The following is a 72,089-nucleotide window of genomic DNA, read 5'->3' on the forward strand; positions in this document are numbered from 1 at the left end:
ATAATTTAATTGGCGTGCGCGAGCTCTAGTAATTGGCCCCGTATATGTAGCAGTAGGGGCTGTGGGTGTAACAATGGTATTGATGTCCTCATCACCTGTGCGCACGGGCTATACAGAGCCGCGACATCAACCCCAAGACTACGGCTTCTTCAACACCTTTGGCATCTTCGCTAAGTGACTTCACGGCATCTTCGCCTTCGGACGTACGACATCTTCGCCTACTCCACGAGCTCAAGTCCACTACTCCCTCGAGCTACTACGACCTCGACACCAACCACGAGATTCCTTTTCTATGGGACTCTAGAACCCGAGGAGTATCTCGAGTGGGAGCGTTTAATGGACGACTACCTCAAGATACATCAAGTCCCTCCCGAAGATCAAGTGAAGTGCGCCTCAAGAAACTTCCATGACTACGCGTCCACATGGTGGCTTCACGCACCTTCGGACGCCTACGACATGAGTTGGCCCAAGACGAAGAGAGCTTTGTGGCGAGAGTTCGTGCCTCCAACCTACACGGAACAACTTCTATGCCAATTGGAGAACACCATCCAAGGATCCAAGTCCATCGACGATTACATCAAGGAGATGAAACAAGGCTTGCGACGTGCCGGCGTGGACGACCCCATGTCAATGAAGTTCCACTTCATGATGGATTTGAACAACGACATCTCCAAGCCTATCTTCCTCGAGAACTACAAGTCCCTCGACTACGACTACATTGGTGCTCTCAAGGCGGAACAAGAACTCATGAAGGCCAAGGCTTCTCCACCCCAAGCACACTTCTCGAAGACCAAGCTCCAACACGACGAGCATGAGGCTACTACCACCATGATGTCCAAGCCCGACGAGCTCCAAGACGATGCTCCCAAGTTCGACTTCACCGCCATCCCACTTTGTGGCATTGATGATGCCGAGTCTCCTTTGACTCTTTTTCAAGATGGTGCGGCGACAAGTAAGACTACAGAGACCTTCAAGGAACATGCTTTCGAGGCGAGCGACAAGATGGCGAGCAAGGATGATGCTTCCATCTTAGGAGGCGAGAGTGATGATGTGCCATCTTCAAACTTCATCCACGGCGAGAGTGATGTTGTGCCATCTTCGGCCTTCATCCAGGACGACGACTACGAGACGGTTGAGCATGGGATTTTCCCTTCGACCACAGCGACAAATGATGACTTGAGTGACTTTTGCCACCATATTGAGAGTGAGAGTGATTTCACCACTAGCCCCATATATGATGTGTTTCCAGTATTCCCATATGAGGAGAGCCACAACTCCCACCTCTTGAGTGAGATGAGTGACTCCACCATATGTGAGTTTGAGTGCACCTATTTTGAGGGAGTGAGTGAACCACCACATAGAGAGAGTGAGATAGTTGATTGGTAATGTGAGGCCACTTTCAACACTAACAACTTGACCTCTACCTCTATTGTGTCTTCTCATTTGGTGCTAGGTCCCATATATGATGACGCGCTGATTCACGACGACTACGTCCTACCTTTGGACAAGACGATGGCCATAGTGGAATATGATGCACCCCCCACATGGTTCCATCAAGTTGATGATGATGACCACCATTTGGTCTTTACCATCTCACCTACACCACTTGAGTGGAATGACAAAGGTAACATAGGTGAAGGTGATGCTCTTGTCCCACTAGTGGACTATCATGACATTGATTGCTTGCATGATGTTGATCAACCTATTTCCATGCTTCATGCTAGTGTGACTTCCCCATGCAATGATTTACCCATTTATGATGAGTAGGATGATTTCCATGTGGAGTCTATTAGCTATGATGCCATGTTACATAGGATTTCTTGTGCTAATTCTCTCGGTCACATCATGTTTGCCAATCCGCCTGACTTGTCATATGCGATGCATGAGATCGACCACATGTCATATTTGCAATCCCTTCATAGTGACTATACATATGCCATTAAGATTAACCCAATTTGCACTTATGGCATAGATGACAAGCCCATGGTTATTGGCATTTGTTTTTCTTGTGATGATATTGATATGCTACCTTTGCATTATTTATCTCATATGCCATGCCACAACCATCTAGCTACGGATATGCATTGTTTTGGATGTTGTCCATTTTCTCCACATGACGTTTCCAACATTGCTCATGAGGACACCCCCATAGTTTCCTCATACATTTTAGGAGATTTTGATTCATCCCATCCATTGCATGATCCCAATACATATGTGCACAATATGCTTCCCATGAATAAACATGCTATTGATGTGCCATATACTTGTATGCTCAATTTGCATCCCCATCAGGTTATACACAATAACTATTCTTTCATGATGGATGACATGTTTCTATATCATGCAACTCATTTATTTGAGCATTGGATATTTTGTGCTAACTCACACGTGCACACACACACCATGATGGATGATGTGTACATTTACCACGCGCACAATTTCTTTGGTTTGTGTCTCTTTTGTGTAGGTACCCATGAATACTTGTCAACCTCGCAATCCCACGAGTTGACAAAACGAGCTCTAGAGAGCAATGATGACTTGGGATCCCATGGATTTCCTTTACCACCGCTCTCTTCGCGCAAAGCCTTCGTGCATTTCTTCTACTTGGCCCTCACTTTTCTATGGGTTATTGTCCATTACATATTATATGCCCATCTTGCCATGTTCACTTTGCATGATATGCTCATTCCTATGCCTTTGCCATGCATTTGTGACCCATGCTTTGCATTACACATGATGATTGATTCTAATACTTGTATGTGTATTTGCAAGCTTGGTGGAGATATCACTTGTTATTGGCATATTTGCTTTGTGCCCCATGCCTATGATTATACTATGATCTTGCTTTGTGTTCGTGCTTGCGATATGTCATGTGCATTGCCTATGCCTATTATTTTCTCACATGACATGATTGCCATGATCTCCTCTAGTATGTTGCATCTTCGCACTACTAGCTTGCACGACTTGTTTCCTATGATCGCTTGCCTTGTTGCATCACCAATGATTCATACTTGCTCACTTCATGCGGTTGTTATTGCTTCTTTTCATATATCTCCATGTGTTGCCTCTCTCATGCTAAATGATTTGCCATGTATTGAGTGCAATTATGCCTTTAGTCTTGATAATGAGTTTGCCCCCATAGCATTCTCACATATATTTGGAGGTTTTGACATATTCCTTATGAAGCATGCTTGTCTTACCTCTTTGCACCATATACCTAGTGCCATGAATATTGCCATTGTTGCATCATATTCTTCACGCACTTGTGCTTCTAATGGTTATGTGCAAAATAAGAGAACCATCATGATGGATGATGTGTTTATCTACCATGCGCATATGTTCTTTCTTTTGTTGTGTGCATGTGTAGGATACTTGGACTTCGTGTCAACTTCCACGTCACGTCAGTTGGCAATCTGAGCTCTTGGGAGCGAACCACCTTCTACCACGATGATTCTACATCGCACTTGCTTATACTTCAACATTGTGAAGGACGCACAAGAACATGCTTTCAAGGTGATATCCTTCTCTTTTGAGAACCCCCAAACCATGAGCATGCATATTGTGGATCATACTACTTGTGTTGCTTGCACCATGTGACTTATTTGTCATCTTGGACCCCTTGCTTGCGCACATATTAGAGATCTTCCTTCCACTTGTCATTTTCACAATTCCATGCATCATGATATATATGCCTTGTGTGTTGCATCCAATTCTTGGATTACTTGCTTGATGAGGACATCAATAAACTATTCAGTAACCTCAAGAGTTGGTTTAGCGATTGCTAAGGCGCAACGTCGTGCACGTTTGTAGTCGGATCGTCAAAGTCATCTTCACCAAATCGATAGTTATCATCTCATCGAAAGATCGGGACACTCCGCCTCTATCAAGTGGTATCAGTTTTCAGGTTGCTCGGTGAGATTTTACAGTTTTCCTAGATTAGATTTATTTTCTTACCTATTGTCCAAGAAAAAGCCACACAAAAAAAGTTAGATCTGTTCATCCTTTATCCAAGCCAGTCTGAGCCTTTGCAATTTTTTATTCATTGCTTGCATTGTTGAATTATCGGTTGCATCGTCGTGTCAGTTGCTGGTCTTAGCGTCTAGTTCCTTTAGAGTTTCGAGTTCTGTTCACATTAGTCACGCCGCCGCTGCATCATTATCCCTTCCGCTGTCCACCATCCCATCTATTAATTTCCACCACGTGCTACGCACTGTTCATTGTCATAATCATAGTTGAGGTCATTCACATCTTCGACTGATCCAATCTGCATCTTATCTAGTTTGTCTTGGAAAGAAAAAAAGATAGAGAAAAAAAAGAGAAAAAAGGAAAGAAAAAAAGAAAAAGAGAGAGAAGAAAAAGAAAAAAAAGCGTGAGAAAAAAAGAGAGAAGAAAAAAAAAATTGGATCTATCTAGAATCAATTTCGTACCTGAATTCGGATTGGAATCTATTTTGCGCACTGTTCAATAAAACAGGTGTATCTTCCTCATACGAAGTCCGTTTTGGCTCCGTGAGTACTCAAATTGAAGCTAGCAACGAGCTGCATCTAAATAGTTGCAGAAGCTAGTTCAATATTTGACACCTCAAAATCGGCTTCTAAATAGGTCTTTTTGCCCTCCGAAGTTCGTGAACACAGCTTGTTCCAATTTTTCAGGCCAGTTTTAGAATTCTTTGACTCCTCATATCAACTCGGAATTGAGTGATTCTTTTTGCATTCGAAAGCTTGAGTTAGTAGCATTCTTTGAAAGAATTTATCAAAAAATTGTCTCAAACTTTTCAAGAGGAAAGTTGGAGAGAGAGTTGCTGTATATCCTGCTTGGCAGTTGTTTTTCATTATTATTTTCACTGCCGTTGTGATCTTCACTTATATCTTGCTGTCAAGAGCTACTTAGTATCCTTCATTGATGCTAGTTGTGCTACGCCGTGACCTCATTAGTGTTCTAGGCTCGCGTCTCTAGTCCGGTCTAGCCTAAGACCAGCACAGTACCGTCGTTGAGCGTTTATTCAACATTGCATCTTTGAATTGATTATTGCTAATCTTTTGCTACCATATATAGCCAACCCAGCTCCACATATTTCTACACCGTGTATATGTACGCTCCCCTGGCAATCGCTTTACTCAATATTCGGAGTTACTTGACACCGCTGGTTGCCGATCACCGCCTGCTGCATGGTAAGAACTTGTAAGACATTGATATTTGCTTTACTGTGAGCGTTTTACCACCACATCCTAGTAGTTATAGGAACATTATTTTTGGGTTTTGTTTCTTGTTCTACTAATCATGACAGGATCCAGAGTCAATTCATGGGCTTTGTCGATCGCGGGAGACGTGCCACCACCTTTGCAAATACCACAACCGTCACGAGAGGTGCACAAACATCCAAATGCACATGATCAGGTTAATGTATCTATACCACCATTTAATGGCCGTTTTAAACCTGCTTTTTATATTGAATGGGAGTTCGACATAAAAAATATATTTGCTTCCCATAATTTCGATGAACATAAAAAGGTTAAGGTTGCGGTTGGTTCTTTCACTGGTTATGCTTTGGTTTGGTGGAGTGAATATTGTCGGTTACACCCTGATTATATACCTACTACTTGGGATGATTTGAAACTTGCCATGCGACATACTTTCGTCCCTGCTTATTATACTCGTGACATGATTAAGAAGTTGCAACACTTAAAACAAGGTAGTGAAACTGTAACAAAATATTATGATGATTTACAAACTACCTTGTTGCATTCCTCTTTATAAGAAAGTGAAGATGATTTTATGGATAGATTTTGGGGAGGATTAAACCGTGATATTCAAGAGATACTAATTCATGAAGAGTGTTATCCTATGGACCATTTGTTTCATCTTGCTTGCAAAGCTGAACAGGAAATAAAACGACGTGTTGGCCACGAGGAGAACAAGCACACGGTGCACATTCCAAGAGTTGATATGATTGTTCCTTCAACTACTAGGCATACTATGACAACCACATCCGTTGTTGTCAGGACTACATCACCTCCACCATGTGACACATCGCCCCCGAGAGTGGCTACATCATCTGAGTTGATCATAAGAGGTAATGACAAAGGTACTGATCTTCCATCTCTACATGAGAATGATGAATGCCTTGTCAATTTGAATGCACCATCTGATGAGCTACCCACTACTTTGATCACACCACCTATTTTAGAGGACTACGTTGATAATTTGACTTTGCCATGTGATCAAACAACTGAAATACCAACATTTTTGAGTGCACCCATTGAATTAACTATTGATGCAAAAGAACCAATGTTTAATCATTTTGATATGACCTGTAATCTTGGTGATGATTCTGTGTTGAATGACTTATTGCATGTTTGCTTATTTAAGCATGTTGTAGCATGTAAATTTGATACAAGTAAGGTTTATTCACCAATGTTGGGATGGTTTAATGATGAACATTGTCAATCTTTTGAAATGAATAAGAGCTTCACTTATATGTGCAAACTGAGTTGCAATATTTTCATGCCTTCTACTTCTTGTGCTAATTTTTTGGCTTTAGATTTGATGAACTATGCAAGTTACTCATCTATTCATGTGTCATATATGCAAAAATCAAGGGAAGTAAAAATGGATGACATATACATATACAACATGTACACCTTGTCTCTTTTGTTAGCCACATTTCAGATTAAGCAACGCCGAGGACGGCTTTATTTTCAAGAAGGGGAGGATGATGAGGACATGACTACCTTGGATATGACCAAAAATATTGCATATATGCATATTTGTCAGGTGATTTCTAGTGCAAACTATTCAATAATCTATTTATGTTATCCAGAACAAAAATACTTCACACACTTTTGTGTTTTGTCTAATTGCATGTGTATGGGACATTTGTACAATCCACATATGAAGATAAGGAAGAAAGAGATGTTTATTTGCTGTCCAAAAAGTTCTCTCACGTCACTTTTGGCCCAAGAGAAGATAGAGTCCAAGTCTCTCACGTTCTGGATTCAGATTCGGACTGCACAGACACACCTGACTCAAAACGCACACAAGTTTTTCATACGGACTCCGAATTGGGTGATTCTTTTTTTGTTGGAAACTAGATTTCGTGCACTTTCCAACCCAATTGGATTCACCTTCAAATTCGTCCGGAGCGTTGAGTTGTGGACGAAACAATCTGATGCTGCAGCAGAATCCGAGTCAAACTACAAGTCCAAAGGTGTTACATCACCTCCACTTGGGCCCATTGGCCTTGTACGACCTAGATTTAGTTTTAGGCTGCCTTGGGACGTCCTCCCACCTCCTTGGCCGCCACCCATTGCTCCTATATAAATAGATCCATCTAGTAGCTTTTCCTGGGGATTTGTTTAGTTAAAAGTTAGCCAGTGCAACTTCGTGTACTTCGTTTGTGTCCAACGACCAGACCAAGACCGCTTACGGATCCCCACCATTATCAATACTTCATATATATTCGCAATATTCAGATTGCTTTATCATATTCTTGCTCGTTCTTCGATTGCTTGCAGGAATAGACCTTCGTGGTCAGGTTGATCATGCTCCAGCGTGGTCAATAACCTCTCGGAGTTGGTTTAGCGATTGCTAAGGCGCAACGTCGTGCACGTTTGTAGTCGGATCGTCAAAGTCGTCTCCACCAAATTGATAGTTATCATCTCATCGAAAGATCGGGACACCCTCGCATCTATCAAGTGGTATCAGTTTTCAGGTTGCTCGGTGAGAATTTCCAGTTTTCCTAGATTAGATTTAGTTTCTTACCTATTGTTCAAGAAAAAGCCACAAAAAAAAGAGTTAGATCTATTCATCCTTGGTCCAAGCCAGTCTGAGCCTTTGCAATTTTCTTTTCATTGCTTGCATAGTTGAATTATCGGTTGCATCGTCGTGTCGAGTTGCTGGTCTTAGTGTCTAGTTCCTTTAGAGTTTCGAGTTCTGTTCACATTAGTCACGCAGCCGCTGCATCATTATCCCATCCGCTGTCCACCATCCCATCCACCAATTTCCACCACGTGCTACGCACTGTTTCTTGTCATAATCATAGTTGAGGTCACTCACATCTTCGCCAGATTGAATCTGCATCTTATCTAGTTTGTCTTGGAAAGAGGGAGAAAAAGAAGATAAAGAAAAAAAAAGAGAGAAAAAAGGAAAGAAAAAAAAAGAAAAAGAGGGAGAAGAAAAAGAAAAAAAAAGCGTGAGAAAAAAAAAGAGAGAAGAAAAAAAATTGGATCTATCTAGAATCAATCTCGTACCTGAATTCGGATTGGAATCTGTTTTGCGCACTGTTAAGTAAAACAGGTGTATCTTCCTCATACGAAGTCCGTTTTGGCTCCGTGAGTACTCAAATTGAAGATAGCGACGAGCCGCATCTAAATAGTTGCAGAAGCTAGTTCAATATTTGACACCTCAAAATCGGCTTCTAAATAGGTCTTTTTGCCCTCCGAAGTTCGTGAACATAGCTTGTTCCAATTTTTCAGGCAAGTTTTAGAATTCTTTGACTCCTCATATCAACTCGGAATTGAGTGATTCTTTTTGCATTGGAAAGCTTGAGTTAGTAGCATTCTTTGAAAGAATTTATCAGAAAATTGTCTCAAACTTTGCAAGAGGAAAGTTGGAGAGAGAGTTGTTTTATATCCTGCTTGGCAGTTGTTTTTCATCATTATCTTCACTGCCGTTGTGATCTTCACTTATATCTTGCTGTCAAGAGCTACTTAGTATCCTTCATTGATGCTAGTTGTGCTACGCCGTGACCTCATTAGTGTTCTAGGCTCGCGTCTCTAGTCCGGTCTAGCCTAGGACCAGCACAGTACCGTCGTTGAGCGTTTATTCAACATTGCATCTTTGAATTGATTATTGCTAATCTTTTGCTACCATATATAGCCAACCCAGCTCCACATATTTCTACACCGTGTATATGTACGCTCCCCTGGCAATCGCTTTACTCAATATTCGGAGTTACTTGACACCGCTGGTTGCCGATCACCGCCTGCTGCATGGTAAGAACTTGTAAGACATTGATATTTGCTTTACTGTGAGCGTTTTACCACCACATCCTAGTAGTTATAGGAACATTATTTTTGGGTTTTGTTTCTTGTTCTACTAATCATGACAGGATCCAGAGTCAGTTCATGGGCTTTGTCGATCGCGGGAGACGTGCCACCACCTTTGCAAATACCACAACCGTCACGAGAGGTGCACAAACATCCAAATGCACATGATCAGGTTAATGTATCTATACCACCATTTAATGGCCGTTTTAAACCTGCTTTATATATTGAATGGGAGTTCGACATAAAAAATATATTTGCTTCCCATAATTTCGATGAACATAAAAAGGTTAAGGTTGCGGTTGGTTCTTTCACTGGTTATGCTTTGGTTTGGTGGAGTGAATATTGTCGGTTACACCCTGATTATATACCTATTACTTGGGATGATTTGAAACTTGCCATGCGACATACTTTCGTCCCTGCTTATTATACTCGTGACATGATTAAGAAGTTGCAACACTTAAAACAAGGTAGTGAAACTGTAACAAAATATTATGATGATTTACAAACTACCTTGTTGCATTCCTCTTTAGAAGAAAGTGAAGATGATTTTATGGATATATTTTGGGGAGGATTAAACCGTGATATTCAAGAGATACTAATTCATGAAGAGTGTTATCCTATGGACCATTTGTTTCATCTTGCTTGCAAAGCTGAACAGGAAATAAAACGACGTGTTGGCCACGAGGAGAACAAGCGCACGGTGCACATTCCAAGAGTTGATATGATTGTTTCTTCAACTACTAGGTATACTATGACAACCACATCCGTTGTTGTCAGGACTACATCACCTCCACCAAGTGACACATCGCCCCCGGGAGTGGCTACATCATCTGAGTTGATCATAAGAGGTAATGACAAAGGTACTGATCTTCCATCTCAACATGAGAATGATGAATGCCTTGTCAATTTGAGTGCACCATCTGATGAGCTACCCACTACTTTGATCACACCACCTATTTTAGAGGACTACGTTGATAATTTGACTTTGCCATGTGATCAAACAACTGAAATACCAACAATTTTGAGTGCACCCATTGAATTAACTATTGATGCAGAAGAACCAATGTTTAATCATTTTGATATGACCTCTAATCTTGGTGATGATTCTGTGTTGAATGACTTATTGCATGTTTGCTTATTTAAGCATGTTGTAGCATGTAAATTTGATGCAAGTAAGGTTTATTCACCAATGTTGGGATGGTTTAATGATGAACATTGTCAATCTTTTGAAATGAATAAGAGCTTCACTTATATGTGCAAACTGAGTTGCAATATTTTCATGCCTTCTACTTCTTGTGCTAATTTTTTGGCTTTAGATTTTATGAACTATGCAAGTTACTCATCTATTCATGTGTCATATATGCAAAAATCAAGGGAAGTAAAAATGGATGACATATACATATACAACATGTACACCTTGTCTCTTTTGTTAGCCACATTTCAGATTAAGCAACGCCGAGGACGGCTTTGTTTTCAAGAAGGGGAGGATGATGAGGACATGACTACCTTGGATATGATCAAAAATATTGCATATATGCATATTTGTTAGGTGATTTCTAGGGCAAACTATTCAATAATCTATTTGTGTTATCCAGAACAAAAATACTTCACACACTTTTGTGTTTTGTCTAATTGCAGGTGTATGGGACATTTGTACAATCCACATATGAAGATAAGGAAGAAAGAGATGTTTATTTGCTGTCCAAAAAGTTCTCTCACGTCACTTTTGGCCCAAGAGAAGATAGAGTCCAAGTCTCTCACGTTCTGGATTCAGATTTGGACTGCACAGACATACCTGACTCAAAACGCACACAAGTTTTTCATACGGACTCCGAATTGGGTGATTCCTTTTTTGTTGGAAACTAGATTTCGTGCACTTTCCAACCCAGTTGGAATCACCTTCAAATTCGTCCGGAGCGTTGAGTTGTGGACGAAACAATCTGATGCTGCAGCAGAATCCGAGTCAAACTACAAGTCCAAAGGTGTTACATCACCTCCACTTGGGCCCATTGGCCTTGTACGACCTAGATTTAGTTTTAGGCTGCCTTGGGACGTCGTCCCACCTCCTTGGCCGCCACCCCTTGCTCCTATATAAGTAGATCCATCTAGTAGCTTTTCCTTGGGATTTGTTTAGTTAAAAGTTAGCCATTGCAACTTCGTGTACTTCGTTTGTGTCCAACGACCAGACCAAGACCGCTTACGGATCCCCACCTTTATCAATACTTCATATATACTCGCAATATTCAGATTGCTTTTATCATATTCTTGCTTGTTCTTCGATTGCTTGCAGGAATAGACCTTCGTGGTCAGGTTGATTGTGCTCCAGCGTGGTCAATAACCTCTCGGAGTTGGTTTAGCGATTGCTAAGGCGCAACGTCGTGCACGTTTGTAGTCGGATCGTCAAAGTCATCTTCACCAAATCGATAGTTATCATCTCATCGAAAGATCGGGACACCCCGCCTCTATCAGCCCCTGCTGCTATACATACTGGACCAATTACTAGAGCTCGTGCACGCCAACTAAATTACCAGGTACTTTCGTTTCTTGGTAATGATTCTAATGTTCATGAGAATATTATGCTGCCTAAATTGGATACATTTGTTTTGCTTACAAATGAAGGGCCTAGCTTGGAGAAGGATGAACATTGGAGCAAGAACACGCATGGAGATGATGGCATGCGCAAGGGGAATAAGAACGGAGTTACAAGTGATGATTTCAGGACTTTGTAGCCACCATAATGGGTGCATGAAGCCTTGGAGGAAATATACAAGATGCCACTTCATAAATTTCGTCCCGAGGCTATTTTAGGTGCTGCGGCACCTTATTATTGGGCCAGGCCCATGTAATTTCGAAATACATAAGTATAGGCTATTTTTAGAGTACGTATGTGTGGGGAGACAAGAGATAGGGTTGATTTCGGACCCCTCCACCAAGGGCCACGAAATTCCCCCCCTCTTCCTCCATATATACAGCCCTTAGGGCATCGTTTAGACTTCGGGTTTTGTTTAGATTAAAAGTTCGCCATAGCTGCAACTTCGCGTACTTCGTTTGTGTTCAACGACCATACAAAGGCGTCACAGAACCCCACCTTGATCAATAAAGCTTTCATCTTATATTCGCAATATCCAGATTGCAATCTCAGTTTCTTGCTTGTTCTTCGTTTGCTCACAGGAAACAGACCCTCATGGTCAGGTTGATCGTGCTCCGGCGTGGTCAATAACCTCTCGGAGTTGGTTTAGCGATTGCTAAGGCGCGACGTCCTCGCACGTTCGTAGTCGGATCGTCAAAGTCGACTGCCACCAAAGCGATATCCATCATCTCATCGAAAGACGGGACACCTTTGCCTCTATCAAGTGGTATTAGATTTCCAGGTTGCTCGGTGAGATTTTACAGTTTTTCGTAGTTTAGATCGAGTCTGTTCTTCATACCTACAGTCCACGAAAAAGCCAAAAAAATTAGGGTTAGTTCATCATATCCGAACCAATCTGAGCCTTTGCATAATCTTTTTAGGGTTTTGCTTTGTTGAATTTGCGGTTGCATCGTCGTGTCTAGTTGCTGGTCTTAGCGTTAGTCTTTTAGAGTTTCGAGTTCTGGTCATAAGTTGTCACGCCGCCACCGCACCATCATCATCGCCCCTGTCACCTACCACCACCACTCTGAATCCGTATCCATATACCACCACCAATCTGTATCCATATACCACCACCGATTCATATCCATATATTACCACCGCTGCCATATACCACCACCGCTGCCATATACCACCACCATATATCCACCACCAATCCGAGTTCCTTGCATATTAGGTGTGTTTTTGAGATCCATCTAGATTCCGATTCGTGTTTCCTTGCCGGAGTAGGTTTCGAAAAAAAAAAGAGTCCGGAAACCACCCTCCGTTTAGGCCCAAAATTTTTCGAAAACGCATTTTTCGAAAAAATTTCTGGCTATCCTATTTTTAGGTGTTTCTGAGTGTTTTGAGACAGGTGCCATTATAGGAAGTTCTTTTTGACCCGTTTCCAGTTTTTGGGTCTGGGCAGTCGAAAAAACGAAAAAAAAAATTTGGTCGAAAAAATGTCGTGCCCATCCTGTCAGTTTGACCTAGGAAGAGTTTTGAGACACTCGCCATTATAGTGATTTTTCGCAAAAAAAAAGCAGCGCAAAAAAAAGAGCGCAAAAAAAAGAGCGAAAAAAAATTCCAGAGTGTGCTTTTTCCTTGTTTACGTGCAGCGCCGTGATTTTGTTAGTGTTCTAGGCTCGCGTCTCTAGCACGGTCTAGCCTAGGACCAGCACAGTACCGTCGTTGAGCGTTTATTCAACTTTGCATCTCTGAATTGATTATTGCTGACCCTTTTTGCTACCATATTATAAGCCTTCCCAGCTCCACATACATCTACGTCGTGCGTGCGTTTGACTCTCCCTGGTAATCGCTCTATCCAAGCTTTGAGAGTTTTGACTACAACGGTTGCCGATCACCGCCTGCTGCTGGGTAAGAACTGGTAAGAATTTGAGTTTTGCTTGATGGGTTTGTGATACACCACCACCACTTCTTAGTAGTCTGTAGGATCATATTCTTGTGTGTTTCTATTTGCTGCTAACCATGGTAGGATCACAAGCCGATGAGACTGATTGGGAGAACCTGACGAACAAACAGCTACATGATAAGTTTCAGCAAATGATGAGTGGACAGGTGCAAGATGTGCTAAACAGATTTGACGAGGCCATGGAGAAGATAGATGGCATGGAGAAGACATTCGAAACAAAGCTTGATAGCAAGTTTAATGAATTGCTTGCGCGTTTACCACCACCACCGCCGACTGCACCTATCGCACCTCTGCAACACCAACAACAACGCTGCAACACCAACAACAACGCATCCTTCCGAATCAGTATGGACGAGCGAAGCGTGTTCCTATTGAGGATGGCCAAACTTCTGGTGCTGCTGTTCCTGTTATTGATGCTTCTTTGGCTCCTGCTACTGCTGCTGCTGGTACCCAGGAGGATGATGAGTATGCGGGCGATTATGAGGATGAGGTTGATCAAAATCAGAACTACGTGCACCCACCAGCAGGTCGACCTCAGGTATATATTCGTAATGGTAGGCCTGCACCACCACCTCAGGTACGAGATGATGTGCATATTCCTAAACTGAAATTGAATATTCCACCATCTGAGGGTAGATATGTTCCTGATATATATCTTACTTGGGAGTTAGAAACTGAACAACGTTTTACATGTTTACAATATCCCGAGGAGAGACGGGTTGCTGCTGCTATTTGTGCTTTCACTAGTTTTGCATGTGTATGGTGGTCCGAACATTGTAGATTATATCCTATTCCAACTACTTGGGCTGCTTTGAAAACTGCTATGTGTACGCTTTGGGTTCCACCATATTATCAACGTGAATTGCTTCAAAAATTGCAGCGTTTAAGACAAGGGAAAAATTCTGTAGAAGAATATTATCAGGAATTACAAACTGGCATGATTAGATGTGGTATTGTTGAGGAGAATGAAGCTATGCTTGCACGTTTTCTGGGTGGATTAAATAGAGAGATTCAGACCATTCTAGACTATAAGGAGTATACTAATATCACTCGTTTATTCCATCTTGCTTGTAAAGCTGAACGTGAAGTGTAGGATCGACAAGCATTGGCGCGATCTAACTTTTCTGCAGGCCGACCTTCATCATGGACACCGCGTGCATCTTCTACTTCAGCTGCACCAGCACCTCAATCAGGTGCCTCCTCCAGTCGTGATACAAGAAAACAGGCACAACCACCATTATCTGCCAAGAGCGCACCTGCTGGGCCTGCAAAGAGTTCTTCTTATTCCATGGCATCAACAGGGCACACAAGTGATATTATTTGTCGTCGTTGTAAGGGAGGAGGTCATTATGCGAGAGAATGCAAATCTCCGTGTGTGATGATTGCTACCGCAGATGGTGGATATGAGTCCGCTAGTGACTATGATGAGGAGACTTTGGCTCTTATTACACGTGAAGAACATGGTGGAGATGATTCTGATCATGAGACGCAATACATGGCTCCTGAAGACGCTGACAGGTATGAATGTTTAGTTGCTCAACGTGTTTTGAGTGTGCAGGTCACACAAGCTGAGCAAAATCAGAGGCACAATTTGTTCCATACCAAGGGAGTTGTGAAGGAACGTTCTGTGCGCGTCATAATAGACGGAGGGAGCTGCAACAACTTGGCTAGCATGGAGATGGTGGAGAAGCTTTCTCTCACCACAAGACCACATCCACATCCTTACTACATCCAATGGTTCAACAACAGCGGCAAGGTTAAGGTAACACGTACTGTTCGTGTGCATTTTAGTATCTCTACATATGTTGATTATGTTGATTGTGATGTGGTGCCTATGCAAGCATGTTCCTTATTACTTGGAAGACCATGGCAATTTGATAAAAACTCTGTACACCATGGTAGAAACAATCACTATACTCTTGTTCATAAGGATAAAAATATTACTTTGCTTCCTATGACTCCTGATTCCATTTTGAAAGATGATATTAATAGAGCTAATAAAGCAAAACAGGAGAAGAATAAGAGTGAAAATCAGATTGTGGCAAAAGAATTTGAGCAACAAATGAAGCCTAATAATAAACCATCTAGTGTTGCTTCTGAAATTAAATTGAAAAGTGCATGTTTATTTGCCACCAAATCTGGTATTGATGAGCTAGATTTCAGCAAATCTGTTTGCTATGCTTTTGTGTGCAAAGAGGCATTATTTTCATTCGAGGACGTGCCTTCCTCTTTTCCTCCTGCTGTCACTAACATTTTGCAGGAGTTCGCTGACGTTTTTCCACAAGACGTGCCACCGGGATTACCGCCTATTCGAGGGATTGAGCATCAGATTGACTTAATTCCCGGTGCTTCACTGCCAAACCGTGCACCATACCGTACCAATCCAGAGGAGACGAAGGAGATTATGCGTCAAGTACAAGAGCTTCTCGACAAAGGTTATATACGCGAATCCCTTAGTCCTTGTGCTGTTCCTATTATTCTAGTGCCGAAAAAGGATGGTACATCACGTATGTGTGTTGATTGTAGAGGCATTAATAATATTATTCGTTATCGTCATCCTATTCCTAGGCTCGATGATATGCTTGATGAATTGAGTGGCTCTACAATATTCTCCAAAGTTGATTTGCGTAGTGGATACCATCAAATTCGTATGAAATTGGGAGATGAATGGAAAACATCATTTAAAACTAAGTTTGGATTATATGAGTGGTTAGTCATGCCTTTTGGTTAACTAATGCACCTAGTACTTTCATGAGATTAATGAACGAAGTTTTATGTGCTTTCATTGGACGATTTGTGGTAGTTTACTTTGATGACATATTGATTTATAGCAGATCTTTGGAAGAACATTTGGAACATTTACGTGCTGTTTTTATTGCTCTACGTGATGCACGTTTGTCTGGTAACCTTGGGAAGTGCACCTTTTGCACCGACCGAGTATCTTTTCTTGGCTATGTTGTTACTCCACAGGGAATTGAAGTTGATAAAGCAAAGATTGAAGCTATTGAGAGTTGGCCGCAGCCCAAAACGGTCACACACGTGAGGAGTTTTCTTGGCCTCGCTGGATTCTATAGGCGTTTTGTGAGAGATTTCAGCACCATTGCTGCACCTCTCAATGAGCTTACAAAGAAAGATGTGCCTTTTCTTTGGGGTACCGCACAGGAAGAAGCCTTCTCGGTATTGAAAGATAAGTTGACACATGCTCCTTTACTCCAACTTCCTGATTTTAATAAGACTTTTGAGCTTGAATGTGATGCTAGTGGAATTGGATTAGGCGGTGTGTTATTACAAGATGGCAAACCTGTTGCATACTTTTCTGAAAAATTGAGTGGGCCTAGTCTGAATTATTCTACTTATGATAAAGAATTATATGCTCTTGTTCGGACTTTAGAAACATGGCAACATTATTTATGGCCCAAAGAATTTGTTATACATTCTGATCATGAATCTTTGAAACATATTAAAAGTCAAGCTAAACTGAATCGTAGACATGCTAAATGGGTTGAATTCATTGAGACTTTTCCTTATGTCATTAAACACAAGAAGGGAAAAGAAAATGTTATTGCCGATGCATTGTCTCGCCGCTATACTATGCTTTCACAACTTGACTTTAAAATATTTGGTTTGGAGACCATCAAAGATCAATATGTGCATGATGCTGATTTTAAAGATGTAATGCAGAATTGCAAAGAAGGAAGAATGTGGAACAAGTTCGTCGTTAACGATGGATTTGTGTTTCGTGCTAACAAGCTATGCATTCCAGCTAGCTCCGATCGTCTTTTGTTGTTGCAGGAGGCGCATGGAGGAGGATTAATGGGACACTTTGGCGTGAAGAAGACGGAGGACGTACTTGCTACACATTTCTTTTGGCCAAAGATGAGACGGGATGTTGAGCGTTTTATTGCTCACTGCACTACATGTCAAAAAGCTAAGTCACGACTCAATCCTCATGGTTTATATATATGCCTTTGCCTGTACCTAGTGTTCCTTGGGAGGATATATCTATGGACTTTGTTTTAGGTTTACCTCGAACAAAGAAGGGGAGGGATAGCATATTTGTTGTCGTGGATAGATTCTCGAAAATGGCACACTTTATACCATGTCATAAAAGCGATGATGCTGTTATTGTTGCTGATTGTTCTTTCGTGAAATTATTCGCTTGCATGGTGTGCCAAATACTATTGTTTCAGATCGTGATACTAAATTCCTTAGCCACTTTTGGAGATGTTTATGGGCTAAGTTGGGGACTAAACTGCTTTTTAGTACTACTTGTCACCCCCAAACTGATGGCCAAACTGAAGTAGTCAATAGAACATTGTCTACTATGCTTAGGGCTGTTTTGAAGAGTAATAAGAAAATGTGGGAGGAATGCTTGCCTCATATTGAATTTTCTTATAATCGTTCATTGCATTCTACTACTAAGATGTGCCCTTTTGAAGTTTTGTATGGTTTCCTACCTCATGCACCTATTGATTTGTTGCCTCTTCCATCTTCGGAGAAGGTTAATTTTGATGCTAAACAACGAGCTGAATTGATTTTAAAAATGCATGAGTTAACTAAGGAAAACATTGAGCGTATGAATGCCAAATATAAACTTGCTGGAGATAAGGGTAGAAAACATGTTGTGTTTGCACCTGGAGATCTTGTTTGGTTACATTTGCGTAAGGATAGATTTCCTGATTTGCGCAAATCAAAGCTCATGCCACGGGCTGATGGTCCCTTTAAGGAGTTAGAGAAAATAAATGATAATGCATATAAACTTGAGCTGCCTGCAGATTTTGGGGTTAGTCCGACTTTTAACATTGCAGATTTGAAGCCTTATTTGGGTGAGGAAGATGAACTTCCGTCGAGGACGACTTCATTTCAAGAAGGGGAGGATGATGAGGACATCAATACAATTGTTACACCCACAGGCCCTGCTGCTATACATATTGGACCAATTACTAGAGCTCGCGCACGCCAACTAAATTACCAGGTACTTTCGTTTCTTGGTAATGATTCTAATGTTCATGAGAATATGATGCTGCCTAAATTGGATACATTTATTTTGCTTACAAATAAAGGGCCTAGCTTGGAGAAGGATGAACATTGGAGCAAGAACAAGCATGGAGATGATGGCATGCGCAAGGGGAACAAGAACGGAGTTACAAGTGATGATTTCAGGACTTTGAAGCCACCATAATGGGCGCATGAAGCCTTGGACGAAATATACAAGATGCCACTTCATAAATTTCGTCCCGAGGTTATTATAGGTGCTGCGTCACCTTATTATTGGGCCAGGCCCATGTAATTTCGAAATACATAAGTATAGGCTATTTTTAGAGTCCGTGTGTGTGGGGAAACAAGAGATAGGGTTGATTTCGGACCCCTCCACCAAGGGCCACGAAATTCCCCCCTCTTCCTCCATATATACAGCCCTTAGGGCATCGTTTAGACTTTGGGGTTTGTTTAGATTAAAAGTTCGCCATAGCTGCAACTTCGCGTACTTCGTTTATGTTCAACGACCAGACAAAGGCATCACAGAACCCCACCTTGATCAATAAAGCTTTCATCTTATATTCGCAATATCCAGATTGCAATCTCAGTTTCTTGCTTGTTCTTCGTTTGCTCGTAGGAAACAGACCCTCGTGGTCAGGTTGATCGTGCTCCGGCGTGGTCAATAACCTCTCGGAGTTGGTTTAGCGATTGCTAAGGCGCGACGTCCTCGCACGTTCGTAGTCCGATCGTTAAAGTCGACTGCCACCAAAGCGATATCCATCATCTCATCGAAAGACGGGACACCTTTGCCTCTATCAAGGCGCTTGAGGAAGTCGTGGATGGTATCGGTCCTATGGCAGAGGCAGAAGCTCGCATATTGTCTTCAGCTGCATTGACTCGTGTCTTCAGCCATCTGCACCTTCACGACCCCAGCGCTTGTCTTGACGAGCTGCTGGAGCCTATGGCTGATGATCACTGCGCAGCCGCCGCCGCAGCCATGCAAGGTCTGGTGGAAGCCCTGCTGAAAAAGTTCCGCGGCTCTGCCTCCGCACCCTTGTCCGGCGATGCCGCCGATCCTACGGCTGGTGGTGCAGGTGCAGGCGACGTTACCCAAGTAGGAGCGCCTTCTGCAGGCGATGGCGGTGTCCGGGGGTGACCTGCGGCTACTCTCCTGTTTCGTTCCTGTAATATGCATCAGGCCTCGTGGAGGCGCTAAACTTTTATTTGGTATTGTGAGGACAATATGTTTTGTAATATTTGCTTCGAGATTTTGCAATTTTCTTCCTATCCGCTTTGTGTTCTGCGTCGGCAGAGCCCGGCCCCGCGCATACCTCAACCGCCGTTGGGCAGAGCGGAGACCAGGATGGACCAAGGAGTGAGGGGCTATGTGACCAGTTAGGCTCCTGAGTCACGATGATCAAGAGTCCCCCTTGACGCGCAAACAGCTTACAGGAAGAGTACGCGAGGATAGATTAATGTTCTACGTCGGTAGAGCCAGGCCCCGCGCATACATCAACCGCCATTGGGCCGACCGGAGACCAGGACGGACCAAGGAGTGAGGGGCTACGTGACTAGTTAGGCTCTTGAGTCGCGATGCTCAGGAGGCCCCCTTGACGCGCAAACAATTTCCATACCTGCCCTTGCCGAGGCCTCGGGAGGGGCGTGCGACGACCAGGTCCAGGAGACCTGTTTGAGCGGCTTGCGCTTGGGCGTGACCCGAGCACAGCCCCCAAGCCCGGGAGACCTGGTTGGGTGGCGTACGCTTGGGCGTGACCCAAGCGCAGCCCCGAGGCTCGAGAGACCTGGTTGGGTGGCGTATGCTTGGGCGTGACCCGAGCGCAGCCCCCGTGTCCAGCCCCCTCGTGCGGCTCTACCAAGGGGAGGCGTTGCGGTGAGGCCGGACACTGAGATCTGGGGCTCCCTGAGGTTGGTACGACCATGGAGCCGCCCTTAGTTGTTTATCACCAGCGCGGAGCATAGTGCTTCCGCTTGTGCACGGGCATAGCCTCTCCTCGGCAGTGTTGACGGCCAGCACGAAGCATGGTGCTTCCACTTGTGTGTGGGAGGGGGAGCCCCCGGCGCGTGTACAGCCTCGCCCTAACACATGGCTTGCACGGCAGGGTTGCGAGGTGTATCTGGGCACTCATGAGCCAGTGCGAGACTCACGAGGCCCTACCTCAAGGCGGGTTGCGCCTGGTCTTGAATCCGTGATAGATGTGCATTCCCGCGAGACGGTTAGGTGCAAGCGCTCTACGTCCTCAGGTCCCGGCCCTCGAGCGAGCTCAGCCACCGCTGATATGCAAGGTCGCGATGCCGTGGTCAAGGCCAGGGGGTGAGGGCTGGAGAGCCAGTAAGAGCTCCTGAGTCGCGATGCTCAGGAGCCCCGCTTTTAACGTGCGAGCGAATTGCATGGTAGAGGGGCAGACCCGTGGCAGGAGGTAACCGGGTAGATCAAGCATGGGAGGCAATTCAACTTGGGTAAATGCAGAAAGATACATGCCTTCGGGTCAGGCCCGAGCGGCTTGGGGATGATGTAGCCTCAGGGGCGCCCCCAACAGGGAAAACTAAAGCATAAGCAAAAGAGATACATGCCACATGGACAGACCCACACGGCCTGGGAATAATACAGCCCGAGGGGCGCTCCCAGCTAAACGAACTTGGAAAATGTCACCTGGTTCGGTCGATGAAGGAGAGTTGGTGCAGCTGAAGGCACGTGGCGAAGGGGTCGTTCCTCACGAGCCACCGAGGCCCTGAGCCTCGGGAGGCTCTGGGGGCTCACGTGGTTCCCTGAGTGATGTAGGTGATGAGGACATCAATACAATTGTTACACCCACAGGCCCTGCTGCTATACATACTGGACCAATTACTAGAGCTCGCGCACGCCAACTAAATTACCAGGTACTTTCGTTTCTTGGTAATGATTCTAATGTTCATGAGAATATGATGCTGCCTAAATTGGATACATTTGTTTTGCTTACAAATAAAGGGCCTAGCTTGGAGAAGGATGAACATTGGAGCAAGAACAAGCATGGAGATGATGGCATGCGCTAGGGGAACAAGAACGGAGTTACAAGTGATGATTTCAGGACTTTGAAGCCACCATAATGGGCGCATGAAGCCTTGGACGAAATATACAAGATGCCACTTCATAAATTTCGTCTCGAGGTTATTATAGGTGCTGCGTCACCTTATTATTGGGCCAGGCCCATGTAATTTCGAAATACATAAGTATAGGCTATTTTTAGAGTCCGTATGTGTGGGGAAACAAGAGATAGGGTTGATTTCGGACCCCTCCACCAAGGGCCACGAAATTCCCCCCTCTTCCTCCATATATACAGCCCTTAGGGCATTGTTTAGACTTTGGGTTTTGTTTAGATTAAAAGTTCGCCATAGCTGCAACTTCGCGTACTTCGTTTGTGTTCAACGACCAGACAAAGGCGTCACAGAACCCCACCTTGATCAATAAAGCTTTCATCTTATATTCACAATATCCAGATTGCAATCTCAGTTTCTTGCTTGTTCTTCGTTTGCTCGCAGGAAACAGACCCTCGTGGTCAGGTTGATCGTGCTCCGGCATGGTCAATAACCTCTCGGAGTTGGTTTAGCGATTGCTAAGGCGCAACGTCCTCGCACGTTCGTAGTCGGATCGTCAAAGTCGACTGCCACCAAAGCAATATCCATCATCTCATCGAAAGACGGGACACCTTTGCCTCTATCAAGTGGTATAAGATTTCCAGGTTGCTCGGTGAGATTTTACAGTTTTTCGTAGTTTAGATCGAGTCTGTTCTTCATACCTACAGTCCACGAAAAAGCCACAAAAACAAAATTAGGGTTAGTTCATCATATCCGAACCAATCTGAGCCTTTGCATAATCTTTTTAGGGTTTTGCTTTGTTGAATTTGCGGTTGCATCGTCGTGTCTAGTTGCTGGTCTTAGAGTCTAGTCTTTTAGAGTTTCGAGTTCTGGTCATATGTTGTCACGCCGCCGCCGCACCATCATCATCGCCCCTGCCATCTACCACCACCGCTTATCCGCCACCGCTTCGAATCCGTATCCATATACCACCACCGCTGTCATATACCACCACCGCTGCCATCTACCGCCATATATCCACCACCAATCCGAGTTCTTGTCATATTAGGTTTGTTTTCGAGATCCATCTAGTTTTAGATTCGTGTTTCCTTGCCGGAGTAGGTTTCGGAAAAAAAAGTCCGGAAACCACCCTCCGCTTAGGCCCAAAATTTTCGGAAAACGCACTTGACAAAAAAATTTCTAGCTATCCTAATTTTAGGTGTTTCTAAGCGTATTGAGACAGTCGCCGTTATAGAAAGTTTTTTTTGAATCGTTTCCAGTGTTTGGGTCCAGGCAGTCGAAAAAAAAAATTGGTCGAAAAAATTTCGTGCCCATCCTATCAGTTTGACCTGGGAAGAGTTTTGAGACACTCGCCATTATAGTGATTTTTCGCAAAAAAAAGAGCAGCGCAAAAAAAAGAGCGAAAAAAAAATTCCAGAGTGTGCTTTTCCCTTGTTTACGTGCAGCGCCGTGATTTTGTTAGTGTTCTAGGCTCGCGTCTCTAGCACGGTCCAGCCTAGGACCAGCACACTACCGTCGTTGAGCGTTTATTCAACTTTGCATCTCTGAATTGATTATTGCTGACCCTTTTTGCTACCATATTATAAGCCTTCCCAGCTCCACATACATCTACGTCGTGCGTTTGACTCTCCCTGGTAATCGCTCTATCCAAGCTCTGAGAGTTTTGACTACAACGGTTGCCGATCACCGCCTGCTGCTAGGTAAGAACTGGTAAGAATTTGAGGTTTGCTTGACGGGTTTGTTATACACCACCACCACTTCTTACTAGTCTATAGGATCATATTCTTGTGTGTTTCTATTTGCTGCTAACCATGGTAGGATCACAAGCCGATGAGACTGATTGGGAGAACCTGACGAACAAACAGCTACATGATAAATTTTAGCAAATGATGAGTGGACAGGTGCAAGATGTGTTAAACAGATTTGATGAGGCCATGGAGAAGATAGATGGCATGGAGAAGACGTTCGAAACAAAGCTCGATAACAAGTTTAATGAATTGCTCGCGCGTCTTCCACCACCACCACCCGCTGCACCTAACGCACCTCTCCAACAACAACAACAACGACTACCTCCACGTCGCGAAACAGACCTCCGCCGAGCGAGCCGTGTCCCTCTTGCGTTCGGCCAAACTGTTGGTGCTACTGTTGATACTTCTGTGGCTCCTGCTGTTGATGCGGAGGATGATGAGTATGCGGGCGATTATGAGGATGAGGTTGATCAAAATCCGAACTACGTGCAGCCACCAGCACCACAACCAGCAGGTCGACCTCAGGTATATATTCGTAATGGTAGGCCTGCACCACCACCTCAGGTACGAGATGATGTCCATATTCCTAAACTGAAATTGAACATTCCACCATATGAGGGTAGATATGTTCCTGATATATATCTTACTTGGGAGTTAGAAACTGAACAACGATTTACATGTTTACAATATCCTGAGGAGAGACGGGTTGCTGTTGTTGTTTGTGCTTTCACTAGTTTTGCATGTGTATGGTGGTCTGAACATTGTAGATTATATCCTATTCCAACTACTTGGGCTGCTTTGAAAACTGCTATGCGTACGCGTTGGGTTCCACCATATTATCAACGTGAGTTGCTTCAAAAATTGCAGCGTTTAATACAAGGGAAAAATTCTGTAGAAGAATATTATCAGGAATTACAAACTGGCATGATTAGATGTGGTATTGTTGAGGAGAATGAAGCTATGCTTGCATGTTTTCTGGGTGGACTAAATAGAGAGATTCAGACCATTCTAGACTATAAGGAGTATACTAATATCACTCGTTCATTCCATCTTGCTTGTAAAGCTGAATGTGAAGTGCAGGATCGACAAGCATTGGCGCGAACTAACTTTTCTGCAGGCCGACCTTCATCATGGACACCGCGTGCATCTTCTACTTCAACTGCACCAGCACCTCAATCAGGTGCCTCCTCCAGTCGTGATACAAGAAAACAGGCACAACCACCATTATCTGCCAAGAGCGCACCTGTCGGGCCTGCACAGAGTTCTTCTTCCATGGCATCAACAGGGCACACAAGTGATATTATTTGTCGTCGTTGTAAGGGAGGAGGTCATTATGCGAGAGAATGCAAATCTCCGCGTGTGATGATTGCTACTGCGGATGGTGGATATGAGTCCGCTAGTGACTATGATGAGGAGACTTTGGCTCTTATTACACGTGAAGAACATGGTGGAGATGATTCTGACCATGAGACGCAATACATGGCTCCTGAAGACGCTGACAGGTATGAATGTTTAGTTGCTCAACGTGTTTTGAGTGTGCAGGTCACACAAGCTGAGCAAAATCAGAGGCACAATTTGTTCCATACCAAGGGAGTTGTGAAGGAACGTTCTGTGCGCGTCATCATAGACGGAGGTAGTTGCAACAACTTGGCTAGCATGGAGATGGTGGAGAAGCTTTCTCTCACCACAAGACCACATCCACATCCTTACTACATCCAATGCTTCAACAACAGCGGCAAGGTTAAGGTAACACGTACTGTTCGTGTGCATTTTAGTATCTCTACATATGCTGATTATGTTGATTGTGATGTGGTACCTATGCAAGCATGTTCCTTATTACTTGGTAGACAATGGCAATTTGATAAAAATTCTGTACACCATGGTAGAAACAATCACTATACTCTTGTTCATAAGGATAAAAATATTACTTTGCTTCCTATGACTCCTGATTCCATTTTGAAAGATGATATTAATAGAGCTAATAAAGCAAAACAGGAGAAGAATAAGAGTGAAAATCAGATTGTGGCAAAAGAATTTGAGCAACAAATGAAGCCTAATAATAAACCATCTAGTGTTGCTTCTGAAATTAAATTGAAAAGTGCATGTTTATTTGCCACCAAATCTGATATTGATGAGCTAGATTTCAGCAAATCTGTTTGCTATGCTTTTGTGAGCAAAGAGGCATTATTTTCATTCGAGGACGTGCCTTCCTCTTTGCCTCCTGCTATCACTAACATTTTGCAGGAGTTCGCTGACGTCTTTCCACAAGACGTGCCATCGGGATTACCGCCTATTCGAGGGATTGAGCATCAGATTGACTTAATTCCCGGTGCTTCACTGCCAAACCGTGCACCATACCGTACCAATCCAGAGGAGACGAAGGAGATTATGCGTCAAGTACAAGAGCTTCTCGACAAAGGTTATATACGCGAATCCCTTAGTCCTTGTGCTGTTCCTATTATTCTAGTGCCGAAAAAGGATGGTACATCACGTATGTGTGTTGATTGTAGAGGCATTAATAATATTACTATTCGTTATCGTCATCCTATTCCTAGGCTAGATGATATGCTCGATGAATTGAGTGGCTCTACAATATTCTCCAAAGTTGATTTGCATAGTGGATACCATCAAATTCGTATGAAATTGGGAGATGAATGGAAAACAACATTTAAAACTAAGTTTGGATTATATGAGTGGTTAGTCATGCCTTTTGGGTTAACTAATGCACCTAGTACTTTCATGAGATTAATGAACGAAGTTTTACGTGCTTTCATTGGACGATTTGTGGTAGTTTACTTTGATGACATATTGATTTATAGCAGATCTTTGGAAGAACATTTGGAACATTTACGTGCTGTTTTTATTGCTTTACGTGATGCACGTTTGTTTGGTAACCTTGGGAAGTGCACCTTTTGCACCGACCGAGTATCTTTTCTTGGCTATGTTGTTACTCCACAGGGAATTGAAGTTGATAAAGCCAAGATTGAAGCGATTGAGAGTTGGCCGCAGCCCAAAACGGTCACACACGTGAGGAGTTTTCTTGGCCTCGCTGGATTCTATAGGCGTTTTGTGAGAGATTTCAGCACCATTGCTGCACCTCTCAATGAGCTTACAAAGAAAGATGTGCCTTTTCTTTGGGGTACCGCACAGGAAGAAGCCTTCTCGGTATTGAAAGATAAGTTGACACATGCTCCTTTACTCCAACTTCCTGATTTTAATAAGACTTTTGAGCTTGAATGTGATGCTAGTGGAATTGGATTAGGAGGTGTGTTATTACAAGATGGCAAACCTGTTGCATACTTTTCTGAAAAATTGAGTGGGCCTAGTCTGAATTATTCTACTTATGATAAAGAATTATATGCTCTTGTTCGGACTTTAGAAACATGGCAACATTATTTATGGTCCAAAGAATTTGTTATACATTCTGATCATGAATCTTTGAAACATATTAAAAGTCAAGCTAAACTGAATCGTAGACATGCTAAATGGGTTGAATTCATTGAGACTTTTCCTTATGTCATTAAACACAAGAAGGGAAAAGAAAATGTTATTGCTGATGCATTGTCTCGCCGCTATACTATGCTTTCACAACTTGACTTTAAAATATTTGGTTTGGAGACCATCAAAGATCAATATGTGCATGATGCTGATTTTAAAGATGTAATGCATAATTGCAAAGAAGGAAGAATGTGGAACAAGTTCGTCGTTAACGATGGATTTGTGTTTCGTGCTAACAAGCTATGCATTCCAGCTAGCTCCGTTCGTCTTTTGTTGTTGCATGAGGCGCATGGAGGAGGATTAATGGGACACTTTGGCGTGAAGAAGACGGAGGACGTACTTGCTACACATTTCTTTTGGCCAAAGATGAGACGGGATGTTGAGCGTTTTATTGCTCGCTGCACTACATGTCAAAAAGCTAAGTCACGACTCAATCCTCATGGTTTATATATGCCTTTGCCTGTACCTAGTGTTCCTTGGGAGGATATATCTATGGACTTTGTTTTAGGTTTACCTCGAACAAAGAAGGGGAGGGATAGCATATTTGTTGTCATGGATAGATTCTCGAAAATGGCACACTTTATACCATGTCATAAAAGCGATGATGCTGTTAATGTTGCTGATTTGTTCTTTCATGAAATTATTCGCTTGCATGGTGTGCCAAATACTATTGTTTCAGATCGTGATACTAAATTTCTTAGCCACTTTTGGAGATGTTTATGGGCTAAGTTGGGGACTAAACTGCTTTTTAGTACTACTTGTCACCCCCAAACTGATGGACAAACTGAAGTAGTCAATAGAACGTTGTCTACTATGCTTAGGGCTGTTTTGAAGAATAATAAGAAAATGTGGGAGGAATGCTTGCCTCATATTGAATTTGCTTATAATCGTTCATTGCATTCTACTACTAAGATGTGCCCTTTTGAAGTTGTGTATGGTTTCCTACCTCGTTCACCTATTGATTTGTTGCCTCTTCCATCTTCGGAGAAGGTTAATTTTGATGCTAAACAACGTGCTGAATTGATTTTAAAAATGCATGAGTTAACTAAGGAAAACATTGAGCGCATGAATGCTAAATATAAACTTGCTGGAGATAAGGGTAGAAAACATGTTGTGTTTGCACCTGGAGATCTTGTTTGGTTACATTTGCGTAAGGATAGATTTCCTGATTTGCGCAAATCAAAGTTAATGCCACGTGCTGATGGTCCCTTTAAGGTGTTAGAAAAAATAAATGATAATGCATATAAACTTGAGCTGCCTGCAGATTTTGGGGTTAGTCCCACTTTTAACATTGCAGATTTGAAGCCTTATTTGGGTGAGGAAGATGAACTTCCGTCGAGGACGACTTCATTTCAAGAAGGGGAGGATGATGAGGACATCAATACAATTGTTACACCCACAGCCCCTGCTGCTATACATACTGGACCAATTACTAGAGCTCGTGCACGCCAACTAAATTACCAGGTACTTTCGTTTCTTTGTAATGATTCTAATGTTCATGAGAATATGATGCTGCCTAAATTGGATACATTTGTTTTGCTTACAAATGAAGGGCCTAGCTTGGAGAAGGATGAACATTGGAGAAAGAACAAGCATGGAGATGATGGCATGCGCAAGGGAAACAAGAACGGAGTTACAAGTGATGATTTCAGGACTTTGAAGCCACCATAATGGGTGCATGAAGCCTTGGACGAAATATACAAGATGCCACTTCATAAATTTCGTCCCGAGGCTATTTTAGGTGCTGCGTCACCTTATTATTGGGCCAGACCCATGTAATTTCGAAATACATAAGTATAGGCTATTTTTAGAGTCCGTATGTGTGGGGAAACAAGAGATAGGGTTGATTTCGGACCCCTCCACCAAGGGCCACGAAATTCCCCCCCTCTTCCTCCATATATACAGCCCTTAGGGCATCGTTTAGACTTTGGGTTTTGTTTAGATTAAAAGTTCGCCATAGTTGCAACTTCGCGTACTTCGTTTGTGTTCAACGACCAGACAATGGCGTCACAGAACCCCACCTTGATCAATAAAGCTTTCATCTTATATTCGCAATATCCAGATTGCAATCTTAGTTTCTTGCTTGTTCTTCGTTTGCTCGCAGGAAACAGACCCTCGTGGTCAGGTTGATCGTGCTCCGGCGTGGTCAATAACCTCTCGGAGTTGGTTTAGCGATTGCTAAGGCGCGACGTCCTCGCACGTTCGTAGTCGGATCGTCAAAGTCGACTTCCACCAAAGCGATATCCATCATCTCATCGAAAGACGGGACACCTTTGCCTCTATCACTTTGTTTTAGGTTTACCTCGAACAAAGAAGGGGAGGGATAGCATATTTGTTGTCGTGGATAGATTCTCGAAAATGGCACACTTTATACCATGTCATAAAAGCGATGATGCTGTTAATGTTGCTGATTTGTTCTTTCGTGAAATTATTCGCTTGCATGGTGTGCCAAATACTATTGTTTCAGATCGTGATACTAAATTTCTTAGCCACTTTTGGAGATGTTTATGGGCTAAGTTGGGGACTAAACTACTTTTTAGTACTACTTGTCACCCCCAAACTGATGGCCAAACTGAAGTAGTCAATAGAACATTGTCTACTATGCTTAGGGCTGTTTTGAAGAGTAATAAGAAAATGTGGGAGGAATGCTTGCCTCATATTGAATTTGCTTATAATCGTTCATTGCATTCTACTACTAAGATGTGCCCTTTTGAAGTTGTGTATGGTTTCCTACCTCGTGCACCTATTGATTTGTTGCCTCTTCCATCTTCGGAGAAGGTTAATTTTGATGCTAAACAACGTGCTAAATTGATTTTAAAAATGCATGAGTTAACTAAGGAAAACATTGAGCGTATGAATGCCAAATATAAACTTGCTGGAGATAAGGGTAGAAAACATGTTGTGTTTGCACCTGGAGATCTTGTTTGGTTACATTTGTGTAAGGATAGATTTCCTGATTTGCGCAAATCAAAGCTCATGCCACGGGCTGTTGGTCCCTTTAAGGTGTTAGAGAAAATAAATGATAATGCATATAAACTTGAGCTGCCTGCAGATTTTGGGGTTAGTCCCACTTTTAACATTGCAGATTTGAAGCCTTATTTGGGTGAGGAAGATGACCTTCCGTCGAGGACGACTTCATTTCAAGAAGGGGAGGATGATGAGGACATCAATTGTTACACCCACAGGCCCTGCTGCTGTACATACTGGACCAATTACTAGAGCTCGCGCACGCCAACTAAATTACCAGGTACTTTCATTTCTTGGTAATGATTCTAATGTTCATGAGAATATGATGCTGCCTAAATTGGATACATTTGTTTTGCTTACAAATAAAGGGCCTAGCTTGGAGAAGGATGAACATTGGAGCAAGAACAAGCATGGAGATGATGGCATGCGCAAGGGGAACAAGAACGGAGTTACAAGTGATGATTTCAGGACTTTGAAGCCACCATAATGGGCGCATGAAGCCTTGGACGAAATATACAAGACGCCACTTCATAAATTTCGTCCCGAGGTTATTGTAGGTGCTGCGTCACCTTATTATTGGGCCAGGCCCATGTAATTTCTAAATACATAAGTATAGGCTATTTTTAGAGTCCGTATGTGTGGGGAAACAAGAGATAGGGTTGATTTCGGACCCCTCCAACAAGGGCCACGAAATTCCCCCCTCTTCCTCCATATATACAGCCCTTAGGGCATCGTTTAGACTTTGGGTTTTGTTTAGATTAAAAGTTCGCCATAGCTGCAACTTCGCCTACTTCGTTTGTGTTCAACGACCAGACAAAGGCGTCACAGAACCCCACCTTGATCAATAAAGCTTTCATCTTATATTCGCAATATCCAGATTGCAATCTCAGTTTCTTGCTTGTTCTTCGTTTGCTCGCAGGAAACAGACCCTCGTCAGGTTGATCGTGCTCCGGCGTGGTCAATAACCTCTCGGAGTTGGTTTAGCGATTGCTAAGGCGCGACGTCCTCGCACGTTCGTAGTCGGATCGTCAAAGTCGACTGCCACCAAAGCGATATCCATCATCTCATCGAAAGACGGGACACCTTTGCCTCTATCAGTAGGGTAGAACCCTAATCGCCCGATCTTTCACGAAAGGAGCGGATCCCGCGAAGAACACGAGGAACACGAGGGGGAAAACGAGGGAAATCACGAGGGGAAACACGAGAGAATCACTCAACCAACAAGAAATAGTCACACATGTGCTAGATCCTCGAGTACATAAGAGAAGATACACGATCCACAACAATGGACGATACAAAAGGTAACGGTCTCCTCCATGAGGAGGTCTTGATGGGGCCGCCCAAGAGGGGGTCTTGATGATCTTCTCCGCAAGGAGGTCTTGAATCCAAAGGGATCTTCTCCGTAGAGGTCGCGGCCTCTCTCGTGGTGTAGATCCGATATGGATGAGCGAAGCTCTATCTCTCAAATGAGCTATCACAACGCTAAACCTAACTAGGAGGAGGGGAAGGAGTATATATAGTCTAAGCCACGAAGGGGTAAGTGGGAAAGGGATACATGGGCCTCTGGTGATGAGGACATCAATACCATTGTTACACCCGCAGCCCCTGCTGCTATACATACTGGACCAATTACTAGAGCTCGCGCACGCCAACTAAATTACCAGGTACTTTCGTTTCTTGGTAATGATTCTAATGTTCATGAGAATATGATGCTGCCTAAATTGGATACATTTGTTTTGCTTACAAATGAAGGGCCTAGCTTGGAGAAGGATAAACATTGGAGCAAGAGAAAGCATGGAGATGATGGCATGCGCAAGGGGAACAAGAACAGAGTTACGAGTGATGATTTCGGGTCTTTGAAGCCACCATAATGAGTGCATGAAGCCTTGGACGAAATATACAAGATGCCACTTCATAAATTTTGTCCAGAGGCTATTATAGGTGTTGCGTCACCTTTTTATTGGGCCAGGCCCATGTAATTTTGAAATACATTAGTATAGGCTATTTTTAGAGTCCGTATGTGTGGGGAAACAAGAGATAGGGTTGATTTCGGACCCCTCCACCAAGGGCCACGAAATTCCCCCTCTCTTCCTCCATATATACAGCCCTTAGGGCACCGTTTAGACTTTGGGTTTTGTTTAGATTAAAAGTTCACCATAGCTGCAACTTCGCATACTTCGTTTGTGTTCAACGACCAGACAAAGGCGTCACAGAACCCCACCTTGATCAATAAAGCTTTCATCTTATATTTGCAATATCCAGATTGCAATCTCAGTTTCTTGCTTGTTCTTCGTTTGCTCGCAGGAAACAGACCCTCATGGTCAGGTTGATCGTGCTCCGGCGTGGTCAATAACCTCTCGGAGTTGGTTTAGCGATTGCTAAGGCGCGACGTCCTCGCACGTTCGTAGTCGGATCGTCAAAGTCGACTGCCACCAAAGCGATATCCATCATCTCATCGAAAGACGGGACACCTTTGCCTCTATCAAGTGGTATCAGATTTCCAGGTTGCTCGGTGAGATTTTACAGTTTTTCGTAGTTTAGATCGAGTCTGTTCTTCATACCTACAGTCCACGAAAAAGCCGAAAAAAAATTAGGGTTAGTTCATCATATCCGAACCAATCTGAGCCTTTGCATAATCTTTTTAGGGTTTTGCTTTGTTGAATTTGCGGTTGCATAGTCGTGTCTAGTTGCTGGTCTTAGCGTTAGTCTTTTAGAGTTTCGAGTTCTGGTCATAAGTTGTCACGCTGCCACTGCACCATCATCATCGCCCCTGTCACCTACCACCACTGCTCCGAATCCGTATCCATATACCACCACCAATCCATATCCATATACCACCACCGATCCATATCCATATATTACCACCGCTGCCATATACCACCACCGCTGCCATATACCACCACCATATATCCACCACCAATCCGAGTTCCTTGCATATTAGGTGTGTTTTTGAGATCCATCTAGATTCTGATTCGTGTTTCCTTGCCGGAGTAGGTTTCGGAAAAAAAGAGTCCGGAAACCACCCTCCGTTTAGGCCCAAATTTTTTTGAAAACGCATTTTTCGAAAAAAATTCTGGCTATCCTATTTTTAGGTGTTTCTGAGTGTTTTGAGACAGGTGCCATTATAGGAAGTTTTTTTTGACCCGTTTCCAGTTTTTGGGTCCGGGCAGTCGAAAAAACGAAAAAAAAAATTTGGTCGAAAAAATTTCGTGCCCATCCTGTCAGTTTGACCTAGGAAGAGTTTTGAAACACTCGCCATTATAGTGATTTTTCGCAAAAAAAAGCAGCGCAAAAAAAAAGCGCAAAAAAGAGCGAAAAAAATTCCAGAGTGTGCTTTTTCCTTGTTTACGTGCAGCGCCGTGATTTTGTTAGTGTTCTAGGCTCGCGTCTCTAGCACGGTCTAGCCTAGGACCAGCACAGTACCGTCGTTGAGCGTTTATTCAACTTTGCATCTCTGAATTGATTATTGCTGACCCTTTTTGCTACCATATTATAAGCCTTCCCAGCTCCACATACATCTACGTCATTCGTTTGACTCTCCCTGGTAATCGCTCTATCCAAGCTTTGAGAGTTTTGACTACAACGGTTGCCGATCACCGCCTGCTGCTGGGTAAGAACTGGTAAGAATTTGAGTTTTGCTTGACGGGTTTGTGATACACCACCACCACTTCTTAGTAGTCTGTAGGATCATATTCTTGTGTGTTTCTATTTGCTGCTAACCATGGTAGGATCACAAGCCGATGAGACTGATTGGGAGAACCTGACGAACAAACAGCTACATGATAAGTTTCAGCAAATGATGAGTGGACAGGTGCAAGATGTGCTAAACAGATTTGATGAGGCCATGGAGAAGATAGATGGCATGGAGAAGACATTCGAAACAAAGCTTGATAGCAAGTTTAATGAATTGCTCGCGCGTTTACCACCACCTCTGCCGGCTGCACCTATCGCACCTCTGCAACACCAACAACAACGCATCCTTCCGAATCAGTATGGACAAGCGAAGCGTGTTCCTATTGAGGATGGCCAAACTTCTGGTGCTGCTGTTACTGTTATTGATGCTTCTTTGGCTCCTGCTACTGCTGCTGCTGGTACCCAGGAGGATGATGAGTATGCGGGCGATTATGAGGATGAGGTTGATCAAAATCAGAACTACGTGCACCCACCAGCACCACCACCAGCAGGTCGACCTCAGGTATATATTCGTAATGGTAGGCCTGCACCACCACCTCAGGTACGAGATGATGTGCATATTCCTAAACTGAAATTGAATATTCCACCATTTGAGGGTAGATATGTTCCTGATATATATCTTACTTGGGAGTTAGAAACTGAACAACGTTTTACATGTTTACAATATCCCGAGGAGAGACGGGTTGCTGCTGCTGTTTGTGCTTTCACTAGTTTTGCATGTGTATGGTGGTCTGAACATTGTAGATTATATCCTATTCCAACTACTTGGGCTGCTTTGAAAACTGCTATGCGTACGCGTTGGGTTCCACCATATTATCAACGTGAATTGCTTCAAAAATTGCAGCATTTAAGACAAGGGGAAAATTCTGTAGAAGAATATTATCAGGAATTACAAACTGGCATGATTAGATGTGGTATTGTTGAGGAGAATGAAGCTATGCTTGCACGTTTTCTGGGTGGATTAAATAGAGAGATTCAGACCATTCTAGACTGTAAGGAGTATACTAATATCACTCGTTTATTCCATCTTGCTTGTAAAGCTGAACGTGAAGTGTAGGATCGACAAGCATTAGCGCGATCTAACTTTTCTGCAGGCCGACCTTCATCATGGACACCGCGTGCATCTTCTACTTCAACTGCACCAGCACCTCAATCAGGTGCCTCCTCCAGTCGTGATACAAGAAGACAGGCACAACCACCATTATCTGCCAAGAGCGCACCTGCTGGGCCTGCACAGAGTTCTTCTTCTTCCATGGCATCAACAGGGCACACAAGTGATATTATTTGTCGTCGTTGTAAGGGAGGAGGTCATTATGCGAGAGAATGAAAATCTCCGCGTGTGATGATTGCTACCGCAGATGGTGGATATGAGTCCGCTAGTGACTATGATGAGGAGACTTTGGCTCTTATTACACGTGAAGAACATGATGGAGATGATTCTGATCATGAGACGCAATACATGGCTCCTGAAGACGCTGACAGGTATGAATGTTTAGTTGCTCAACGTGTTTTGAGTGTGCAGGTCACACAAGCTGAGCAAAATCAGAGGCACAATTTGTTCCATACCAAGGGAGTTGTGAAGGAACGTTCTGTGCGCGTCATAATAGACGGAGGGAGTTGCAACAACTTGGCTAGCATGGAGATGGTGGAGAAGCTTTCTCTCACCACAAGACCACATCCACATCCTTACTACATCCAATGGTTCAACAACAGCGGCAAGGTTAAGGCAACACGTACTGTTCGTGTGCATTTTAGTATCTCTACATATGCTGATTATGTTGATTGTGATGTGGTACCTATGCAAGCATGTTCCTTATTACTTGGTAGACCATGGCAATTTGATAAAAACTCTGTACACCATGGTAGAAACAATCAATATACTCTTATTCATAAGGATAAAAATATTACTTTGCTTCCTATGAATCCTGATTCCATTTTGAAAGATGATATTAATAGAGCTAATAAAGCAAAACAGGAGAAGAATAAGAGTGAAAATCAGATTGTGGCAAAAGAATTTGAGCAACAAATGAAGCCTAATAATAAACCATCTAGTGTTGCTTCTGAAATTAAATTGAAAAGTGCATGTTTATTTGCCACCAAATCTGATATTGATGAGCTAGATTTCAGCAAATCTGTTTGCTATGCTTTTGTGTGCAAAGAGGCATTATTTTCATTCGAGGACGTGCCTTCCTCTTTTCCTCCTGCTGTCACTAACATTTTGCAGGAGTTCGCTGACGTCTTTCCACAAGACGTGCCACCGGGATTACCGCCTATTCGAGGGATTGAGCATCAGATTGACTTAATTCCCTGTGCTTCACTGCCAAACCGTGCACCATACCATACCAATCCAGAGGAGACGAAGGAGATTATGCGTCAAGTACAAGAGCTTCTCGACAAAGGTTATATACGTGAATCCCTTAGTCCTTGTGTTGTTCCTATTATTCTAGTACCGAAAAAGGATGGTACATCACGTATGTGTGTTGATTGTAGAGGCATTAATAATATTACTATTTGTTATCGTCATCCTATTCCTAGGCTTGATGATATGCTTAATGAATTGAGTGGCTCTACAATATTCTCCAAAGTTGATTTGCATAGTGGATACTATCAAATTCGTATGAAATTGGGAGATGAATGGAAAACAGCAGTTAAAACTAAGTTTGGATTATATGAGTGGTTAGTCATGCCTTTTGGGTTAACTAATGCACCTAGTACTTTCATGAGATTAATGAACGAAGTTTTACGTGCTTTCATTGGATGATTTGTGGTAGTTTACTTTGATGACATATGATAGAGGCAAAGGTGTCCCGTCTTTCGATGAGATGGTGGATTTCGCTTTGGTGGAAGTCGACTTTGACGATCCGACTACGAACGTGCGAGGACGTCGCGCCTTAGCAATCGCTAAACCAACTCCGAGAGGTTATTGACCACGCCGGAGCACGATCAACCTGACCACGAAGGTCTGTTTCCTGCGAGCAAACGAAGAACAAGCAAGAAACTAAGATTGCAATCTGGATATTGCGAATATAAGATGAAAGCTTTATTGATCAAGGTGGGGTTCTGTGACGCCTTTGTCTGGTCATTGAACACAAACGAAGTACGCGAAGTTGCAGCTATGGCGAACTTTTAATCTAAACAAAACCCAAAGTCTAAACGATGCCCTAAGGGCTGTATATATGGAGGAAGAGGGGGGGAATTTCGTGGCCCTTGGTGGAGGGGTCCGAAATCAACCCTATCTCTTGTTTCCCCACACATACGGACTCTAAAAATAGCCTATACTTATGTATTTCGAAATTACATGGGCCTGGCCCAATAATAAGGTGACGCAGCACCTAAAATAGCCTCGGAACGAAATTTATGAAGTGGCATCTTGTATATTTCGTCCAAGGCTTCATGCACCCATTATGGTGGCTTCAAAGTCCTGAAATCATCACTTGTAACTCCGTTCTTGTTCCCCTTGCGCATGCCATCATCTCCATGCTTGTTCTTGCTGCAATGTTCATCCTTCTCCAAGCTAGGCCCTTCATTTGTAAGCAAAACAAATGTATCCAATTTAGGCAACATCATATTCTCATGAACATTAGAATCATTACCAAGAAACGAAAGTACCTGGTAATTTAGTTGGCGTGCACGAGCTCTAGTAATTGGTCCAGTATGTATAGCAGCATGGGCTGTGGGTGTAACAATTGTATTGATGTCCTCATCAAGATCACTGGCCTTGAGAAGACGTTCGAAACAAAGCTCGATGACAAGTTTAATGAATTGCTCGCGCGTCTTCCACCACCACCACCCGCTGCACCTAACGCACCTCTCCAACAACAACAACAACGACTACCTCCACATCGCGAAATAGACCTTCGCCGAGCGAGTCGTGTTCCTCTTGCGTTTGGCCAAACTGTTGGTGCTGCTGTTGATACTTCTGTGGCTCCTGCTGCTGATGCGGAGGAGGATGATTATGTGGGAGATTATGAGGATGAGGTTGATCAAAATCAGCACTACGTGCAGCCACCTGCACCACCACCAGCAGGTCGACCTCAGGTATATATTCGTAATGGTAGGCCTGCACCACCACCTCAGGTACGAGATGATGTCCATATTCCTAAACTGAAATTGAATATTCCACCATTTGAGGGTAGATATGTTCCTGATATATATCTTACTTGGGAGTTAGAAACTGAACAACGATTTACATGTTTACAATATCCTGAGGAGAGACGAGTTGCTGCTGCTGTTTGTGCTTTCACTAGTTTTGCATGTGTATGGTGGTCTGAACATTGTAGATTATATCCTATTCCAACTACTTGGGCTGCTTTGAAAACTGCTATGCGTACGTGTTGGGTTCCACCATATTATCAACGTGAATTGCTTCAAAAATTGCAGCGTTTAAGACAAGGAAAAAATTCTGTAGAAGAATATTATCAGGAATTACAAACTGGCATGATTAGATGTGGTATTGTTGAGGAGAATGAAGCTATGCTTGCACGTTTTCTGGGTGGATTAAATAGAGAGATTCAGACCATTTTAGACTATAAGGAGTATACTAATATCACTCGTTTATTCCATCTTGCTTGTAAAGCTGAACGTGAAGTGCAGGATCGACAAGCATTGGGGCGAACTAACTTTTCTGCAGGCCGACCTTCATCATGGACACCACGTGCATCTTCTACTTCAACTGCACCAGCACCTCCATCCGGTGCCACCTCCAGCCGTGATTCAAGAAAACAGGCACAACCACCATTATCTGCCAAGAGCGCACCTGCGGGGCCTGCACAGCATTCTTCTTCTTCCATGGCATCAACAGGGCACACAAGTGATATTATTTGTCGTCGTTGTAAGGGAGGAGGTCATTATGCGAGAGAATGCAAATCTCCGCGTGTGATGATTGCTACCGCGGATGGTGGATATGAGTCCGCTAGTGACTATGATGAGGAGACTTTGGCTCTTATTACACGTGAAGAACATGGTGGAGATGATTCTGATCATGAGACGCAATACATGGCTCCTGAAGACGCTGACAGGTATGAATGTTTAGTTGCTCAACGTGTTTTGAGTGTGCAGGTCACACAAGCTGAGCAAAATCAGAGGCACAATTTGTTCCATACCAAGGGAGTTGTGAAGGAACGTTCTGTACGCGTCATAATAGACGGAGGGAGCTGCAACAACTTGGCTAGCATGGAGATGGTGGAGAAGCTTTCTCTCACCACAAGACCACATCCACATCCTTACTACATCCAATGGTTCAACAACAGCGGCAAGGTTAAGGTAACACGTACTGTTCGTGTGCATTTTAGTATCTCTACATATGCTGATTATGTTGATTGTGATGTGGTACCTATGCAAGCATGTTCCTTATTACTTGGTAGACCATTGCAATTTGATAAAAATTCTGTACACCATGGTAGAAACAATCACTATACTCTTGTTCATAAGGATAAAAATATTACTTTGCTTCCTATGACTCCTGATTCCATTTTGAAAGATGATATTAATAGAGCTAATAAAGCACAACAGGAGAAGAATAAGAGTGAAAATCAGATTGTGGCAAAAGAATTTGAGCAACAAATGAAGCCTAATAATAAACCATCTAGTGTTGCTTCTGAAATTAAATTGAAAAGTGCATGTTTATTTGCCACCAAATCTGATATTGATGAGCTAGATTTCAGCAAATCTGTTTGCTATGCTTTTGTGTGCAAAGAGGCATTATTTTCATTCGAGGACGTGCCTTCCTCTTTGCCTCCTGCTGTCACTAACATTTTGCAGGAGTTCGCTGACGTTTTTCCACAAGACGTGCCACCGGGATTACCGCCTATTCGAGGGATTGAGCATCAGATTGACTTACTTCCCGGTGCTTCACTGCCAAACCGTGCACCATACCATACCAATCCAGAGGAGACGAAGGAGATTATGCGTCGAGTACAAGAGCTTCCCGACAAAGGTTATATACGCGAATCCCTTAGTCCTTGTGCTGTTCCTATTATTCTAGTGCCGAAAAAGGATGGTACATCACGTATGTGTGTTGATTGTAGAGGCATTAATAATATTACTATTCATTATCGTCATCCTATTCCTAGGCTAGATGATATGCTTGATGAATTGAGTGGCTCTACAATATTCTCCAAAGTTGATTTGCGTAGTGGCTACCATCAAATTCGTATGAAATTGGGAGATGAATGGAAAAAGCATTTAAAACTAAGTTTGGATTATATGAGTGGTTAGTCATGCCTTTTGGGTTAACTAATGCACCTAGTACTTTCATGAGATTAATGAACGAAGTTTTACGTGCTTTCATTGGACGATTTGTGGTAGTTTACTTTGATGACATATTGATTTATAGCAGTTCTTTGGAGGAACATTTGGAACATTTACGTGCTGTTTTTATTGCTCTACGTGATGCACGTTTGTTTGGTAACCTTGGGAAGTGCACCTTTTGCACCGACCGAGTATCTTTTCTTGGCTATGTTGTTACTCCACAGGGAATTGAAGTTGATAAAGCCAAGATTGAAGCTATTGAGAGTTGGCCGCAGCCCAAAACGGTCACACAAGTGAGGAGTTTTCTTGGCCTCGCTGGATTCTATAGGCGTTTTGTGAGAGATTTCAGCACCATTGCTGCACCTCTCAATGAGCTTACAAAGAAAGATGTGCCTTTTCTTTGGGGTACCGCACAGGAAGAAGCCTTCACGGTATTGAAAGTTAAGTTGACACATGCTCCTTTACTCCAACTTCCTGATTTTAATAAGACTTTTGAGCTTGAATGTGATGCTAGTGGAATTGGATTAGGAGGTGTGTTATTACAAGATGGCAAACCTGTTGCATACTTTTCTGAAAAATTGAGTGGGCCTAGTCTGAATTATTCTACTTATGATAAAGAATTATATGCTCTTGTTCGGACTTTAGAAACATGGCAACATTATTTATGGCCCAAAGAATTTGTTATACATTCTGATCATGAATCTTTGAAACATATTAAAAGTCAAGCTAAACTGAATCGTAGACATGCTAAATGGGTTGAATTCATTGAGACTTTCCCTTATGTCATTAAACACAAGAAGGGAAAAGAAAATGTTATTGCTGATGCATTGTCTCGTCGCTATACTATGCTTTCACAACTTGACTTCAAAATATTTGGTTTGGAGACCATCTGATGAGGACATCAATACAATTGTTACACCCACAGCCCCTGCTGCTATACATACTGGACCAATTACTAGAGCTCGTGCACGCCAACTAAATTACCAGGTACTTTCGTTTCTTGGTAATTATTCTAATGTTCATGAGAATATGATGCTGCCTAAATTGGATACATTTGTTTTGCTTACAAATGAAGGGCCTAGCTTGGAGAAGGATGAACATTGGAGCAAGAACAAGCATGGAGATGATGGCATGCGCAAGGGAAACAAGAACGGAGTTACAAGTGATGATTTCAGGACTTTGAAGCCACCATAATGGGTGCATGAAGCCTTGGACGAAATATACAAGACGCCACTTCATAAATTTCGTCCCGAGGCTATTTTAGGTGCTGCGTCACCTTATTATTGGGCCAGGCCCATGTAATTTCGAAATACATAAGTATAGGCTATTTTTAGAATCCGTATGTGTGGGGAAACAAGAGATAGGGTTGATTTCGGACCCCTCCACCAAGGGCCACGAAATTCCCCCCTCTTCCTCCATATATACAGCCCTTAGGGCATCGTTTAGACTTTGGGTTTTGTTTAGATTAAAAGTTCGCCATAGCTGCAACTTCGCGTACTTCGTTTGTGTTCAACGACCAGACAAAGGCGTCACAGAACCCCACCTTGATCAATAAAGCTTTCATCTTATATTCGCAATATCCAGATTGCAATCTTAGTTTCTTGCTTGTTCTTCGTTTGCTCGCAGGAAACAGACCCTCGTGGTCAGGTTGATCGTGCTCCGGCGTGGTCAATAACCTCTCGGAGTTGGTTTAGCGATTGCTAAGGCGCGACGTCCTCGCACGTTCGTAGTCGGATCGTCAAAGTCGACTTCCACCAAAGCGAAATCCACCATCTCATCGAAAGACGGGACACCTCCGCCTCTATCACTTGTGTGACCGTTTTGGGCTGCAGCCAACTCTCAATAGCTTCAATCTTGGCTTTATCAACTTCAATTCCCTGTGGAGTAACAACATAGCCAAGAAAAGATACTCGGTCGGTGCAAAAGGTGCACTTCCCAAGGTTACCAAACAAACGTGCATCACGTAGAGCAATAAAAACAGCACGTAAATGTTCCAAATGTTCCTCCAAAGATCTGCTATAAATCAATATGTCATCAAAGTAAACTACCACAAATCGTCCAATGAAAGCACGTAAAACTTCGTTCATTAATCTCATGAAAGTACTAGGTGCATTAGTTAACCCAAAAGGCATGACTAACCACTCATATAATCCAAACTTAGTTTTAAATGCTGTTTTCCATTCATCTCCCAATTTCATACGAATTTGATGGTAGCCACTACGCAAATCAACTTTGGAGAATACTGTAGAGCCACACAATTCATCAAGCATATCATCTAGCCTAGGAATAGGATGACGATAACGAATAGTAATATTATTAATGCCTCTACAATCAACACACATACGTGATGTACCATCCTTTTTCGGCACTAGAATAATAGGAACAGCACAAGGACTAAGGGATTCGCGTATATAACCTTTGTCGAGAAGCTCTTGTACTTGACGCATAATCTCCTTCGTCTCCTCTGGATTGGTACGGTATGGTGCACGGTTTGGCAGTGAAGCACCGGGAATTAAGTCGATCTGATGCTCAATCCCTCGAATAGGCGGTAATCCCGGTGGCACGTCTTGTGGAAAAACGTCAGCGAACTCCTGCAAAATGTTAGTGACAGCAGGAGGCAAAGAGGAAGGCACGTCCTCGAATGAAAATAATGCCTCTTTGCACACAAAAGCATAGCAAACAGATTTGGTGAAATCTAGCTCATCAATATCAGATTTGGTGGCAAATAAACATGCACTTTTCAATTTAATTTCAGAAGCAACACTAGATGGTTTATTATTAGGCTTCATTTGTTGCTCAAATTCTTTTGCCACAATCTGATTTTCACTCTTATTCTTCTCCTGTTGTGCTTTATTAGCTCTATTAATATCATCTTTCAGAATGGAATCAGGAGTCATAGGAAGCAAAGTAATATTTTTATCCTTATGAACAAGAGTATAGTGATTGTTTCTACCATGGTGTACAGAATTTTTATCAAATTGCCATGGTCTACCAAGTAATAAGGAACATGCTTGCATAGGTACCACATCACAATCAACATAATCAGCATATGTAGAGATACTAAAATGCACACGAACAGTACGTGTTACCTTAACCTTGCCGCTGTTGTTGAACCATTGGATGTAGTAAGGATGGGGATGTGGTCTTGTGGTGAGAGAAAGCTTTTCCACCATCTCCATGCTAGCCAAGTTGTTGCAGCTCCCTCCGTCTATGATGACGCGCACAGAACGTTCCTTCACAACTCCCTTGGTATGGAACAAATTGTGCCTCTGATTTTGCTCAGCTTGTGTGACCTGCACACTCAAAACACGTTGAGCAACTAAACATTCATACCTGTCAGCGTCTTCAGGAGCCATGTATTGCGTCTCATGATCAGAATCATCTCCACCATGTTCTTCACGTGTAATAAGAGCCAAAGTCTCCTCATCATAGTCACTAGCGGACTCATATCCACCATCCGCGGTAGCAATCATCACACGCGGAGATTTGCATTCTCTCGCATAATGACCTCCTCCCTTACAACGACGACAAATAATATCACTTGTGTGCCCTGTTGATGCCATGGAAGAAGAAGAATGCTGTGCAGGCCCCGCAGGTGCGCTCTTGGCAGATAATGGTGGTTGTGCCTGTTTTCTTGAATCACGGCTGGAGGTGGCACCGGATGGAGGTGCTGGTGCAGTTGAAGTAGAAGATGCACGTGGTGTCCATGATGAAGGTCGGCCTGCAGAAAAGTTAGTTCGCCCCAATGCTTGTCGATCCTGCACTTCACGTTCAGCTTTACAAGCAAGATGGAATAAACGAGTGATATTAGTATACTCCTTATAGTCTAGAATGGTCTGAATCTCTCTATTTAATCCACCCAGAAAACGTGCAAGCATAGCTTCATTCTCCTCAACAATACCACATCTAATCATGCCAGTTTGTAATTCCTGATAATATTCTTCTACAGATTTTTTCCCTTGTCTTAAACGCTGCAATTTTTGAAGCAATTCACGTTGATAATATGGTGGAACCCAACGCATACGCATAGCAGTTGTCAAAGCAGCCCAAGTAGTTGGAATAGGATATAATCTACAATGTTCAGACCACCATACACATGCAAAACTAGTGAAAGCACAAACAGCAGCAGCAACTCGTCTCTCCTCAGGATATTGTAAACATGTAAATCGTTGTTCAGTTTCTAACTCCCAAGTAAGATATATATCAGGAACATATCTACCCTCAAATGGTGGAATATTCAATTTCAGTTTAGGAATATGGACATCATCTCGTACCTGAGGTGGTGGTGCAGGCCTACCATTACGAATATATACCTGAGGTCGACCTCGTGGTGGTGGTGCTGGTGGCTGCACGTAGTTCGGATTTTGATCAACCTCATCCTCATAATCTCCCACATAATCATCATCCTCCTGGGTTCCAGCAGCAGCAGTAGCAGGAGCCAAAGAAACACCAACAGTAGTAGCAGCGGCACCAGAATTTTGTCCTGGCTCAATAGGAACACGCTGTGCTCGTCCATACTGATTCGGAAGGGGGCGTAGTTGTTGTTGTTGCAGAGGTGCGACAGGTGCAGCCGTTGGTGGAAGACGCGCAAGCAGTTCATTAAATCTGTTATCGAGCTTTGTTTCGAACGTCTTCTCAAGGCCAGTAATCTTCTCCATGGCCTCTTCAAAATTGTTCAGCACATCTTGCACCTGTTCAGTCATCATTTGCTGAAACTTATCATGAAGCTCCTTGTTCGATAAGTTCTCCCAGTCAATCCCGTCGGCTTGTGATCCTGGCATGGTTAGCAGCAATAGAAACACACAAGAATATGATCCTACAGACTACTAAGAAGTGGTGGTGGTGTATCACAAATCCGTCAAGCAAATCTCAATATCTTACCAGTTCTTACCCGGCAGCAGGCGGTGATCGGCAACCGTTGTAGTCAAAAACTCTCAAAGCTTGGATAGAGCGATTACCAGGGAGAGTCAAACACACGACGTAGATGTATGTGGAGCTGGGAAGGCTTATAGTATGGTAGCAAAAAGGGTCAGCAATAATCAATTCAGAGATGCAAAGTTGAATAAACGCTCAACGACGGTACTGTGCTGGTCCTAGGCTAGACTGTGCTAGAGACGCGAGCCTAGAACACTAACAAAATCACGGCGCGTCACGTAAACAAGGGAAAAGCACACTCTGAATTTTTTTTTTCGCTCTTTTTTTTGCGCTCCTTTTTTTGCGAAAAATCACTATAATGGCGAGTGTCTCAAAACTCTTCCTAGCTCAAACTGACAGGATGGGCACGAAATTGTTTCGACCAATTTTTTTTTCGACTGCCCGGACCCAAAAACTGGAAACGGGTCAAAAAAACTTCCTATAATGGCACCTGTCTCAAAACACTCAGAAACACCTAAAAATAGGATAGCCAGAAATTTTTTCGAAAAATGCGTTTTCGAAAAATTTTGGGCCTAAACGGAGCGTGGCTACCCGACTCTTTTTTTCCCGAAACCTACTCCGGCAAGGAAACACGAATCGGAATCTAGATGGATCTCGAAAACAAACCTAATATGACAAGACCTCGGATTGGTGGTGGATATATGGTGGTAGATGGCAGCGGTGGTGGTATATGACAACTGTGGTGATATATGGATATGGATTCGAAGCGGTGGCGGATAAGCGGTGGTGGTAGATGGCAGGGTTGATGATGATGGTGCGGCGGCGGCGTGACAACTTATGACCAGAACTCGAAACTCTAAAAGACTAGACTCTAAGACCAGCAACTAGAAACGACGATGCAACCACAAATTCAACAAAGCAAAACCCTAAAAAGATTATGCAAAGGCTCAGATTGGTTCGGATATGATGAACTAACCCTAATTTTTTTGTGGCTTTTTCGTGGACTATAGGTATGAAGAACAGACTCGATCTAAACTACAAAAAACTGTAAAATCCCACCGAGCAACCTGGAAATCTGATACCACTTGATAGAGGCAAAGGTGTCCCGTCTTTCGATGAGATGATGGATTTCGCTTTGGTGGAAGTCGACTTTGACGATCCGACTACGAACGTGTGAGGACGTCGCGCCTTAGCAATCGCTAAACCAACTCCGAGAGGTTATTGACCACGCCGGGGCACGATCAACCTGACCACGAGGGTCTGTCTCCTGCGAGCAAACGAAGAACAAGCAAGAAACCGAGATTGCAATCTGGATATTGCAAATATAAGATGAAAGCTTTATTGATCAAGGTGGGGTTCTGTGATGCCTTTGTCTGGTCGTTGAACACAAACGAAGTACGCGAAGTTGCAGCTATGGCGAACTTTTAATCTAAACAAAACCCAAAATCTAAACGGTGCCCTAAGGGCTGTATATATGGAGGAAGAGAGGGGGAATTTCGTGGCCCTTGGTGGAGGGGTCCGAAATCAACCCTATCTCTTGTTTCCCCACACATACGGACTCTAAAAATAGCCTATACTTATGTATTTCGAAATTACATGGGCCTGGCCCAATAATAAGGTGACGCAGCACCTAAAATAGCCTCGGGACGAAATTTATGAAGTGGCATCTTGTATATTTCGTCCAAGGCTTCATGCACCCATTATGGTGGCTTCAAAGTCCTGAAATCATCACTTGTAACTCCGTTCTTGTTCCCCTTGCGCATGCCATCATCTCCATGCTTGTTCTTGCTCCACTGTTCATCCTTCTCCAAGCTAGGCCCTTCATTTGTAAGCAAAACAAATGTATCCAATTTAGGCAGCTTCATATTCTCATGAACATTAGATTCATTACCAAGAAACGAAAGTACCTGATAATTTAATTGGCATGCGCGAGCTCTAGTAATTGGTCCCGTATATGTAGCAGTAGGGGCTATGGGTGTAACAATGGTATTGATGTACTCATCAGATACGACCAAAAATATTGCATACATGCATATTTGTCAGGTGATTTCTAATGCAAACTATTCAATACTCTATTTATGTTATCCAGAACAAAAATACTTCACACACTTTTGTGTTTTGTCTAATTGCAGGTGTATGGGACATTCGTATAATCCACATATGAAGATAAGGGAAAAGGAGATGTTTGGGTTGTGTTGAAAAAGTCCTCTCACGTCACTTTTGGACCAAGAGAAGATAGAGTCCAAGTCTCTCACGTTCTGGATTCAGATTCGGACTGCACAGACATACCTGACTCAAAACGCCAACAACTTTTTCATACGGACTCCGAATTGAGTGATTCTTTTTTTGTTGGAAACTAGATTTCGTGCTTTTTCCATACCAATTGGATTCACCTTCAAATTCGTCCGGAGCGTTGAGTTACAGACGAAACAATCTGACGTTGCAGCAGAATCCGAGTCAAACTACAAGCCCAAAGGTGTTGCATCACCTCCACTTGGGCCCATGAGCCTTGTACGACCTAGGGTTAATTTTAGGCTGCCTTGGGACGTCCTCCCACCTCCTTGGCCGCCACCCCTTGCTCCTATATAAGTAGATCCATCTAGTAGCTTTTTCCTTGGGATTTGTTTAGTTAAAAGTTAGCCATTGCAACTTCGTGTACTTCGTTTCTGTCCAAAGACCAGACCAAGACCGCTTCCGGATCCCCACCATTATCAATACCTCATATATATTTGCAATATTCAGATTGCTTTATCATATTCTTGCTCGTTCTTCGATTGCTTGCAGGAATAGACCTTCGTGGTCAGGCTGACCGTGCTTCCGGCATCGTCAGTAACCTCAGGAGATTGGTTTAGCGATTACTAAGGCGCAAAGCCGTGCACGTTTGTAGTCAGATCGTCAAAGTCGTCTCCACCAAATCGATAGTTATCATCTCATCGAAAGATCGGGACACCCTCGCCTCTATCACCGGTTGCATACTTTTCTGAAAAATTGAGTGGGCCTAGTCTGAATTATTCTACTTATGATAAAGAATTATATGCTCTTGTTCGGACTTTAGAAACATGGCAACATTATTTATGGCCCAAAGAATTTGTTATACATTCTGATCATGAATCTTTGAAACATATTAAAAGTCAAGCTAAACTGAATCGTAGACATGCTAAATGGGTTGAATTCATTGAGACTTTCCCTTATGTCATTAAACACAAGAAGGGAAAAGAAAATGTTATTGCTGATGCATTATCTCGCCGCTATACTATGCTTTCACAACTTTACTTCAAAATATTTGGTTTGGAGACCATCAAAGATCAATATGTGCATGATTCTGATTTTAAAGATGTAATACAGAATTGTAAAGAAGGAAGAATGTGGAACAAGTTTGTCATTAACGATGGATTTGTGTTTCGTGCTAACAAGCTATGCATTCCAGCTAGCTTCGTTCGTCTTTTGTTGTTGCAGGAGGCGCATGGAGGAGGATTAATGGGACACTTTGGCGTGAAGAAGACGGAGGACGTACTTGCTACACATTTCTTTTGGCCAAAGATGAGACGGGATGTTGAGTGTTTTATTGCTCGCTGCACTACATGTCAAAAAGCTAAGTCACGACTCAATCCTCATGGTTTATATATGCCTTTGCCTGTACCTAGTGTTCCTTGGGAGGATATATCTATGGACTTTGTTTTAGGTTTACCTCGAGCAAAGAAGGGGAGGGATAGCATATTTGTTATCATGGATAGATTCTCGAAAATGGCACACTTTATACCATGTCATAAAAGCGATGATGCTGTTAATGTTGCTGATTTGTTCTTTCGTGAAATTATTCGCTTGCATGGTGTGCCAAATACTATTGTTTCAGATCGTGATACTAAATTTCTTAGCCACTTTTGGAGATGTTTATGGGCTAAGTTGGGGACTAAACTGCTTTTTAGTACTACTTGTCACCCCCAAACTGATGGCCAAACTGAAGTAGTCAATAGAACATTGTCTACTATGCTTAGGGCTGTTTTGAAGAGTAATAAGAAAATGTGGGAGGAATGCTTGCCTCATATTGAATTTGCTTATAATCGTTCATTGCATTCTACTACTAAGATGTGCCCTTTTGAAGTTGTGTATGGTTTCCTACCTCGTGCACCTATTGATTTGTTGCCTCTTCCATCTTCGGAGAAGGTTAATTTTGATGCTAAACAACGTGCTGAATTGGTTTTAAAAATGCATGAGTTAACTAAGGAAAACATTGAGCGTATGAATGCTAAATATAAACTTGCTGGAGATAAGGGTAGAAAACATGTTGTGTTTGCACCTGGAGATCTTGTTTGGTTACATTTGCGTAAAGATAGATTTCCTGATTTGCGCAAATCAAAGCTAATGCCACGTGCTGATGGTCCCTTTAAGGTGTTAGAGAAGATAAATGATAATGCATACAAACTTGAGCTGCCCGCAGATTTTGGGGTTAGTCCCACTTTTAACATTGTAGATTTGAAGCCTTATTTGGGTGAGGAAGATGAGCTTCCGTCGAGGACGACTTCATTTCAAGAAGGGGAGGATGATGAGGACATCAATACCATCGTTACACCCACAGCCCTTGCTGCTATACATACTGGACCAATTACTAGAGCTCGTGCAGGCCAACTAAATTACCAGGTACTTTCGTTTCTTGGTAATGATTCTAATGTTCATGAGAATATGATGCTGCCTAAATTGGATACATTTGTTTTGCTTACAAATGAAGGGCCTAGCTTGGAGAAGGATAAACATTGGAGCAAGAGAAAGCATGGAGATGATGGCATGCGCAAGGGGAACAAGAACGGAGTTACGAGTGATGATTTCGGGTCTTTGAAGCCACCATAACAAGTGCATGAAGCCTTGGATGAAATATACAAGATGCCACTTCATAAATTTCGTCCAGATCCTCAAAGTGCATGAAGCCTCGGGATGAAATTTATGAAGTGGCATCTTGTATATTTCGTCCAAGGCTTCATGCACCCATTATGGTGGCTTCAAAGTCCTGAAATCATCACTTGTAACTCCGTTCTTGTTCCCCTTGTGCATGCCATCATTTCCATGCTTGTTCTTGCTCCAATGTTCATCCTTCTCCAAGCTAGGCCCTTCATTTGTAAGCAAAACAAATGTATCCAATTTAGGCAGCATCATATTCTCATGAACATTAGAATCATTACCAAGAAACGAAAGTACCTGCTAATTTAGTTGGCGTGCACGAGCTCTAGTAATTGGTCCAGTATGTATAGCAGCAGGGGCTGTGGGTGTAACAATTGTATTGATGTCCTCATCAACATTAGTATAGGCTATTTTTAGAGTCCGTATGTGTGGGGAAACAAGAGATAGGTTGATTTCGGACCCCTCCACCAAGGGCCACGAAATTCCCCCTCTCTTCCTCCATATATACAGCCCTTAGGGCACCGTTTAGACTTTGGGTTTTGTTTAGATTAAAAGTTCGCCATAGCTGCAACTTCGCGTACTTCGTTTGTGTTCAACGACCAGACAAAGGCGTCACAGAACCCCACCTTGATCAATAAAGCTTTCATCTTATATTCGCAATATCCAGATTGCAATCTCAGTTTATTGCTTGTTCTTCGTTTGCTCGCAGGAAACAGACCCTCGTGGTCAGGTTGATCGTGCTCCGGCGTGGTCAATAACCTCTCGGAGTTGGTTTAGCGATTGCTAAGGCGCGACGTCCTCGCACGTTCGTAGTCGGATCGTCAAAGTCGACTGCCACCAAAGCGATATCCATCATCTCATCGAAAGACGGGACACCTTTGCCTCTATCATCTGGTCCGACTCTGCGCGCAGGCACGCGCTGGATGTCTGGGCTGGGGGCCGGATGTCTGGCCATTCGCGGGAGGCCGGATGTTCGAGGCACAGGCTGGATGTTTGGGCTGAAGTGGCAGTTTGAGTCCTTCTCTGGATAGGGGATGCCGGATTTCCGGGAGGGATGCTGGATGTCCGGGCGTTGCTGAGGCGCCGGATGTCCGGGCACATGGGCCGGATGTCCGGCCGCTGATGCTTCGGCCGTCTGTTGGTGCAGCTCCTTGGAGGTTGCACATGCGTCGGATGTCCGGCCTCTGGCCCGGATGTCCGGCCTCTGGCCCGGATGTCCGGCCGTTGTAGCTTCAGCAACTCCGTCTTCTTCCATCGCTTCCAGGCTTCCCTCGCGGATGGTGTAGTTGTTCCTTGGCGCTTGCACTCCTCCTCAACATCTGTGAAGCTCCGACAATACCTATGCATGCACACGGGAGAAATGTCAAGTAGTATACCATCCTCAAAGGGGTCAAGTGAGAACATGTAAAGGAGATGATTCACCTTTATGTATGTGAACTAGATGTCGCACATGTCACTTGCCAAATGGATTCTTGACATGGTGATGTCCATAGGATCCTCCGCATCATCTCCCCTCGCTTGGGAAAGATCCGACCTCGGATCGAAATCCAAATCACCTTGGAAAAGAGATGGCGTCGCCGTGTAGGAGTGGTCGATCACCAAGTTCTCGTCATCTTGAAGCTCGAAATGGGCACTCTTCAATGTCGCACCATCTTGGGATTCCTTCAAAAGTAGCAAATACAACAAACACTTGGAAGAACATATGTGGTTAGCGTTAGTGCAAAACCAAGCATTCAAGAGGTGATTCAGCAAACAAGTGTCGTCATCATGCAAAGCATATGGTTTGACAAAGGATTGTGACATGGCATATAAGCATATAAATTGAGCACAATCAAAGATATCATGGGGACAAGCATGTAAATGTGAGTTAGTGATGCAAATATGTGTAACAAGAGAATAAGCATCTACCTCAAGATCATAGCAAGCATTCACAAATTGCTCAATAAAAGGTCTATGGTAGGCATAGGAATCACTCACAACACCAAATAAAATGAAGTGTCTAAACACATGGATCAAGTGCAAGACTATCCAAGCATAATGTGCATGGGGTGTAGTGAATATCGTGTGGCACTCAAGACAATAGAAAGAGCAATTGTTCATCATGTTTGAGGCAATCAAGGCAAGCATGTAGTAATCAATGGGACATGGCATATGTCAAGTGATGACATTGTTGCAACCAAACATGTGATAGGAGCAAGTAATCCAAGAATTGGATGCAACACACAAGGCATATATATCATGATGCATGGAATTGTGAAAAATACAAGTGAAGCAAGATCTCTAACATGTGCGCAAGCAAGGGGTCCAAGATGACAAATAAGTCTCATGGTGCAAGCAACACAAGTAGTATGATCCACAATATGCATGCTCATGGTTCGGGCGTTCTCAAAAGAGAAGGATATCACCTTGAAAGCATGTTCTTGTGCGTCCTTCACAATGGTGAAGTACAAGCAAGTGCGATGTATAATCGTCGTGGTAGAAGGTGGTTCACTCTCAAGAGCTCGGATTGTCAACTCACGTGACGTGGAAGTTGACACGAAGTCCAAGTATCCTACACATGCACACAACAAAACAAAGAACGTATTCGCATGGTAGATAAATACATCATCCATCATGATGGTTCTCTTCTCTTGCACATAACCATTAGAAGCACAAGTGTGTGAATAATATGATGCAACAATGGTAATATTCATGGCACTAGGTATATGGTGCAAAGAGGTAAGACAAGCATGCTTCATAAGGAATATGTCAAAATCTCCAAATATATGTGAGAATGCTATGGGGGCAAACTCATTATCAAGACTAAAGGCATAATTGCACTCAATACATGGCAAATCATCTAGCATGAGAGAGGCAACATATGGAGAGATATGACAAGAAGCAATAACAATCATGTCGTGCAAACTAGTGGAGCGAAGATGCAACACACTAGAGGAAATCATGGCAATGATGTCATGTGAGTAAATAATAGGCATAGGCAATGCACATGACATATCACAAGCACGAACACAAAGCAAGATCATAGTATAATTATAGGCATGGGGCACAAAAGCAAACATGGCAATAGCAAGTAATATCTCCACCAAACTTGCAAATACACATACAAGTATGAGAATCAACCATCATGTTTAATGCAAAGCATGGGTCACAAATGCATGGCAAAGGCATAGGAATGAGCATATCATGCAAAGTGAACATGGCAAGATGGGCAAAGGATATATAATGGACAACAACCCATAGCCAAGTGAGGGCCATGTAGAAGAAATGCGCGAAGTCTTTGCACGAAGAGAGCGGTGGGAAAGACAATCCATGGGATCCCAAGTCATCGTTGCTCTCTAGAGCTCGTTTTGTCAACTCGTGGGATTGCGAGGTTGACAAGAATTCATGGGTACCTACACAAAAGAGACACAAACGAAAGAAATTGTGTGTGTGGTAAATGTACACATCATCCATCATGATGTGTATGTGCACGTGTGAGTTAGCACAAGATAAGCAATGCTTAAAGAAATTTGATGCATGGTATAAGAACATGTCATCCATCATGAAAGAATAGTTATTGTGTAACACGATGGGGATGCAAATTGATCATACAAGTGTAAGGATCATGCAATGGATGGGAGTGATCACAATCTCCTAAAATGTATGAGGAAACTATGGGGGTCTCCTCATGCGCAATATCGTAAACATCATATGGAGAAAATGGACAACATCCAAAACAATGCATATCCGAAGCTAGGTGTTCATGGCATGGCATATGAGATAAATGATGCAAAGGGAGCATATCAATGTGATCACAAGAAAAACAAATGCCAATAACCACGGGCTTGTCATCTATGCCATATGTGCAAATTGGGTTTATTTTAATAGCATATGCATAGTCACTATGAAGACATTGCAAATATGAAATATGATTGATCTCATGCATAGCATATGACAAGTCAAGCGGATTGGCTAACATGATGTGGCCGAGAGAATTAGCACAAGAAATCCTATATAACATGGCATCAAAACTAATAGACTCACATGGCAATCATCATACTCATCATAAATGGGTAAATCATCGCATGGGGAAGTCCCACTAGCATGAAGCATGGAAATAGGTTGATCAACATCATGCAAGCTATCAACGTTAAGAATGTCCACTAGTGGGACTAGAGCATCACCTTCACCTATGTTACCTTTGTCATTCTACTCATGTGGTGTAGGTGAGGTGGGAAAGACCAAATGGTGGTCAATATCATCATCTTGATGGAACCATGTGGGGGGTGCATCATATTCCACCATGGCCATCATCTTGTCCAAAGGGAGGACGAAGTTGTTGTGAATCGGCGCATCATCATATAAGGGACCTAGCACCAAATGAGAAGACACAATAGAGGTAGAGGTCTAGTCGTTAGTGTTGAAAGTGGCCTCACATGACCTATCAACTATCTCACTCTTTCTATGTGGTGGTTCAGTCACTCCCTCAAAATAGGTGCACTCAAACTCAGATATGGTGGAGTCACTCATCTCACTCAAGTGGTGGGGGTTGTGGCTCTCCTCACATGGGAATTGTGGCAACACACATATGTGGCTAGTGGTGAAGTCACTCTCACTCTCAATATGGTGGCACAAGTCACTCAAGTCATCATACGTCACCATGGTCGAAGGGAAAATCCCATGCTCAACCATCTCATCGCCGTCGCCATGGATGAAGGCCGAAGATGGCACATCATCACTCTCGCCTCCTAAGATGGAAGCATCATCCTTGCTCGCCACCTTGTCACTCGCCTCCAAAGCTTGGTCCTTGAGGTTCTCCGTAGTCGTACTTGTTGTCGCACCATCTTGAAAAAGAGTCGAAGTAGACTCGGCATCATCAATGCCACAAAGAGGGATGGCGGTGAAGTTGAACTTGGGAGCATCGTCTTGGAGCTCGTCGGGCTTGGACATCTTGGTGGTACTAGCCTCATGCTCGTTCTCATGGAGCTTGGTCGTCATGAAGTGAGCTTGGGGTGGAGACGCTTTGGCCTTCATGAGTTCTTGTTCCGCCTTCAGAGCACCAATGTAGTTAACATCGCGAGACTTGTTGTTCTCGAGGAAGATTGTCTTGGAGATGTCGTTGTGTATTCCCATCATGAAGTGGAACTTCATCGAAATGGGGTCGTTCATGCCGGCTCGTCGCAAGGCTTTCTTCATATCCTTGAAGTACTCGTCGATGGACTTGGATCCTTGGATGGTGTTCTCCAATTGGCGTTGAAGTTGTTCCGTGTAGGTTGGGGGCATGAACTCGCGCCGCAACGCTCTCTTCGTCTTGGGCCAACTCATGTTGTAGGTCTCCGAAGGTGCGTGAAGCCACCATGTGGACGCATAGTCGTGGAAGTTCCTTGTGGCGCACTTCACTTGATCTTCGGGAGGAACTTGATGTAGCTTGAGGTAGTCGTCCATCAAACGCTCCCACTCGAGATACTCCTGGGGTTCTAGAGTCCCATAGAAAGGAATCTCATGGTCGATGTCGAGGTCGTAGTAGCTCGTGGAAGTCATGGACTTGAGCTTGGGGAGCTTCTCTTGAAGTGCTTGTGGGCGAAGATGCCCTATGTCCGTAGGCGAAGATGCCTTGAAGTCTCTTGGCGAAGATGCCAAGGGCGATGGTGAAGTCGTTGAGCGGTTGTTGGTGTTGAGCTCTTGACCTTCACGTTCGTGGTGGTGATGGTGTCGATGCCGATGTGACCTTGCCGGAGATGGTAGCTCGGAGGCTTGTGCTCTTGAGCGTCTTCTCGAAGATGAGGAAGACCGCTTGTAGGACTTGATGAGGGCTTTGATCTCCTCCATTTGAGCTTGCATCTTGGCGTCGTTGGAGTTGTTCATGGCATCGAACTCGTCATTGTTGTTGTAGACCGAAGATGAAATGCCTTGCCTATCCATTACCTGATGAGGACATCAATACAATTGTTACACCCACAGCCCCTGCTGCTATACATACTGGACCAATTACTAGAGCTCATGCACGCCAACTAAATTACCAGGTACTTTCGTTTCTTGGTAATGATTCTAATGTTCATGAGAATATGATGCTGCCTAAATTGGATACATTTGTTTTGCTTACAAATGAAGGGCCTAGCTTGGAGAAGGATGAACATTGGATTAAGAAGAAGCATGGAGATGATGTCATGCGCAAGGGGAACAAGAACGGAGTTACAAGTGATGATTTCAGGACTTTGAAGCCACCATAATGGGTGCATGAAGCCTTGGACGAAATATACAAGATGCCACTTCATAAATTTCGTCCCGAGGCTATTATAGGTGTTGCGTCACCTTATTATTGGGCCAGGCCCATGTAATTTCGAAATACATAAGTATAGGCTATTTTTAGAGTCCGTATGTGTGGGGAAACAAGAGATAGGGTTGATTTCGGATCCCTCCACCAAGGGTCACGAAATTCCCCCCTCTTCCTCCATATATACAGCCCTTAGGGCATCGTTTTGATAGAGGCAAAGGTGTCCCGTCTTTCGATGAGATGATGGATATCGCTTTGGTGGAAGTCGACTTTGACGATCCGACTACGAACGTGCGAGGACGTCGCGCCTTAGCAATCGCTAAACCAACTCCAAGAGGTTATTGACCACGCCGGACCACGATCAACCTGACCACGAGGGTCTGTTTCCTGCGAGCAAACGAAGAACAAGGAAGAAACTAAGATTGCAATCTGGATATTGCGAATATAAGATGAAAGCTTTATTGATCAAGGTGGGGTTCTGTGACGCCTTTGTCTGGTCGTTGAACACAAACGAAGTACGCGAAGTTGCAGCTATGGCGAACTTTTAATCTAAACAAAACCCAAAGTCTAAACGATGCCCTAAGGGCTGTATATATGGAGGAAGAGGGGGGAATTTCGTGGCCCTTGGTGGAGGGGTCCGAAATCAACCCTATCTTTTGTTTCCCCACACATACGGACTCTATAAATAGCCTATACTTATGTATTTCGAAATTACATGGGCCTGGCCCAATAATAAGGTGACGCAGCACCTAAAATAGCCTCGGGACGAAAATTATGAAGTGGCATCTTGTATATTTCGTCCAAGGCTTCATGCACCCATTATGGTGGCTTCAAAGTCCTGAAATCATCACTTGTAACTCCGTTCTTGTTCTTGCTCCAATGTTCATCCTTCTCCAAGCTAGGCCCTTCATTTGTAAGCAAAACAAATGTATCCAATTTAGGCAGCATCATATTCTCATGAACATTAGAATCATTACCAAGAAACGAAAGTACCTGGTAATTTAGTTGGCGTGCACGAGCTCTAGTAATTGGTCCAGTATGTATAGCAGCAGGGGCTGTGGGTGTAACAATTGTATTGATGTCCTCATCACGTTTAGACTTTGGGTTTTGTTTAGATTAAAAGTTCGCCATAGCTGCAACTTCGCGTACTTCGTTTGTGTTCAACAACCAGACAAAGGCATCGCAGAACCCCACCTTGATCAATAAAGCTTTCATCTTATATTCGCAATATCCAGATTGCAATCTTAGTTTCTTGCTTGTTCTTCGTTTGCTCGCAGGAAACAGACCCTCGTGGTCAGGTTGATCGTGCTCCGGCGTGGTCAATAACCTCTCGGAGTTGGTTTAGCGATTGCTAAGGCGCGACGTCCTCGCACGTTCGTAGTCGGATCGTCAAAGTCGACTGCCACCAAAGTGATATCCATCATCCCGTCGAAAGACGGGACACCTTTGCCTCTATCAGTCATGCCTCGCATCACGAGAGCCTCGCGAGGTTCGCCCCGCCTTGATATCTCCGCTCCTCGCGAGGCAGCCTGGTGAGGCCGCTCCTGAGGAGGTCTTGCGTCGTCCACCTCACGAGGCTTGGCCCCTCGCGAGGGTCTTGAATGCTTTGTTGATGATGATGGGCCGTACAGACCTACCAACACAGCCACGCCATGGGCCGCAGGCAGGCAAGTCTGGGGACCCCCGTTCCCAGAACGCCGACAATGTCAAAACTAGACTATTGCTTTGAACCATATAAAAGTCCAATTGTCCATGCTATAAAAGAAAGAATATGTGATGAACATGTTAGGCAGCATTCCACATCAAAAATTCTGTTTTTATCATTTACCTACTCGAGGACGAGCATGAATTCTGCTTGGGGATGCTAATACATCTCCAACGTATCTATACCTTTTTATTGTTCCATGCTATTATATTATCATTCTTGGATGTTTTCCAATCATTTTATAATAATTTTATATCATTTTTTGGGTACTAACCTATTGACATAGTGCCCAATGCTAGTTGTTGTTTTTCCTTGTTTTTTACATCGCAGAAAATCAATATCAAGCGGAGTCCAAATGCAGCGAAAGGTTTTGTGGAATTTTTATGGACCAGAAGACACACAATGGGCTGGAGATGCACCTGGGGGTGCCCCCCGGGCACAACACACCAGGCCGCGCCTGGGCCCCTAGGCGCGCCCAAGTGGGTTTTGCCCACCTCAGTGGCCTCCCGCACCGCCTCTTTGCTCTATAAATACCACAATATTCCAAAAACCCTAGGGGACTCGATGAAAATCAATTTCACCCGCCACAAGTTCCGGAAACCACAGATCCAATCTAGACACCATCACGGAGGGGTTCATCATCCTCATTGGTGCCTCTCCGATGATGCGTGAGTAGTCTTTTGTAGACCTTTAGGTCTGTAGTAAGTAGCTAGATGGCTTCCTCTGTCTCTCTCTCTCTCAATACAAGAGTCTCTTGGAGATCTATTTGATGTAACTCTTTTTGCGGTGTGTTTGTTGGGATATGACGAACTTTGAGTTTATGATTCGATCTTTGTTTTTATCCATGAAAGTTATTTGAGTCTTTTGATATCTTATATGCATGATTACTTACAGCCTCGTATTTCTTCTTCGAATCTTTGGTTTAGTTAGGCCAACTAGATCAATTTTTCTTGCCATGGGAAGAGGTGCTTTGTGATGGGTTCGATCTTACGGTTCTTGATCCCAGTGACGGAAGGGGAACCGACACCTATGTATCATTGCTATTAAGGATAACAAGATCAGGTCTATTTCTATATAAATAGATCTTGTCCACATCATGTCAGCGTTCTTATTACATTACTCCGTTTCTCCATGAACTTAATACACTAGATGCATGCTGGATAGTGGTCGATGTGTGGAGTAATAGTAGTATATGCAGGCAGGAGTCGGTCTACTAGTCTTGGAGGTGATGCCTATATAATGATCATTTCCTGGATATCATCATGAGTATTTGAAGTTCTATCAATTGCCCAACAGTAATTTGTTTACCTAGCATTGCTATTTTTCTCGAGAGAAGCCACTAGTGAAACCTACAGCCCCCGGGTCTCTTCTTTATTATATTTGCCTTTGCGATCTATTTTTATTTGCTTTTATTTTCAGATCTATTAATCCAAAAAACCAAAAATACCTTGCTGCAATTTTTATTTATTTATTTTATCTCGCGTTCCCGCGAGATCTATTTATCCAATCTACTACAATTGTACCTATCTTTGTACCCGTGAGGCATTGACAACCCCTCTCTTACGTCGGGTTACAAGTATTTGTTCTTTGTGTGCAGGAGCTGTTTACGTGGTGTTGTGTGGTTCTCCTACTGGTTCAATAACCTTGGTCTCATCATTGAGGGAAATACCTACCGTAGCTGTGCTACATCATCCCTTCCTCTTTGGGGAAATACCTACGTAGTTCAAGCCGCATCAAAAGGAATTTATGGCGTCGTTGCCGGGGAGACATCATCGACATCTACCACGGTCTTAATCACAAATCGCATCTCCTTGCAATTTACATAAGTTGCCATTTTCCTCTCCTTTTCCTCTCCCCCACTTCACACAAAATTGTCATTTTATTCGCCCTCTTTTTCGTTCGGCGTTTTCTCGTTAGATCTATTTTTGAGTGCAATCTTGTTGCGTAGTCACAATGACTCAAGAGAACACCAAGTTTTGTGATTTCTCCAGTACCAACAACAATGATTTTATTAGCACTCCGATTGCTCCTCCCGCCACTAGTGAGGAGTCTTGTGATATTAATACTGCTTTGTTGAATCTTGTTATGAAAGATCAATTTTCCGGTACTCCTAATGAGGATGTTGCATCCCATCTTAACACATTCGTGGAATTATGCGATATGCAAAAGAAAACATATGTGGACAATGATGTTGTGAAGTTGAAATTATTTTTGTTTTCTTTGCGAGATCTTGCAAAATTTTGGTTTTCTTCTTTGCCTCGCAATAGTATCGATTGTTGGGATAAGTGTGAAGATGCTTTTATTACTAAATATTTTCTGCCCACAAAAATTATTTCCCTTAGAACACATATCATGAATTTCAAGCAACTTGAACATGAGCATGTTGCACAATCTTGGGAAAGGATGAAATTAATGCTAAGGAATTTCCCAACTCATGGGTTAAATCTTTGAATGATCATACAAAATTTTTATGCGGGGTTGAATTTTGTTTCTCGTAATCTTTTCGATTCCACCGCGGGTGGTACTTTTATGGAAATTACTATGGCTGTAGCCACCTAATTGCTTAATAATATTATGGCAAATTATTCACAATGGCATACTGAAAGAGCTCCTACTAGTAAAAAAGTTATTTTAGTTGAAGAAATTTATTCATTGAGTGAACTTAATACATTAGATGCATGCTGGATAGTGGATAGTGGTCGATGTGTGGAGTAATAGTAGTAGATGCAGTTAAAGAATTTTCTTCTTATTACATTACTCCATTTCTCCACGAACTTAATACACTAGATGCATGCTGGATAGTGGTCGATGTGTGGAGTAATAGTAGTCAATGCAGGCAGGAGTCGGTCTACTAATCTTGGACGTGATGCCTATATAATGATCATTGCATGGATATCATCATGAGTATTTGAAGTTCTATCAATTGCCCAACAGTAATTTGTTTACCCACCATTGCTATTTTTCTCGATAGAAGCCACTAGTGAAACCTACGGCCCCCGGGTCTCTTCTTTATTATATTTGCCTTTGCGATCTATTTTTATTTGCTTTTATTTGCACATATATTAATCCCCAAACCCAAAAATACCTTGCTGCAATTTTTATTTATTTATTTTATCTCATGTTCCCGCGGGATCTATTTATCCAATCTACTACAATTTTACCTATCTTTTTACCCGTGAGGGACTGACAACCCCTCTCTTACGTCGGGTTGCAAGTATTTGTTCTTTGTGTGCAGGAGCTGTTTATGTGGGGTTGCTTGGTTCTCGTACTAGTTCGATAACCTTGGTCTCATCACTAAGGGAAATACCTACCGTAGCTATGCTACATCATCCCTTCCTCTTTGGGGAAATACCGACGTAGTTCAAGCCACATCATGCCCCCCTATAGTAGGAGGCGTGGGCGAGGGGCTCATCCATACACACATCTCCTTCTTCTTGCATCTTGCTGCTATCATGGTGAGGGGAAGAGGACGTGGTCGAACTCCGGCGGTGGCGACGAGGGTCTCTTCCCGACAGCGCCTCCCTCCCCCAACTAGAGATGCAGGGGCAGAATCCAGTGCACAAGGTGGTGCCGCGGGGCATGGTTGTAGCTGTCGTGGTGCTCGGGACCGAGGAAGGCGTGGTGGCGCTCTTGTCATTCCTCCTTCGGTTGCCCCGGATTGATGGAAGGTCACATTGGGGACCAGCCGTTGGAGTTCGTCGTCAAGCTGCATGGGCCTCCGCACAGTCGCCTTCGACTCCCTACTCCTTTCTCAAGGGTGATGGAGGAAGAATAGCTGCCAAGATTGAAGCTGCACATTAGGGGCTGCTGTAATGGCAGCATGCAGGGGGACGTGGAGTTCCCTGCACCTCATGTCATGCTTCTCCGTCGTGGCTAGAAAACCTTCGCTCGTGCCCACAGCTTGACGGCGGGGCACGTTCTCCATTTCAAGTTAATGGAGGCCAACTTGCTATCCATTATGTTTTACGGGCGATTGGGTGCTCGCTTAGGGTGCCGCGCAGAGAGCTCGACTGATGATGAAAGCTCCTGGTCAAGCAACATCGACGAAGAGGACAGTGACGGCGATGACGACGACACCGGGCGGGAGGACGACGGCTCGGACTCCAGCTGAGCGTCGGCCGCAACATCACTATCAGCTAGGCGCCAGGAGCACCACCATCTACACCTAGGTCTTCTCCCCCGGTAGAGCGATTTGCCTGAGAATTGGGTGTGGATGTCTCCGCCTCCTCCAGGTGGACCCCGGATGGCTTCCTCATGGACTCCGGCTTTGTTTCCCTGCCGGTGTTCCTCCTGCCGCGTCCCGTTGGTCCTGGCGGTGGTGACCAGGCAATTGTCTAGCCGCTCCCTCCGTCCATCACCTTCGTCCGCGCTCTCCCGATCTTGCTGGCTACATCGGGCGGGCCCTGATGTGGCCAGGCTAGGCTTTTGCGCAGGCACTCCTTTTGCCCTCTTCGCCTCCCACCATAGCCCCTAGGTGGAGAGGGACAAGAAAGGGATTACGAGGAACTTATCTTTTTTAATCCAAAAGATGTAGGCACTTGCCAAAATTTAGTCTTAATTATGTAACCTTTTCCATCCATATTTGTACCCTGTGAGGTTTGTACTTGTTTTTTTTGTGCATTAATGAAAAAAAGATATGCTTGCCGAGCACTTGTGCATGTGTCATGTCCATGCAAAGGAACAACTCCTTTATACTCTCAAGTAAACAAGATATTCCGGCAAGACACCTTGTCCGTCTCTTCCATTGCTTGCCGCAAGGCCCTACTTGGCGGGCTAGGAGCGTGGAAGAGAACTAGCCCCTAGTCAACTCTCGTTCCCAAATGCAGCTACGACCACCCTGACCAAAGTAACCCACCCTGACCAAAGGGTACATTATGAATAACTAAAAGGAACTTCTCTACCTTGTGTTGCTGGGGGAAGATATGAAAGCTTGTTCTCACTCCTAGTCAACTCTCGTTCCCAAATGCAACCGCAACCACCCTAACCCAAGTAACCTATGAATCAAAGGAATGGGAGCACTAATGTTGGTGGGTGATAGGGTTTTTCTACACACAAGTTTTTTTCATAGGTGTACATTATGAATGACTAAAAGGAACTTATCTGCCTTGTGTTTCTGCGGGCCGAGATGTAAGCTTGTTCTCACTCCTCACGTTGCCAAATGGAGCTGCGACCACCCTAATCGAAGTAACCTTTGAATCAAAGATATGCTTGTCGGGCACTTGTGCATGTGTCATGTCCATGCAAAGGAACAACTCCTTTATACTCTCAAGAAAACAAGATATTCCGGCAAGAGACCTTGCCGGTCTGTTCCATTGCTTGGCGGGCTAGGAGCGTTGAAGAGAACTGGCCCCTAGTCAACTCTCATTCCCAAATGCAGCTGCAACCACCCTGACCAAAGTAACCTTTGAATCAAAGGAATGGGAGCACAAATGTTGGAGCGTAACAAGGTTTTTCAGCACACAAGTTTTTTTCATAAGGGTACATTATGAATGACTAAAAGGAACTTATCTTCCTTGTGTTGCTGGGGCCAATATGAAAGCCTGTTCTCACTCCTCTCCCTTGGGAAGTTCATCGGCGATAGGAGCCCAGGTTCAGGGAAAAAGAATGGCATATGACCTTATCCATATGAGCTAATAAATAGAGCAAAAGCATACTTAAATAAACATGCATGCAAGTTCTAGATGCCAACGCTTCATTTTATTATCTGTGCTCGGAGTTTGCGCCTGGCTTTGTGATAGAGGCGAAGGTGTCCCGATGTTTCGATGAGATGGTGGCTATCGTTTTATGTGGAAGTCGACCTTGACGATCCGACTACGAACGTGCGAGACGTCGCGCCTTAGCAATCGCTAAACCAACATCCGAGGGTTATGGACCACGCCGGAGCATGATCAACCTGACCACGAGGGTCTGTTTCCTGCGAGCAAACAAAGAAAAAGCAAGAAACTAAGATTGCAATCTGGATATTGCGAATATAAGATGAAAGCTTTATTGATCAAGGTGGGGTTCTGTGACGCCTTGGTCTGGTCATTGAACACAAATGAAGTACGCGAAGTTGCAGCTATGGTGAACTTTTAATCTAAACAAAACCCAAAGTCTAAACGATGCCCTAAGGGCTGTATATATGGAGGAGAGAGGGGGAATTTCGTGGCCCTTGGAGGAGGGGTCCGAAACCAACCCTTACTCTTGTTTCCCCACACATGCGGACTCTAAAAACATATTATAGTTAAGTATTTCAAAAATACATGGGCCTGGCCCAATAATAAGGTGACGCGGCACCTAGAATAGCCTCTAGAAGAAATTTATGAAGTGACATCTTGTATATTTCGTCCAAGGCTTCATGCACTCCTTATGGTGGCTTCAAAGTCCTGAAATCATCACTTGTAACTCCGTTCTTTATCCCCTTGCGCATGCCATCATCTCCATGCTTGAACTTGCTCCAAGGTTCATCTTTCTTGTCCAAGCTAGGCCCTTCATTTGTAAGCAAAACAAATGTATCCAATTTAGGCAGCATCATATTCTCATGAGCATTAGAATCGTTACCAAGAAACGTAAGTACCTCATAATTCAATTGGCGTGCGCGAGCTCTAGTAATTGGTCTAGTATGTATAGCAGCAGGGGCTGTGGGTGTAACAATGGTATTGATGTCCTCATCATCCTCCCCTTCTTGAAATGAAGTCGTCCTCGACGAAAGCTCATCTTCCTCACCCAAATAAGGCTTCAAATCTACAATGTTAAAAGTGGGACTAACCCCAAAATCTACAGGTAGCTCAAGTTTATATGCATTATCATTTATTTTCTCTAACACCTTAAAAGGACCATCAGCACGTGGCATTAGCTTTGATCTGTGCAAATTAGGAAATCTATCCTTGCGCAAATGTAACCAAACAAGATCTCCAGGTGCAAACACAACATGTTTTCTACCCTTACCTCCAGCAAGTTTATATTTAGCATTCATACGCTCAATGTTTTCCTTAGTTAACTCATGCATTTTTAAAATCAATTCAGCACGTTCTTTAGCATCAAAATTAACCTTCTTCGAAGATGGAAGAGGCAACAAATCAATAGGTGCATGAGGTAGGAAACCATACACAATTTCAAAAGGGCACATCTTAGTAGTAGAATTCAATGAACGACTATAAGCAAATTCAATATGAGGCAAGCATTCTTCCCACATTTTCTTATTATTCTTCAAAACAGCCCTAAGCATAGTAGACAATGTTCTCTTGACTACTTCAGTTTGTCCATCAGTCCAGGGGTGACAAGTAGTACTAAAAATTATTTTAGTCCCCAATTTAGCCCATAAACATCTCCAAAAGTGGCTAAGAAATTTAGTATCACGGTCTGAAACAATAGTATTTGGCACACCATGCAAGCGAATAATTTCACGAAAGAACAAATCGGCAACATTAACATCATCCTCGCTTTTATGACATGGGATAAAGTGTGCCATTTTCGAGAACCTATCCACGACAATAAATATGCTATCCCTCCCCTTCTATGTTCGAGATAAACCTAAAACAAAGTCCATAGATATATCCTCCCAAGGAACACTAGGTACAGGCGAAGGCATATATAAACCATGAGGATCGAGTCGTGACTTAGCTTTTTGACATGTAGTGCAGCGAGCAACAAAACGCTCAACATCCCGTATCATATTTGGCCAAAAGAAATGTGTGTCAAGTATATCCTCCGTCTTCTTGATGCCAGTGTCCCATTAATCCTCCTCCATGCGCCTCCTGCAACAACAAAAGACGAATGGAGCTAGCTGGAATGCATAGCTTGTTAGCACGAAACACAAATCCATCATTAAGAACGAACTTATTCCAAGTTCTCCCTTCCTTACAATTCTGCAATACATCTTTAAATTCAGCATCATGCATATATTGATCTTTGATGGTCTCCAAACCAAATATTTTAAAGTCAAGTTGTGAAAGCATAGTATAACGACGAGACAAAGCATCAACAATAACATTTTCTTTACCCATTTTGTCTTTAATGACATAAGGGAAAGTCTCAATGAATTCAACCCATTTAGCATGTCCGCGGTTCAGATTTACTTGACTTTTAATGTGTTTCAAAGATTCATGATCAGAGTGTATAACAAATTCCTTGGGCCATAAATAATGTTGCCATGTTTCTAAGGTCCGAACAAGAGCATATAATTCTTTATCATAAGTAGAATAGTTCAGACTAGGCCCACTCAATTTTTCAGAAAAGTATGCAACAGGTTTGCCATCTTGTAATAGCACACCTCCTAATCCAATTCCACTAGCATCACATTCAAGCTCAAAAGTCTTATTAAAATCAGGAAGTTAGAGTAAACGAGCATGTGTCAACTTATCTTTCAATACCGTGAAGGCTTCTTCCTGTGCGGTACCCCAAACAAAAGGCACATCCTTCTTTGTAAGCTCGTTGAGAGGTGCAGCAATGGTGCTGAAATCTCTCACAAAACGCCTATAGAAACCAGCGAGACCAAGGAAACTCCTCAATTGCGTGACCGTTTTGGGCTGCGGCCAACTCTCAATAGCTTCAATCTTGGCTTTATCAACTTCAATTCCCTATGGAGTAACAACATAGCCAAGAAAAGATACTCGGTCGGTGCCACAGGTGCACTTTCCAAGGTTACCAAACAAACGTGCATCACGTAGAGCAATAAAAGCAGCACGTAAATGTTCCAAATGTTCCTCCAAAGATTTACTATAAATAAGTATATCATCAAAATAGACTACCACAAATCGTCCAATGAAAGCACGTAAAACTTCGTTCATTAACCTCATGAAAGTACTAGGTGCATTAGTTAACCCAAAAGGCAGAACTAACCACTCATATAATCCAAACTTAGTTTTAAATGTTGTTTTCCATTCATCTCCCAATTTCATACGAATTTGCTGGCATCCACTACGCAAATCAACTTTGGAGAATATTGTAGAGCCACTCAATTCATCAAGCATGTCGTCTAGCCTAGGAATAGGATGACGATAATGAATAGTAATATTATTAATGCCACGACAATCAACGCAATACGCGACGTACCATCCTTTTTCGGCACTAAAATGATAGGAACAACACAAGGACTAAGGGATTCACGTATATAACCTTTGTCGAGCAGCTCCTGTACTTGATGCATAATCTCCTTCGTCTCCTCTGGATTGGTATGGTATGGCGCGCGGTTGGGTAATGATGCACTGGGAATTAAGTCAATTTGATGCTCAATCCCTCGAATAGGTGGTAATCCCGGTGGCACGTCTTGTGGAAAGACGTCAGCGAACTCCTGCAAAATGTTAGTGACAGCAGGAGGCAAAGAGGAAGGCACGTCCACGAATGAAAATAATGCCTCTTTGCACACAAAAGCATAGCAAATAGATTTGCTAAAATCGAGATCATCAATATCAGATTTGGTGGCAAGTAAACATGCACTTTTCAATTTAATTTCAGAAGCAACACTAGATGGTTTATTATTAGGCTTCATTTGTTGCTCAAATTCTTTTGCCACAATCTGATTTTCACTCTTATGTTTCTCCTGTTTTGCTTTATTAGCTCTATTAATATCATCTTTCAAAATGGAATCAGGAGTCATAGGAAGCAAAGTAATATTTTTATCCTTACGAACAAGAGTATACTGATTGTTTCTACCATGGTGTACAAATTTTTTGTCAAATTGCCATGGTCTACCAAGTAAAAAGGAACATGCTTGCATAGGTACAACATCACAATCAACATAATCAACATATGTAGAGATACTAAAATGCACACGAACAGTACGTGTTACCTTAACCTTGCCGATGTTGTTGAACCATTGGATGTAGTAAGGATGTGGATGCGGTCTTGTGGTGAGAGATAGCTTCTGCACCATCTCCATGCTAGCCAAGTTGTTGCAGCTCCCTCCATCTATGATGACGCGAACAGAACGTTCCTTCACAACTCCCTTTGTATGGAACAAATTATGCCTTTGATTTTGCTCAGCTTGTGTGACTTGCACACTCAAAACACGTTGAGAAACTAAACATTCATACCTGCCAGCATCTTCAGGAGACATGTATTGCGTCTCATGATCAGAATCATCTCCACCGTGTTCTTCACGTGTAATAAGAGCCAAAGTCTCCTCATCATCGTCACTAGCGGACACATACCCACCATCCTCAGTAGCAATCATCACACGCTGAGATTAGCATTCTCTCGCTAAATGTCCTCTTCCCTTACAACGACGACAAATAATATCACTTGTGTGCCCTGTTGATGCCATGGAAGAAGAAGAGCTCTTCGCAGGTCCGGCAGGTGTGCTCTTGGTAGATAGTGGTTGTTGTGCCTACTTTCTTGTATCACGGCCGGAGGTGGCACCTGATGAAGGTGCTGGTGGAGTGGAAGTAGAGGATACACGTAGTGTCCATGATGAAGATCGACCTGCAGAAAAGTTAGTTTGCACCAATGCCTGTCGATCCTGCACTTCACGTTCAGCTTTACAAGCAAGCTGGAATAAACGAGTGATATTAGTATACTCCTTATACTCTAGAATGGTCTGAATCGCTCTATTCAATCCACCCATAAAACGTGCAAGCATAGCTTCATTCTCCTCAACAATACCATATCTAATCATGCCAGTTTGTAATTCCTGATAATATTATTCAACAGAATTTTTCCTTACCTTAAGCGCTGCAATTTTTGAAGTAATTCACGTTGATAATATGGTGGAACCCAACGAGTACACATAGCAGTTTTCAAAGCAGCCCAAGTAGCTGGAATATGATATAATCTACAATGTTTAGACCACCAAACACATGCAAAGCTAGTGAAAGCACAAACAGCAGTAAGAACACATCTCTCCTCAGGATATTGTAAACATGTAAATCGTTGTTCAGTTTCTAACTCCAAAATAAGATATATATGAGGAACATATCTACCCTCAAATGGTGGAATATTCAATTTTAGTTTAGGAAGATGGTCATATACCTCAGGTGGTGTTGCAGCCCTACCGTTGCGATGATATGCATGAGGACGACCTGGTGGTGGTGGTGCTGGTGGTTGCACGTAGTTCTGATTTTGATCAACCTCATCCTTGTAATGGTCATCCACCTCTGCAAGTAGCAGCAGGAGCGACAGAAGCACCAACAGTAGGTACAGCAGCACCAGAAGTTTGACCAGGCTCAATGGGAACGCGTTATGCTCGTCCCACTTGATTTGGAAGACGATGTTGTTGTTGTTGTAGAGGTGATGAGGACATGACTACCTTGGGTACGACCAAAAATATTGCATATATGCATATTTGTCAGGTGATTTCTAGTGCAAACTATTCAATAATCTATTTATGTTATCCAGAACAAAAATACTTCACACACTTTTGTGTTTTGTCTAATTGCAGGTGTATGGGACATTTGTACAATCCACATATGAAGATAAGGAAGAAAGAGATGTTTATTTGCTGTTCAAAAAGTTCTCTCACGTCACTTTTGGCCCAAGAGAAGATAGAGTCCAAGTCTCTCACGTTCTGGATTCAGATTCGGACTGCACAGACATACCTGACTCAAAACGCACACAAGTTTTTCATACGGACTCCGAATTGGGTGATTCTTTTTTTGTTGGAAACTAGATTTCGTGCACTTTCCAACCCAATTGGAATCACCTTCAAATTCGTCCAGAGCGTTGAGTTGTGGACGAAACAATCTGATGCTGCAGCAGAATCCGAGTCAAACTACAAGTCCAAAGGTGTTACATCACCTCCACTTGGGCCCATTGGCCTTGTACGACCTAGATTTAGTTTTAGGCTGCCTTGGGACATCCTCCCACCTCCTTGGCCGCCACCCCTTGCTCCTATATAAGTAGATCCATCTAGTAGCTTTTCCTTGGGATTTGTTTAGTTAAAAGTTAGCCATTGCAACTTCGTGTACTTCGTTTGTGTCCAACGACCAGACCAAGACCGCTTCCGGATCCCCACCATTATCAATACCTCATATATATTTGCAATATTCAGATTGCTTTATCATATTCTTGCTCGTTCTTTGATTGCTTGCAGGAATAGACCTTCGTGGTCAGGCTGACCGTGCTTCCGGCATCGTCAGTAACCTCAGGAGATTGGTTTAGCGATTGCTAAGGCGCAACGTCGTGCACGTTTGTAGTCGGATCGTCAAAGTCGTCTCCACCAAATCGATAGTTATCATCTCATCGAAAGATCGGGACCCTCGCCTCTATCAAGTGGTATCAGTTTTCAGGTTGCTCGGTGAGAATTTCCAGTTTTCCTAGATTAGATTTATTTTCTTACCTATTTTCCAAGAAAAAAGCCACACAAAAAAAAGTTAGATCTGTTCATCCTTTATCCAAGCCAGTCTGAGCCTTTGCAACTTTCTATTCATTGCTTGCATAGTTGAATTATCGGTTGCATCGTCGTGTCGAGTTGCTGGTCTTAGTGTCTAGGTCGTTTAGAGTTTCGAGTTCTGTTCACATTAGTCACGTCGCCGCTGCATCGTTATCCCTTCCGCTGTCCACCACCCATCCATCAATTTCCTCCACGTGCTACCCACCATTCGTTGTCATAATCATAGTTGAGATCGTTCCCATCTTCGCTTGATCCAATCTACATCTTATCTAGTTTGTTTTGGAAAGAGGGAGAGAGAAAAAAAACGAGAGAAAAAAAGTAAAAAAAAGTCGGAGAAAAAAAAGAAAGGAAAAGAAAAAAAGTGTGACAAAAAAAGAGAGGAGAAAAAAAACAAAATTCGGATCTATCTAGACTCAATCTCGTAGTTGAATTCGGATTGGAATCTGTTTTGTGCACTGTTCAGTAAAACAGGCATAACTTCCTCATATGAAGTCTGTTTTGGCTCCGCGAGTACTCAAATGAAAGCTAGCGACGAGCCGGATCTAAATAGTTGTAGAAGCTAGTTCAGTATTTGGCACCTCAACATCAGCTTCTAAATAGGTCTACTGCTATTGTGATCTTCACTTATATCTTGCTGTCCAGAGCTACTTCATATCCTTCATTGATGCTAGTTGTGCTACGACGTGACCTCATTAGTGTTCTAGGCTCGCGTCTCTAGTTTGGTCTGGCCTAGGACCAGCACAGTACCGTCGTTGAGCGTTTATTCAACATTGCATCTCTGAATTGATTATTGCTAATCTTTTGCTACCATATATAGCCAACCCAGCTCCACATATTTCTACACCGTGTATATGTACGTTCCCCTGGCAATCATTTTACACAATCTTCGGAGTTATTTGACACCGCTGGTTGCCTGTCACCACCTGCCGCATGGTAAGAACTTGTAAGATATTGATATTTGCTTTACTGTGAGCACTTTACAACCACATCCTAGTAGTTCATAGGAACATTATTCTCGAATTTTGGTTCTTGTTTCTACTAATCATGACAGGTTCCAGAGATAGAAGTTCTTGGATGACGGACACATCTTCACCATCACGAGAGTTGGGACAACACACACAAGCATATGGTCAGGTTATCTCTTTACCATCATTTGAGGGTAGATTTAATCCTGCTATTTATCTAGCTTGGGAGCTTGAAGTAGAACAAGTTTTTAGTCACCATGATTTTTCTGAACTTGAGAGAGTACGAGCTACCATTAGAGCATTTACTGGTTTTGCTTCTGTTTGGTGGAGTGTACATTGTAAGAAAAACATTGATAACCAACCCACAACTTGGAAAGTTTTGAAAGCTGTAATGAGACAACAATTTTTTCCTCCTTACTATCGTCGTGAATTGCGTCGCAAATTGGAGCAATTAAAACAAGGCAGTAACACTGTCCATGCTTACTACCAAGAGTTCAAATCTTATATGCATCATTGTGACATAGAAGAATCTGAGGATGATACAATGAATAGATTTTTTGGTGGTTTGAACCATGATATTCAGGCAAGATTTCAGTATATTCCTCGTTGCATTACTGGTATGTATGTCCGTGCTTGTACCTTTGAGAGACAAATACAGGAGGATGCATTGGGTGACTACAGCAACTACTATTCCAGTTCATGCTCACCACCGCCGGTTGGTTACTCCACTATTGCACCTACTAGAGCAGCCCCACCTCGGATTGTGAGCGCGATATCATCTCAAGAGTATGGTACATTGTCAACGTCCGTACCTACTGATAGAGGCGGGGTGTCCCGATCTTTCGATGAGATGATAACTATCGATTTGGTGGAGACGACTTTGACGATCCGACTACAAACGTGCACGACGTTGCGCCTTAGCAATCGCTAAACCAACTCCGAGAGGTTATTGACCACGCCGGAGCACAATCAACCTGACCACGAAGGTCTATTCCTGCAAGCAATCGAAGAACAAGCAAGAATATGATAAAAGCAATCTGAATATTGCGAGTATATATGAAGTATTGATAAAGGTGGGGATCCGTAAGCGGTCTTGGTCTGGTCGTTGGACACAAACGAAGTACACGAAGTTGCAATGGCTAACTTTTAACTAAACAAATCCCCCAGGAAAAGCTACTAGATGGATCTACTTATATAGGAGTAAGGGGTGGCGGCCAAGGAGGTGGGAGGACGTCCCAAGGCAGCCTAAAACTAAATCTAGGTCGTACAAGGCCAATG

This window comes from Triticum aestivum, chromosome 4A (assembly GCF_018294505.1).
Source record: "Triticum aestivum cultivar Chinese Spring chromosome 4A, IWGSC CS RefSeq v2.1, whole genome shotgun sequence".
NCBI classification, from domain to species: Eukaryota; Viridiplantae; Streptophyta; class Magnoliopsida; order Poales; family Poaceae; genus Triticum; species Triticum aestivum.